This window comes from Oncorhynchus masou, chromosome 30 (assembly GCF_036934945.1).
Source record: "Oncorhynchus masou masou isolate Uvic2021 chromosome 30, UVic_Omas_1.1, whole genome shotgun sequence".
In the NCBI taxonomy this organism is placed as follows: Eukaryota; Metazoa; Chordata; class Actinopteri; order Salmoniformes; family Salmonidae; genus Oncorhynchus; species Oncorhynchus masou.
Genome location: NC_088241.1, coordinates 29,968,408 through 30,034,803, shown reverse-complemented (window position 1 = coordinate 30,034,803; position 66,396 = coordinate 29,968,408). Strand labels below are relative to the sequence as shown.

The 66,396-nt window shown below is 42.9% G+C and overlaps 2 protein-coding genes across 2 annotated transcripts; both read left to right on the top strand.

Moving 5' to 3' along the window:
• The first annotated feature begins 7,040 nt into the window (after nucleotides 1–7,040).
• LOC135522506 (RRP15-like protein) lies at nucleotides 7,041–18,786 on the top strand. Its single transcript, XM_064948809.1, has 5 exons — nucleotides 7,041–7,146; nucleotides 7,716–8,017; nucleotides 8,282–8,379; nucleotides 11,658–11,847; nucleotides 18,225–18,786. The coding sequence occupies exons 1-5, from the start codon at nucleotides 7,098–7,100 to the stop codon at nucleotides 18,381–18,383; spliced, it is 798 nt and encodes a 265-aa protein (XP_064804881.1). The 5' UTR covers nucleotides 7,041–7,097; the 3' UTR covers nucleotides 18,384–18,786.
• Nucleotides 18,787–21,425: 2,639 nt separating this feature from the next.
• Nucleotides 21,426–45,622, top strand: LOC135522505 (transforming growth factor beta-2 proprotein-like). The gene is made up of 7 exons (XM_064948808.1): nucleotides 21,426–22,813; nucleotides 41,099–41,262; nucleotides 43,317–43,449; nucleotides 43,571–43,681; nucleotides 44,393–44,561; nucleotides 44,976–45,129; nucleotides 45,372–45,622. The coding sequence occupies exons 1-7, from the start codon at nucleotides 22,315–22,317 to the stop codon at nucleotides 45,528–45,530; spliced, it is 1,389 nt and encodes a 462-aa protein (XP_064804880.1). The 5' UTR covers nucleotides 21,426–22,314; the 3' UTR covers nucleotides 45,531–45,622.
• The last annotated feature ends 20,774 nt before the right edge of the window (nucleotides 45,623–66,396 follow it).

The window sequence follows — 66,396 nt, the reverse complement described above, 5'->3', positions numbered from 1 at the left end:
TACTCTCTCCCCCCAAAGACATCAATGACAGATTCCGGCAGTTTTATGAGACTCTATATACATCTAAAGCGGATCCTAACCCCTTAATTATGCAAACATTTTTGGAGGACTGTAATCTTCCTTCCCTGAACCAGGAAGATTCTAACTTCCTGAATAAGGAAATATCTCTTGGTGAATATAGAGAAACAATTACATCTCTAAAGAGTGGCAAGACCCCGGGCCCAGATGGATACCCTGGTGAATTCTATAAAACATTCAGCAACATGCTCTCTCCCTACCTGCACAAAATGTTGGTTCAGGCCAATGAGGATGGAGCTCTACTTTGGACGAAGCGTTCATTACAGTTATACATAAGAAGGGTAAAGATCCAGAAGAGTCATAACAGACCAATATCTCTCCTTAATACAGACCAAAAGATTTTAGCAAAAACTCTGGCTATCAGGCTTAGCACTTTAATTGGCAAATTGGTCCATTCGGATCAGACTGGCTTTATCCCTAACAGAAACTCATTCTTCAATCTCAGGCGCCTCTTCAATATTATGTATTCTCAGAGGTTACCCAACGTGGACCTTGCCGTCATATCTCTTGACGCCGAAAAGGCCTTTGACCAAATTGAGTGGCCCTATCTATTCAAGGTCCTACAGAAATTTAATATTGAAGATGGGTTCATAAATTGGATCCAGCTTTTATATAGGAACCCCTGTGCCAGAACACTCACTAACCAATCATTGTCGCCCCGATTTAACCTTTACAGAGGGACAAGGCAGGGTTGTGCGCTGTCTCCTATGCTCTTTGCCCTAATTATCGAACCGCTCGCTCAGACGATTAGATCTCATGCAGCAATACATGGCTATAATACTAAAGATACTCAAAATAATTTAAAATAATTTCCCTATACGCAGATGACATCCTCCTCTATGTAACAGAACCCCAGGCTAGTATCCCAGCTATTCTAGATGTGATCAATTTGTTTGGTACCTTCTCGGGATACAGAATAAATTGGAACAAGAGTGAATTAATGCCCATACGGTCGCAAAACACCTCCTGGCTAGAACATCTCCCAGTTAAGTTATCTTCAGAAAAATTTACCTACCTAGGAATTGTAGTTACCAAACAATACTCCTTACTATTTAAATAGAATTTCCCCTCTCTGATACAAAAAAAAACACCTCTGTAAATCCAAGATGGAAGGAGGATTGTCTCTCCCAAATTTTATATTTTATTACTGGGCCGCTAACCTCCGCGTTGTTACGTTTCTGCTGGATGACTCACTTCCGTCATCCAGCTGGCTTAGTATGGAGCGTGAGGAGTGTCACCCCTTCTCTATTGGCGCTGTGATTTTGTCGCCTGTCAATCTGGAGATGTCACTTTAATGTAACAATCCTATTATACATAGCACAGTCCGAATCTGGAAGCAAATTAAAGTCCACTTTGAGCTTAGACCAATGCTCCCTGTCGCCAAGAATCCCTCCTTTGCCCCCTCTAACCTTGACAACACCTTTGAGTGATGGGGAGAGTTGGGGATAAGTACCATAGGGGATTTATACATAGAGGGGACCTTTGCTTCCTTTGAGTTGCTGAAGGAAACTTATAATCTTCCCAGAAGTAATTTTTCAGATACCTACAAATTAGAGACTACTTTAGAAAACACCTCCCAACATTTGGGAATGCTAAACCTTCCATGTTTGACGGATGCATAAAAATATGCCCCACCTCAGATAAACTGATATCACGTCTATATGATGCTTTTCAATCTGTTAGCACACCTTCTACAGATGCCATTAAGGCAAAATGGGAGGAAGAACTAGGGACTGACATTTCTGTGGCAGATGGTGAAGAGAGCTTGGAGTATATCCACACATGCTCCATTAATTCCAGACATCGCCTCATACAATTCAAGGTATTACACAGATTACACTATTCCAAAACTAAACTGCATAGGATATGTCCTGATACATCCCCTACATGTGATAAATGTCAGGCTGCGCAGGGTACACTACTCCACTGCTTTGCCCTATGCTCTAGCTTACATGGTTATTGGTGTGGAATTTTTGGGATCCTCTCTGAAGTTTTGGAGACTTCAATAGATCCAGACCCCCTTCTGATAATCCTGGGAGTATCTGAGTACCTAAACGGATTAACCAACCCCCCCAAAAACAGCTAATCTCTTATGGTCTCATTTCGGCAAAAAAACTAATCTTGTTGTTTTGGAAAAGGAGGGAAGCGCCCTCTACCAAATTATGGCTCAGTGAATTGGAAAACACTGTACACTTAGAAAGAATTAGATATATTCTGAACAATAAATTATCAACATTTGATCAAATCTGGCAGCCTTTCCTCTCCTACTTGGACGAGTCGGCGCTGTGAATGTGTACTTATTAACACACTCTCAATTGTAATATTTTAATCTACCTTTGGGCAGCATGTGCTGGCCCTGCCACCCGAGCAGTTGGGGGAGGGGGGGGGAATAAGTGGGTGGGGGACATCTACCCTTTTTCTTTCTACATGTCCTTGTTTTGTATGTTGTTTACCATTATTTGTTTTGCACCCAGAACTCTGGGTCTTGTTGTTCCTGTATGCTCTTTTATGTTTAGATAAGAATTGTATACCTGTCTTGTATACCTATACACCATTCTTGTGTATGTTTAATAAAAAATATTTGAAACAACGTATCTTTGCATTCAAGGCAAAAAGTGAATTGCTTTGTCACATTTTTGCAGTATTACTTTAGTGCCTTGTTGCAAACGGATGCATGTTTGGGAATATTTACATTTTGTACTGGCTTTCTTCTTTTCACGCTGTTAATTAGGTTACTATTGTGGAGATGTTACAATGTAATCTTTAGTTTTCTCCTATCACAGCTATTAAACAATGTAAGTGTTATGAAGTCAACGTTGGCCTCATGGTGAAATCCCTGAGTGGCTTCCTTCCTCTCCGTCAACTGAGTTAGGAAGGACGTCTGTATCTTTGTAGTGCCTGGGTGTATTGATACACCATCAAATGTGTAATTAATTTCACCATGCTCAAAGGGATATTCATTGTCTGCTTTTTTAATTTTTTTAATCTACCAATAGGTGCCCTTCTTTATGAGGTGTTTGTGATTAAATCTGTGTTGGAAATTCACTGCTCGACTGATGGACCTTACAGATAATTGTATGTGTGGAGTACAGAGATGAGGTAATCATAAAAAAATCATGTTAATCACTATTATTGCACATAGAGTGAGTCCATGCAATGTATTTATGTGACTTGTTAAGCAAATGTTTACTCCTGAACTCTAGACTTGCCATAACAAAGGATTTTAATACTTATTGACTAAAGACATTTCAGTTTTAAATTTTTCATTGATTTGTAAAAATGTTTACATACATAATACATAATTCCATTGTATATGCTAATATATTCCTATTTATCTTTATTCTTTTGTATATGTAATCTGTAAATAGTTCAATAACGTTTTCATTTGTTCTGGACAAATGCCACAAAGACTTCCAGTGGTGTCAGGTTATGTACCGACTGCTGCTGGTCCACTGTCTATCAGTTCACCTCAGTTTATAAGAGGGTGGAGTTCAACGTTTAACATTGCAACCCTGAGCTATTGGTGGAGGAGGAACTCCACTTTATATGACTACAGGATGTGATTAGAGATTGGTCGCAGAGTTACAAAGCAATCATATCATAATACTGTATAGAAGGAAAATTCCACAGCTAATAACCAGGGGTGCAACTTTCACTGGGGACGAGGGGGACATGCATTTTTGTCCCCCCCAGTTTTATCATTGGATTGTGATACAAAACGAGGCAACATTGTGCTTTATGACCATGCAGACCCCTCAGAGCGGTCGGGTAGGCTGTTTGGAGTGTTTATACGGGAAAGAAATGTCATAATAATAATTCCAAAGTTGTGCCCCTGGTAATAACTGATAACTATACCGAACAACATGCAACAATTTCTATGATTTTACTGAGTAACAGTTCATATAAGGAAATTCATTAGGCCCTAATCTTTGGATTTCACATGACTGGGCGTAGCCATGGATGGGCCACCCACTTCGGAGCCAGGCCTAACCAATCAGAATGAGCTTTCTCCACAAAATGGCTACATTACAGACAGAAATACTCCTCAATTTCATCACCTGTTCGTGTGGCTGGTCTCAAACGATCCCGCAGGTGAATAAGCCAGATGTGGAAGTCCTGGGCTGGCGTGGTTACACGTGCTCTGCGGTTGTGAGGCCGGTTGGACGTACTGCCAAATTCTCTAAAAGGTCGTTGGAGATGCCTTATGGCAGAGAAATTAACAGTAAATTATCTGGCAACAACTCTGGTGGACATTCCTGCAGTCAGCATGCCAATTGCACGCTATCTCAAAATTTGGGACATATATGGCATTGTGTTGTGTGGCACTAACTGCACATTTTAGAGTGGCCTTTTATTGTCCCCAGCACATGGTGCACCTGTGTAATGGTACTGCTTAATAATCAGCTTCTTGATATGCCACACCTGTCAAGTGGATGGATTATCAGAAATGCTCACTAACAAGGATGTAAACCATTTCTGGGATCTTTTAATTGAGCTCATGAAACGTAGGACCAACATTAAACATGTTGCGTTTATATTTTGGTTCAGTAATTATGAGCAGATATTAAATAATGGCTGTTGTGTCCTCCAGTCTCTGCGTCTGGGGCGTAGTGTCTATCAACAGGATGCAGATATCATCGGTCTGAAGGAGGAAGAGGAGTTACTGGGTGTTAAGGGATGCATGTCAAAATATATTGGGATGAGGATTGTATTGAGCAGACTATGTCATTGTAAATCAGACACTTAGTTGTGCAACTAGAAAGATACAGAATAAATACATCCACATCTACCATTATGAGCAAAAAAACATAGGAGAGCTCTCTTGCTTATGTTGAGTTGAGAATCATCAGAGAATACTGACCACTTCATTAGAACTTGATCAAGAAGGCCGCAATATCCACGTGCTGTAGAGGAGATACGATGAGAGGAGGGGAGAAGTGACAGTGAAGAGGCCAGGAGAGACAGAGGGAAGGAGCGAGAGATTTAACCTCATCATGACTTGCCCAAAGACTGATGACATCCAAGCTGTTCCATATCTAGGATTTTCACTTTCATCACAGTGTGGGTGTTTTGACAGAAAGCAGTAGTCCAATTTAGAGTTACCAGTTGGATTATTTTCTGTAGGAAAGGGACCAACAACAGTTTTAAAATAACTTTCAGAAAAGAGTATGTTAGATTTATAGATAGCATTATCAATAGTTTGTGTTATACTTCTAAATCCATATGGTTATGCTTCTCATCAAAGCTCATCAAATGTTTAAGGTGCACACAAGCACCATTGTCAATCAAAATGTAGAGAGTAGAATATAACATTTCATCTTTGTATTTAACCAAAGTGCTGTACTACTTACTGTACCATTGGGATATTCTGCATGGTTTGTCGTATTGGATCCTCTGCTCAGCTGTGGGAACATCGCCTGGTGACGATTTCTCTGGTTGAGAGGCAAGGACTCCACAGCGGTGGCATCATTGCTTAGAGACTGAAACACACAGGAGGACCTCAGGTAAGTGGCATGTGAACACAAATGGTAAATGACACTCACACCAATAAACAGCACACAATATCAGTAACAATGGAGCAGTAATCATAGTTCAATGTTCATAGATAAATTCACAGTCGATGTGCAATAACTACTCACTCAGTAATGTTAAATAGTTAGGTTGCAGCTGTGACAGTGACGACAGTCGCACCTGGATCCAATTTACTGACTGTAAATTGCTCTCAATAAAAGCGTCTGCTAAATGACCACCATGTAAATACAAAATGAACACTTGCAAAGCACTCTGGGTATTTTTTTTATGTGCTCCAGCCCTTAATGAGACCCAATTTTGTCAGGCAGGACCAAATCGGAACCAACCCTGGGCAAGTCTATGTTTGGGCCAAATCAGGGCCGGTCCAGACCGGACCAAATCTGAACCAAACCACGTCTGTGATTATTGTCGTCTATACATTTTCTCACATATTCACAGTCCACCATTTTAAGAAAGTACAAAACATGTTTACGTTATTAACCTACAGTGCCTATAGGTATTACCCACTTGGACTTTCACATTTCATTGTGTTACAAAGTGGATTCTAATTGATTTAATTTAGATTTTTTTCATGATCTACACAAAATATTCCAAGCAGAAACATTTTAAAGTGGAAAAATTATTCTAACATAGAAATTCATAAAAAGACAAAACAATAATACATATTGATTGGATAAATATGCACCCCGAGTCAAAACATGTCATAAACACCTTAATCAGCGATTAAAGCTGTAAGACTTTTTGAGTAAATCCCAAAGAGCTGTGCACATCTGGATTGTGCAATATACTTGACAAAATTGTGTGTGTCTTTGGAACAGTAAAGGACCCTCAGGGTGGCATGCAGGCAGTTCCTTTTGTGTAGCTAAAAATATCACGGAGTCAGTTAAGTCAACCCATAATCATTTTCAGTCAAGTTACCCTAAATGTCGGCAGATGGCGATATTGAAGTATGCTATACACTAATATCCCTTGTGGACTGGTTCGTACATAAAACATTCTCCATTCAGGCTGCATACTTTATGAAACACCATTTTCCACCACCATGCTAGAGTGGCTAATGCTACTTCCTGATGTTGCACCCTCGTTCAGCCAGGGGAAAACAACAGACTGCTGCAACCTGAATGGCTGAATGTGATTCGCAACATCCGGATCTAGCATTCCTAGGCATTAGCCACTAGCAAGGTAGTGGAAATGGTGTTTCATAAAGAAAGAATGTATATTTTACCAGCTTTCACAGCTTTTTATCCATAAAATGTTGGTAAGGAGGAAAATCGACGCCTTTGTAGCCGGAATGGAGAATGTTTTATGTATGAACCGGTCCACTAAGGATACAAGTGTATAGCTGGCTGCATGTGTTCCCTTTGGACGGTAAGCGGAAACGGCTCAATATCGCCATCTGCCGGCCTTTGGACTAAGGTCAAGTCAAGTGGGAACTTTTTACACGGAACGGAACTTTATTCACGGAGTAGTTTCAGTGCTGCACAATAATGGCATCTGTGGAAAAGGCACATGTGAAGAACTCAGCAGGGATATTAGGTACACTAATTATTTTTCTTAGAATTGTTCAAAAGAAGTAGCCAGCTAGCGAGATGATTAACCTTGTATCGTTTGTCTCTCCCAGACCCAACAGACGGGTCTCAAGCTGGTAGCTAGGCTAGCTATAGCATTGGCACTAGCATGATCAGATAATATATGGCTGCACGTTAGGCATAGTTGGCTAGCGTTAGGTATCTAAAAAGTTACATTTACATTAAACCCTATGAAGCTAAGTAGGCAGATCAACTAACTAGCTAGCTACAGTACTTGCTTTCATTCGTCTTCACTCTGCATTTGAAACGTCAAATGGCATTAACGTTAGCTAGACTATGCGATGTAACTTGGCTAGCATATGGAGCTAACTTAGATAATTGGCTAGAAAGCTGTGTGAAAGCCACACATTTGATCGAATCAATAGTTAATGTAGTATGAATCAATAGATTGTAGCTAGTGTTTTACAGAGAAGCATGACTAATGATAATATTAGAGGGTTTTTAATTTGCAACCGATTAGGCCTAGCTATTATTTATATAAGACAATATGATAAATGCCTTGTTTTCACACATCAGAAGAGCCCCAGGAGGACCACAGCGCTGAGAGTGATGATTCTGACAGAGGGAGCGATGGAGAGGGATCAGAGGATGGAGGAAGTGAAGAGGAGGATGGAGAGAGTGAAGGGGAGAAAGAAGAGGGTGAAAGCAACAGGGAAGTAGATGTAGACACCAACCCCAATGCTGGATGGGCGGAGGCCATGGCCAAGATTCTGCAGAAGAAGACACCGGAGAGCAAACCCAGCATCCTGCTGAAGAACAAACAGCTGGACAAAATGAAGGAGAAGGAGAAGAAGGAGAATCTGGAGAGGAAGAAACAGGTACTGTGTGTTTTTCATGTCTGTAAATGTTTGTGTGCATAGTCCTACTTGTTTGTTTTTGTATGTACCTACCTGTATGTCAATTTCTTGCTTTAATGAAAACTGGTCTTAAACTGATGCTGGTTATTGAAATCAGATAGATGATTGCCTGATAACAGAAATGGCCTAAGATCAATTCAGCTGGAGTTGACTTGCACCCTAGACATTTATTCAGTACAGCTTGCCTGTATGTGCGTGCATAATTACTTTTTTCCTGGCTGACAGACTGATAAAAAGCGAGCATGGGAGATGATGTGTCGAGAGAAACCAGACTTAGTAAAAGACCGAGAGAATGAGAGGAACCTGCAGAGAGTTGCTACCAGGTACATACACACTTGTGTGCTGCTTACAAACCTACAGTGCCTTCAGAAAGTATTCACATTCCTTTACTTTTTCCAAATTTAAAGCCTGAATTTCAAATTGATTACATTGAGATTTTTGGTCTCCACAAATTAATTTAAAAAATGAAATGCTGAAATGTCTTGAATCAATAAGTACAGTGCTTTCGGGAAGTATTCAGACACCTTTACTTTTTCCACATTTTGTTACGTTACAGCCGTATTCTAAAATTTATTAAATATAGTCCCCCTCCTCCCTCATTCTACACACAATACCCCATAATGACAATGCAAAAACAAGGTTTTGAATTTTTTGCAAATGTATATATTTCTTTTAAATGCAGAAATGCCTTATTTACATAAGTATTCAGACCCTTTACTCAGTACTTTGTTGAAGCACCTTTGGCAGCGATTACAGCCTTGAGTGTTTGGTAGAACGCTACAAGCTTGGCACACCTGTATTTGGGGAGTTTCTCGCATTCTTTACTGCAGATCCTCTCAAACTCTGTCAGGTTGGCTGGGTAGCGTCACTGCATAGCTATTTTGAAGTCTCTCCAGAGATGCTCGATCTGGTTCAAGTCGGGCTCTGGCTGGGCCACTCAAGGACATTCAGAGATTTGTCCCGAAGCCACTCCTGCGTTGTCTTGGCTGTGTGCTTAGGGTCTTTGTCTTGTTGGAAGATGAACCTTTGCCTCAGTCTGAGATCCTGAGTGGTCTCCCAGTCCCTGCCGCTATTTAACCATTATTTAACTAGGCAAGTCAGTTAAGAACAAATTCTTATTTACAATGACGGCCTAGGAAAAGTGGGTTAACTCCCTTGTTCAGGGGCAGAACATTTTTTTTGTCAGCTCAAGGATTCGATCTAGCAAATTTTCGGTTACTGGCCCAACACTAACCACTAAGCTAGCTGCTGCCCCATGCTTCACCGTAGGGATGGTGCGAGGTTTCCTTCAGACGTGATGCTTGGCATTCAGGCCAAATAGTTCAATCTTGGTTTCATCTGTCCAAAGAATCTTGTTTCTCATCCTTTGGGCGCCTGTTGGCAAACTCTAAGCAGGCTGTTTGGCCGGGCAGCCAGCTCTAAGAAGAGTCTTGGTGGTTCCAAACTCATTCCATTTAGGATTGATGGAGGCCACTGTGTTCTTGGGGGGCCTTGAATGCTACAGAAATGTTTTGGTACCCTTCCCCAGATCTGTGCCTCAACATAGTCTTGTCTCAGAGCTCTACAGACAATTCCTTCGACCTCATTGCTTGGTTTTTCCTCTGACATGCACCGTCAACTGTAGGACCTTATATAGACAGGTGTGTGCCTTTCCAAATCATGTCCAATCAATTGAATTTCACACAGGCGGACTATAATCAATTTGTAGAAACATCTCAATTTCGAGTCTCAGCAAAAGGTCTGAATACTCATCTAAATAAGGTTTCTGTTTTTGCTTTGTCGTTATGGGGTATTGTGTGTAGATTGAGGAATTTGTATTTATTGAATCTATTTTCAAATAATGCTGTAACATAACATGGAAAAGGTCTAGGGGTTTGAATACTTTCCGAATGCACTGTATTCAACCCCATTGTTATGGCAAGCCAAAATAAGTTTAGGGGGGAAAATATGTGTAATGAGTCGCATGATAAGTTGCAAGGACTCACTCTGTGCAATAATAGTGTTTAACATAATTTTTGAATGATTACCTTATCTCTGTACCACACACATACAATTATCTATGACCTCCCTCAGTTGACCAGTGAATTTCAAACACAGATTCAACCTCCGAGACAAGGGAGGTTTTCCATTGCCTCGCAAAGAAGGGCACCTGTTGGCAGAAGATTACTTTTAATATCCCTATTGGATGGTGTATCAATACACCAAGTCGCTACAAATATACAGGTGTCCTTCCTAACTCAGTTGCCAGAGAGGAAGGAAACCGCTCAGGGATTTCACCATGAGGCCAATGGTGACTTTAAAACAGTTAGAGTGTAATGGCTTTGATTGGAGAAAACTGAGGATGGATCAACAATGTTGTGGCTACCCCCACAATACTAACCTAATTGACAGAGTGAAAAGAAGGAAGCCTGTACAGAATACAAATATTCCTAAACATGCATCCTGTTTGCAACAACACACTAAAGTAATACTGCAAAAAATGTGGCAAAGCAATTCACTTTTTGTCCTGAATACAAAGTGTTTGTTTGGGACAAATCCAATACAACACATTATTAAGTACCATGCAGCATATTTTCAAGCATAGTGGTGCCTGCATCATGTTATGGGTATGCTTGTAATCGTTAAGGACTGAGGAGTTTTTCAGGATTAAAAAAATAAACAAGAATGGAGATGAGTACAGGCAAAATCCTTTCCACCAGACACTGGCAGACAAATTCACCTTTCAGCAGGACAATAACCTAAAACACAAGGCCAAATATACACTGAAGTTGCTTACCAAGAAGATGGTGAATGTTCCTGAGTGGCCGAGTTAGTTTTGTTTTAAATCTGCTTTAAATCTATGGCAAGACCTGAAAATGGTTGTCTAGCAATGATCAACAACCACCTTGACAGAGCTTGAAGAATTTAGAGAAGTATAATGGGCAAATATTGTACAATTCATGTGTGCAAAGCTCTTCGAGACTTACACAGACAGGCTCACAGCTGTGATCAATGCCAATGTTGATAATAACATGTATTAATTTAGTGGTGTGAATACTTATGTAAATAAGTTATTTTTGTATTTAATTTGCGAATATTTCAACAACAAAAATTTACTTTGGGGTGACAGGGTAGCCTAGTGGTTAGAGCGTTGGACTAGTAACCGGAAGGTTGTGAGTTCAAACCCCCGAGCTGACAAGGTACAAATATGTCGTTCTGCCCTTGAACAGGCAGTTAACCCAATGTTCCCAGGCCGTCATTGAAAATAAGAATTTGTTCTTAACTGACTTGCCTGGTTAAATAAAGGTAAATTAAAATTATGGGGTTGTGTGTGTAGATGGGTGAGGGGGGGGCACTTTAAACCATTTTGAATTCAGGCTGTAACACAAAATGGAATTCAAGGGGTATGAATACTTTCTGAAGGCACTGCATATCTCTTAATGATGATAGTGCCTACCAGATGAAGATGGGGATAACAAAATTATTAGATCAGGAAAAAATCTTGTGCATTATATGATTTATGCTAAATATAAGCATCACAAAATATTACAATTAATCTTAAAGTGAATTGGCTTGAAATTCTACCAGAAAAACAGTGTATTGTGTGTACCTCTCTTCACAGGGGAGTAGTACAGCTGTTCAACGCTGTGAGGAAGCACCAGAAAACAGTGGATGAGAAGGTGAAGGAGGCGGGCGGCTCGGAGAGGAAGAAGGCCAAGCTCCTCTCCTCTGTCTCCAAGAAAGACTTCATCAACGTGCTGCGGGGCACAGAGGGGGGCAGCGAGGTCCTCATCAAGACAGAGAGACAGACGGTGAGTTTCATCCCCTCTCTCTCCCACTATTGATATGTTGTTTACTTGAAGTTGGTCTTCGGGCAGGGGTTAAAGTCGTCGTGTCGTCGTCGCCCCCCCCCAAGAACTGTCCACGTTTATTTTTGCTCAGCCAACAAGACAAGTAAACCAACATTAAAATCACTAGCCTATGTCAATGTTCTATACCCTATAGTAATAAAGTTAACCTAATGTGTTGGTTAGCTTGTCGTTCTGTGTGAGGAATAAACATTTGAAACAGACTCTGGGACAGTTGTGGGACGAGAGATCCCAAATTCATACAACCACTACACAATTTTTTTTTTTTAAAGCAACAGAAGATTTCAATAAACTATGATTTTTTTACATTATAAGCAATGCGCACACGGCAGTAGGCTTCGCGCAAATGTTCCGAATGTTCCAACCCAAAAGTAAAGATGCCTTCATAAAAAATGACTTGAGTAAAAGTCTAAAAGTATTTTGTTTTAAATCTACTTCAGTATCAAAAGTAAATGTAATTGCCAAAATATACTTAAAAGTAAAACTATTAATTATTTAAAATTCCTTATTAAACAAACCGGATGGCAAGATTTTCTTGTTTATTTATTTTTTACTGATAGCCAGGGGCACACTCCAACCTACACATCATTTACAAACTAAGCATAGTGAATCTGCCAGATCAGAGGCAGTAGGGATGACCAGGCATGTTCTCTTGATACATTTGCGAATTGGACCAGTAAAAAGTACATTATTTTCTTTAGGAATGTAGTGAAGTTAAAGTTGTCAAATATAAATTGTAAAGTACAGATACCCCCCACCACCACAAATAAAAACGATTTAAGTAGTACTTTAAAGTATCCTTAAATACTTTGTACCACTACCAACATGCAATTAGCAGGAATACACCGTTCTCAATGCACATGAGAGCGGTTTCATGTGACGGAGATGAAAATATCCGTTACAAATGTAGAAAGCATGCAACAACTTGCATGGGTTGCTAATATGACTAGGATTGTTCCTTTGGCTAATTAATAATGAAAGAAAGTTGATTTGAAAACCAATAGAACATGAGAGAAATGCTGTTTTCAGTGGCATATGAAGAAGTGGGTCTGCTTTTGGTAAGGCTTCTTTTGAAACAAGTTAAGACATGCCTCATAAAATTACATAAACCATCTGTTTTTTTTTTGTTTTTTTAAATTACGTTGATGGTTAAATAGTTTCAAAATGCCAATTGCTGAAACAGTCAATGCACAGCAATTATGGGAAAAGCATGTTTGAAAGCCCAAATTATAATTTTTCAAGTTAATTATTATTAATAAAACAATCAGGATGTGTCCAATGGGGTAAATGCAGAAAAACAAACCCCATGCTTCAGCCTATGTATTTATATCCATCCACTATGTCTCATCAGTTGGGCTACAGGTGATAATGCTTATTGCTAGTAGCACATCTGATAATATAGACCTTTCATGCTCAACTTGGGACCTCGAAGCCAGTTCCACAGCTTTTTTTCATCGTTCCCCTCTAGTCGAGGACTGATTTTAGATCTGGGACACCAGGTGTGTGCAATTAATTATCAGGTAGAATAGAAAAACAGCAGTCTGGACCTCATAGGGTAAGAGTTGAATACCCCTGATGTAGACAATGCATGGTCCAATATAAAATTATTTTTTACTCGTATGTTATTGGGCTTATTTATTGAGGTGAAAGTTATATTTTGGATGTGGTCAGCATCATTTTATTTTAATTCGTTTTGGGTAGAATGTCCTTTTAAAAAGTCACCAGAACTGAGCTTGTCAATTATCATGGGGAGGACACTGGACCCCCTAAACAAGGTGACTGGAATTGGTCAAACTCGCAGTTTAGTGCATATACAAAATTATCCTCTTTCCCTAAAAGCATGATGGTCATGACTTGTTTTTACATGAAAGGGGAAATTAACTTGGGCCCCGCAGACAATCGGGCTGAGATTGATTTATGTTTCAGTCATGGGATTATTTATTTGCTTTAAACACCTGTCTTTGTTTGTTTTTTTGCTCTTAATCATCTAATGGTCAGGGGTCCATACGAGATAAGAATTAAAGAGTCAATGTGTCCTTTCTGTTTCCATTAATTGTATTGCAACGAGGGCAGTCCCCGACTAAAATAAATCTTGGCTGACCAAGAGTCGTCTGTTCTTTCAGTCCAAATTTTTAATATTGTATTTTTCCATATACAGTATAGACGCATCCTATGTGTTTTAATCAAAATAATTATATGCACTGAGCTTGTCTGATGCTTTAAGCGAACATGTTTGATTAAATAATTAAGACACACAAATGACTAGAGGGAGTCCGCCGGCAATTGATTTGATTGCCGGGCCTGGCTCAGACTTGCTGCACTGTTATAATTTTTATTAAAGACTGTGACTGTGTGACAAGCACCCGTTGTGTCTCTCCTCCCTGCTGCAGCGACCAGCACAGAACATCAACAGTGGGTATCGCGCTGTCCGTGTTTCTGAAGCTGCAACATAATTACAGCCATTTCTGACTGAAGTTATGTTACTGACATGCCTAATGTGTTAAGAAAAAACATTCCCTCAAGCCCTTGCATTCTTTATGTGATACATGTTTGCATCACATGCACGTGACCAATAGGGCCTGACTTATAGCGTATCATAGTAACATCAATAAATTGCTTATAACAAGCTCTGAACACCGTAACACGTGACAGCAAAATGGATGCAGAGGATGTGACAAACTCGAACCGGGGGGAATGTTTACTGATTGCTCTGGAGGTAAAAGTCAAGTCAGGTGTGCGAAATAAAACCAGTTATGGAAATACCAGAGATCAAGAAAAAGAAGGTGAGGAGGAAGTGCTATGTGCATTTTAAGTGTGCCAAACGGGTGCTGTTAGATTACAATATCATTTTTCTGACCATTTGGAATAATGTAAACAACACTAAATCAATTATAAGCATACCAGAGTCTGTAAGGTTGTATTATTTTTTAAACCCAATATTACAGCAAAGACTAAAGTCGCATTCATTTGTGAGTACAATTTCCGAAATGGAACGCTTTAGGCCTATTTATTGTTTATGTTAATTATTCAAGGGTCGCTTTATTATTTTATTTTAAAACTAAAAATGCTTGATTGCATTTCAAATCGTGAATGACTCGTATGCTGTGTGATGAATGTCTGCAGCTTTGAAGGTCCTCAACAACACAGTGACGTCCATCATTCTTAATAGGAAGAAGTTTGGAACCACCAAGACTTCCTAGAGCTGGCCGCCCAGCCAAACTGAGTAATCGGGAGGATTGGTCAGGGAACCCGATGGAACGGAGAACCTAGAGATGGGAGAACCTTCCAAAAGGATGACTGTCGGACAACCATCGGGGGAACAGCACTCCACCAATCAGGCCTTTATGGTAGAGTGGCCAGGTGGAAACCACTCCTCAGTAAAAGTCACATGACAGCCCACTTGGAGTTTGTCACAAGGCACCTAAAGTACTCTCAGACCATGAGAAACAAGATTCTCTGGTCTGATGAAAACAAGATGGAACTCTTTGGCCTGAATGCCAAGCATCACGTCTGGAGGAAACCTGGCAACATGCCTACGGTGATGCTGGTGGTGGCAGCCTTGATGACAACCTGCTCCAGAGCGCTCAGGACCTCAGACTGGGGAGAAGGTTCACCTTCCAACAGAACAGCAACCCTAAGCACACAGCCAAGACAATGCAGGATTGGCTTCGGGACAAGTCTCTGAATGTCCTTGAGTGGCCCAGCCAGAGCCCGCCTTGAACCCGATGGAACATCTCCGGAAAGACCTGAAAATAGCTGTGTAGCTATGCTCCCCATCCAATCTGACAGAGCTTGAGAGGATCTGCAAAGAAGAATGGGAAAACTCCCCAAATACAGGTGTGCCAAGCTTGTAGCATCATACCCAAGAGGACTTGAGGCTGCTTCAACAAAGGACTGAATAAAGAATCTGAATACTTAAACAATATATTAACTATTTTTTTTTTACTAGCAAACATTTCTAAAAACCTGTTTACTTTGTCGTTACGGGGTAATGTGTATATATTGGGGTGAAAAAAACTGATACATTTTTGAATCAAGCTGTAACCTGGAAAATGAGTTCTGAATACTTGCCGAATGGCCTGTATTTATTGAAATATAGGCCTACAGTGCCTTCGGGAAGACCCCTTGACTTTATCCTCATTTTGTTACGTTACAGCCTTATTCTAAAATTGATTAAATACAAAGTTTTTTTCTCAGCAAAGTGAAAAGTTTTTTTGTTTTTTTTTACATTTTCGCTAATTTATCTAAAAGAAAAGAAAAAACTGAAAAACCTTATTTACATACAGTCAAAAGTTTGGACACCTTCTCATTCAAGGGTTTTCCTTTATTTTTACTGTTTTCTACATTGTATAATAATAGTGAAGACAAACTATGAAATAACAAATCTGGAATCATTTAGTAACCAACAAATCAAAATATATTTTAGTTTCTTCAAAGTAGTCACCTTTTGCCTTGATGGCAGCTTTGCACACATTCTCTCAACCAGCGTCACCTGAAATGCTTTTCCCACATATGCTGAGCACTTGTTGGCTGCTTTTCCTTCACTCTGCGGTCCAACTCATCCCAAACCATTTCAATTGGGTCGGGTGATTGTGGAGGCCAGGTCATCTGATGCAGCACTCCATCACTCTCCTTCTTGGTCAAATAGCCCTTACACAGCCTGGAGGTGTGTTGGGTCATTGTCCTGTTTAAAAAAGAAATTGTATTCCCACTAAGCGCAAACCAGTTGGGGTGGCGTATTGCTGCAGAATGCTGTTTTAGCCATGCTGGTTAAGTTTGCCTTGAATTCTAAATAAATCACTGACAGTGTCACCAGCAAAGCACCATCACACCACCACCTCTATGCTTCATGGTGGGAACCACACATGCAGAGATCATCCGTTCACCTACTCTGCTTCTCACAAAGACACCGCCGTTCGAACCAAACATCTCAGATTTGGACTCATCAGACCAACGGACAGATTTCCACCAGTCTAATGTCCATTGCTGGTGTTTCTTGGCCCAAGCAAGTCTCTTCTTATTGATTTCCTTTAGTCGTAGTTTCACTATCCAACGCGGGAGAAAGCGCATTTGTTATAAGATAATATAATTTTGTATTAATGTTGCAGCATGGACTGTGCCATCCCCACAGCCTCCGCAATGGATCAGTCCACAGGTCTCTTGTGCACCATGATTTTTTGTTTTTTTGCTACTTCTCAACTGAAGAAATATCGGTCGACCAAACAATCGACCAGTTGACTAAATGGGGTCAGCCCTCTTTGCAACCCAATTCACCTAGTAAAATAAGGAATGAATTAAATTAAACAATTTTAGCTTGGATATAGCATGTGATAATTATTATTATTATTATTTTTTAAATCTAATAGACTGATTCTCAAGCAAGAGGGTACTTGACTGAAGTAGTTTGAGATGGTGGTAGTTATGGTGCAGAGATCCACTGTGTTGAATGGGAACATGGCCGTAAAGGGGAACATATGCCAAATCCATCTCACAGCATCTGTATAAATATATAGACACAATTGCTGCTCTCATAATAACAGCAGCACCATAGGGACAGTCTGTTGACATACATGTTCATATACTAACAGGGCCTCTGAGCTTCAGGGTTAGAGGGTCAGTGTTATTGCTGGGCTGGCACTGGCACTGGGGATTGAAGGGCTTAGATTGATGTCAATCCCCAAACTACCATCTATTATGTCTGGACATTTTTTCCCAAGCCCAAACAGGATTTTTTCTGTTGACAAACTTGGGATTTTAACAGTAATAAACTGCATAATGTATAAGGCAGCTCTGTAATAATTGCCATCAAAACAGCTTATTTAATTGCATATAATTGAATAAATACTCTCTGGAGTGTCCTGTTGTCTTAAGTGTAGTTTCCCCAGATGTCCACTTGGTGGCACCGTTGACTTTGCGATGTTGTGAAACTTTCTAGGAGACTATTGTTATGATTTTGTATGTATTTTTATTTAACCTTCATTTAACTAGGCAAGTCAGTTAAGAACAAATGATTATTTACAATGAAGGCCTATACCAGCCAACCTGGATGACGCTGGGCCAATTGTGTGCCACAACCCTATTGAATTCCCAATCACGGCCGTTTGTGATAGTGACGCCTCAAGCACTGAGATGCAGTGCCTTAGACCACTGCATCTCAGTTGATGAGACTGATGAGTTGGGAGTTATAGTGTTGGTCTATTCCTGTGTTTGACCATACACCTGAAGCGGAAATTTATTTGATATACGAAACGGATCATTTATGGATAATAAGTACCATCTTTGTTTTTTTTTTTAAGTGAATATATTTTGTTTGTGTATAGACTGGCAGGGAGGCAGAAGAGAAGCCAGCTTGGAGCGTGCTGAGAGATGACTTCATGATGGGAGCCTCCATGAAGGACTGGGACAAGGAGAGCGACGAGGAGGGGGGCGAGGAGGATGCACCAGGGGGTGCAGAGGACTACAACAGCGAGTCGGACTGAGCAGACGGGCCCCTCTGTGTAAGTATGTGTATGACTGAGCACACCCAGGAGTACACAAGACCGTGCCTTTGAGTCCACTGTGAGGAATGGAGCTGAAGGGTCCTGCATCGCTGAGATTAGCTCCACCCAGCCTCCCTCTCCTCTTCCCACAGAGGCAGCCCTACCAGGCCCAAAGACTCCTCTTTTGAATTTTCTATATGGAACCAGGACCTGAAGAAAGACTGGGGTCAAGATCCTGTTCTGGCGCACAATTATTTGCGGCAGGATCCCTAGTTTGTTTAATGCTGGTGCTCTCTGGCTTGTAAATGTCCCACTGAACATTTTTCTGTCTGAACTCTGTTGTATATAGACCTTTTTTTTTCATAAGTTGCATGTCCCTCAATAAAAAGCCAGTTGATAAACATTTCCTTTTTCAGTTTTGTGATTCGTTTGTGATTAGTTCTAATGTAGCCTTTCACTGAATACTAATTTAGTTATATTACTAGTTATAGCACTAGTTTATCTAAAGACTATCAATGTGTTTATACACTGTATAAAACATGCACACCTGCTATTTCTATGACAGACTGACCAGGTGAAAGCTATGATCCCTTATTGATGTCACTTGTTAATTCCACTTCAATCAGTGTAGATGAAGGCGAGGAGACAGGTTAAAGAAGGATTTTTACGTATTGAGACATGGACTGTTTGTGTGCCATTCAAGGGGTAAATGGGCAAGACACAAAAGATTGAAGAACTGAAACACTGCTGGGTTTTTCCCGCTCAACAGTTTCCGGTGTGTATCAAGAATGGTCCACCACCCAAAGGACATCCAGCCAACTTGACACAACTGTGGGAAGCATTGGAGTCAACATGGGCCAGTATCCCTGTGGAACACTTTCGGCCCCTTGTGGAGGCTATTCTGAGGTCAAAAGGGGATTGGTGCAACTCAATGTTAGGAAATTGTAGTTAGTGTTTTGTACAGTATCTAGTTTATTTCATCAATTATATATACTGTATATATATTTGTATGTTCTGTGGTTGTAGTTATCGTATGACAAACAAAATGCATAGTAGACATGCTCCCTGTCTGTCAGAGAATATGAGATGCGCTACTTATGACCCCTCAGAGAGGAAATGTGTGTGTGCCAGAGAGCACGGAACAGCTGGTGACATGAAGATGCTGTCCCACTACATAAACTTCTCGGTTTGTGACGCTCACCCCGTGTTACACACTGCTTGCCTGTGTGTGTCTACTGGATGGTTGCCAAGGTGACGGCCCTCGCCTCAAAGTGACCCTGAGTGCCAAGTTGATGTGGAGACTGCCCAGTGGCAGTTTTGCTGACTCCTCTTTTCTCTTTCTCTCCATTTCTCTTCTTTTTTTTACTCACTCTCTTCCTGTCTGACCCTTGCCACACACATACAAGTAGTGGAAATATTTGCAGAGCGCCCTTATCGCCGCAAGGAGAATGCCGCCACGACTCAGCCGACCTGTCTCCACTGCGTAGAACGCTCATTTGTCATGGCAACACTGCGACCTGCCGCTATGGAATGCCAGGGCTCTCCTGGCTCTGTTGACACACTGCTAGAGAACCAGCCTGCTATGTCATCTCATCCTCTTCAGTCTATATGGTATTTCCCTCTGTCCCTCTTTATTAGGTCCAGCTGTCCCTTTGTGGCTCTAACCTGGGCCATGTTCATTAGGCACAGAATAGAAGAAGATGTAGGTAATCAGCAAGGCACTACCTGAATTTGCCCAATAAGACACTTGTTTTTGTTTTCCGTCCTTTTGTCGGTATGCCTAAATGAACACGACCCAAGAGTTTTCCTGGGCCGTTGTACACGGATTGTAGAGAAGGAGTTAATAATACAGGTTCACTGTGTGTAAAGGAATGATATAGGGTTATCTGCAGGTGCAGAAGGGGATTAAACATGACAGGGTCACTAACTACACATGTTTAGAGGGCTTAAAGTAATAATGGTGTTCTGTCTGTGTTACTGTACCGTATACACTGACTGAGGTCATGGTGTGTTCAACACAGTGAGCAGGTGTTGGAGAGGACATGCAGGAACTGCCCTCCCTGTGTGAGATATCTACCTCTACTTCCCATGCACCTTACACACTCACACTCACACCTCTTGTTGGCCTAAGATGTCTGTGTGGGTACTGATTTAGTGACATCTGGTTTACACCAGTAAGGCTGGGCTCTGAGAGAGTTTCTGAGAGCCTGTCACAGCTGATGAATTGCAGGCTTTGGTTTGGGTGGAGTGGTGTTGAAGGTGTGGGGGCAGGGTGAGAGAGGGAGGTTTGAGCAGAGACAGGAAAAAAGCCTTGGCAAAGGATGAAAACAGTGGGATTTTCTTGGGAGCGTAAATGTAAATCAACCTGGTGCATTATGACTGTGGGAGTGAGAATACAAGAACATAGATAAATTGAGTGGATGCGGGAATGTCCATGGACTCATGGCTGACACGGTACAGTCCCCCTAAGACAGGTGCAGGGATGAAGAGAGAGCTGTAGTGTGCCACTCCCTAACAAAGACCCAGGGGAGAACCATTCTAAACATCCCCCATTTAAGAGCAGCATAAAGGGTTTAAAAAAAGAACACCTTCAGTAGTGATGTCGTTTTTATTGAAATTATTTAAACCTATGTGAAGCAGTATTCTTGCCAACTTCTGTCGTGTTATTAATGAGGATTGAGAAAGGAACAGGCTTACCCAGAGCCCACAAATCAAATCGGCCTATATCATTTATTTATCCAGTTCATATCATTTCTCAGAAAGCTAAATTGCATGTTATTGTAATTGCGGAGTTTTCATCTGCAATATGTTTCTTTAGAGCCATCCCAACTCGAATCTTCAATATTTCTGGTCTACTTTGTCCATTGCGTAATGCGGTAGCAAAATAAGTGTATGTTTTACACCGGACTTGTGGATATGGTTATGGTTATTTAGCTAGTGGACGCCAAAATAACCATCTGGCGTTAGGACCCCGTGGTTGCGCGCAGGGACATTACCCGCTGCACTGTCCGGATTGGCACACTAAACACTCGTTACAATAAATCGTCTCGTAACCTGAAGTTGAAGGAGTCCCCCGGTCTGAAAGTGACGACCACAACATCAATTTGAAGAAGGGGGAGCACGTGGTTAAGTACGTCTTATAAATATCCTTCTACAACCGGCCGCATGCTGTTGTGACACTGGCAACATCAGCTCTGTGGAACGGTTTTCAGCAAGAAGGGATGGAGGAACGCGTCAACGGTTTACCATTGTATTAAAAGGAATTATCTTTATACTTCAACGTACTTTCCATACTTTTGATTTTAAAAAATCCCGCAATTTCTCCATTTATATTGACCCAACACATGCGTTATAACAACTTTTAATAGGTTATATCTCCTCGAGACGACACCTTGCGAGTACCAGGACGGGTTGATTTTTGCACTGTTGTATGTTATTCTGTCAAGAACCGCGATGCAACTGCTCAGCGAAGCCGATCTTGAGATAGAGAAATCAAAGACGGACTTGTGCTGAGCGCGGTACTGGCCACAGTTGGAAAGCTCGCAGCGCTCTGATGCGGTGGAGGTGTGCGCTAACCCACAGGCTACACGTCTGTTCTGTACAACTGGAGATAGCGAGCTAGCTGGTTGTACTTTGTTTAACTTCAAGGTTTTTGTATTAAACTTTCATTGCAATTTGATGGCCACAATTCGGTCTTTTTGTTTGGACAATTATAACTTTACGCGCGTTTAGTATGCGTTTATTGTGAAGTGATTGGTAATATACATAGCCTACTGCTGCTGTCTGCTCCCCGTATAACGGATTTTACAGATTATTTCCCTTCCATGGTTGTTAAATGGATTTCCAGGTACATTTTGAAATACTGTGCTGAAACTGGGATCACAAAACTACCACGTTTCCCAATATTTAGGCTACAAGTAGTTAAGTGTGTATGCCTATATTTAGTGGTAAAAAATACAATATTTTGGCTTTTTTTCATGTTTATATTGCTTTTCTGTTAAATCTAAATTCCCTTTCCAAGGCCGCTTTATCGTTTTTTGTCAAGATTTCAAGACGTTGCTGTAGTCTACTTTTAGAGTTCACAATGAACTACTGCGTTTTAAGTCTTCTCCTGACCTTGGATTTAGCCACTGTGGCCGTCAGTTTGTCTACATGCAGTACGCTGGACATGGATCAGTTTATGAAAAAGCGCATAGAAGCCATCCGGGGACAGATACTGAGCAAGCTGAAGCTCACAAGCCCCCCGGAGACATACCCCAAACCCGAGGAGGTGTCGCGGGATATCATCGCCATCTATAACAGCACGAGGGACCTGTTGCAGGAGAAAGCCAACGAACGGGCAGCAACGTGTGAGCGCCAACGAAGCGAGGAGGAGTACTATGCAAAAGAGGTTCACAAAATCGACATGCAACCCCCCTACCCCTCTGAGAGTAAGTTTGTGTGCGCGTCTGAATACGTGCCAGAGCGCCTGCGCACATGTGTTATGGTTAAACGCCTAATTTAAAAGGTCCAATAATCGGTAATTACCCACTGGGCGCAGAAGTCAGTTCAATGTATAGTTTTGATCTACATTTGGTTGTTGTCAACTAAAGTGAAATCAACAAAACATGTCACCATGTCATTGGACTTAGGTTAAAAGTTGGATGACTGCAGTTTTCCACTGAGTTTTTGGGTTGAAATGACGTGGAGACGTTTTTGCCCAGTGGGTAGTATTATCTGCAAAGTATTCAAAAATCGCCATTCCCTTTATGTATGTCATCATGTGTGTTTGTGGAAACGATATAAACTATTCCTGGCACTGATGCATCCAGGCAGGTAAAACAACGATGATGCGGGCCTGTGCTGCTAGAGAGATCATCGAAAAAAGTTGCCTGACATGAACTTCTCGTGAGAGTAGGGGGATCGATTTCCTTCTAGGCTGACTCCCGGCACCGGCTTGACAATGTGTTATTTCATAGTTATGAGGTAGTAGAAGCAGACTTCAAAGAAACACTGATCCCCCCCCCCCCCTCTCACTCTAAAGAAGGAGTACCTTGTATTGTGTATGTGAGTACATTTTTAACTGAACAAGAAAGTTTTCCCTAATTTTATGTTAATTCAGCTTGTCCTTGATGCTGTGTAGATAGGTACAGGGTGAGAACCAATGGCAAATGACTCATTAACACATGGAGGCCTATGAGTATTTATATCACATTGAAAGAGTGGATGATATCAGTGATAACCTCTTATTCTCAGTGGACACCTCTGAATTCCTGTTTTCTCTGACTGCTATATAGCACTAAGAGCAGGGCAATCTAATATATTGTCAGAACAGGTTTGAGATATCAAGTTTTATTCCTTTCATCTCTGGAGGCAGGGGGTGATATTGAGAAAATGGTGTGTGTGTGTGTGTGTTTTGTGTGACCTACACTCCCAAATTGGATTAATAGGGGTCTGGGACTGCTAACCCTGGGCTCCCAGAGTCACTGCAATTACCTACTTTAAAGTTGTTTTTACCTCACTGCTTTCAAGTACTAAACCACTGTGTTAATAACTACATTTTTACATAGTCATTCATATTTTCAAAGTTATGGTTGTCTAAACACAATAATACTATTAAACACTGCTATTGTGCCATTTATTCTGTAATATATTTTTCTCCTCCAGATCAAATGTGAGTACACGGCATGGAGGACAAATTAATTAGGAGATATTTTATATGCCCCAAAGTATATTTTGCATTAAATATTATCCTTGGCCCTGCCTGTTGTATAAATACCCAAAATATGAATAGATCAGGCAATGTGCCAAGCGCAGTCAGGAAGGCATTTATAGGGTATAAATAATCCTGAGTCAACATCCAGAGAAAAAAAGACAGATTATTTATTTTATTTTTATCCTTTTTGCTTTTCACTTCTGACACTGCTCCACTCTAGCTCCTGGGAGGAAAGATGACAGAGAGAGACGTGAGAGAGGGAGTCAAACCACCAGTTGTTAGTCCCATAGTGCACAGCCAAAGACGATACAGGTGGCTCTTTTTTTAACAGTTGACTGTGTGTGTGTCATCCAGTGTCAAAGGGTGAATGTCTTTGCCAGCTAATAATGCACACAGACACACAAACACACAAGGGTGTCAACCTTATTTGGTAGGGTGCCAGGAAGTCCTCAGAGGCAGCACTGCGGGGCACCATGGCACTAACTCGAACTAAAAGGGGGAGAGGATGGGCTGTGGAGGGGAGGAGTCGGCCGGAGCAGGGGGGAGATGGGTGGGGTTTGGGGAGGGCGTAGTGGGGGCAGAAAGAGATGCCTGACATGGCCCACAGTGCACTATTTAAACCAGCAAGCAGGCATTGTACATATAATATTGAATGCTACCCTGGGCTCTGCTCTGCCACTTGCTCCATGGAAAATTCCAGCTGGAGACCCACTTGCTGGGCTATGGAGTGGTCGGTAGTAAGAGAACCTATCCTTCCCTCATCTCAATCTCGTCCTCTCTCTTTCTCATCTCCCCACTAATTTTTGCCCCTCATTGATACTCATTGGCCCCCAATTAAACTCTTCCAATGTTTGCCTTTTCTCACCCCCACCCCCCACTTTCCCAATCTCTTATGTGTGTTTGCATTCTGCATGCATTGCCTGTGTGTGCTTGCTGCGTATTTTTCAATCTTGTCACCTAGGCTATGTCATGGGACAGTCTCTCATGATGCTGCATTAGTCTCGTTCATAATAGACTGTACACGCTGATACAACATTGGCCTGTTAGCATGCCCTCATTGCCCTATACATAAATGCTTGTTTAGCATAGCCCTACCTACTCTCTAAGTTATTGTATGTCTCCAGTGTGTTATAGCTCTCCTGTGGACTAGAGGCTTCCAGGAACACAGTGACACTTGTGTGTGTGTGTGTGTGTCTGTCTGTTGGGGGATAGTTTTGCCATTCCCTTTACTGTGGCACATGGTTTGTGTATTACACTATGCTGTCTTTATGATTTGTGTGTGTATGTTTAAACTATATGTGTTGCTTGCTTTTATAAAATAGGATTTAGATGATGTCATGTACACAGCATCGTTCAAAGGCAGGGGTTAAACTAATAGCCTCATAATTTAGCAGCACATTCATTCTGACTTGTCTTTCATGTGCAAACCTTTATCGACTATGATAATAGTTGGTGAGGAGAAAGCATTATAGCCTAGACTTAGAAAGGTGGCATCGCGAGAGTAGCATCACCTATGCGGTCTTGTCCTTGTGATAAGACAGGAATGCTGGTTGGTTGATATTTAGCAGTGGAGGGCAAAGTGCAAATTGTCATACTTGAGTAAAAGTAAAGATACCTTAATAGAAAATAACTCAATTGAAAGTCACCCAGTAAAATACTACTTGAGTAAAAGGGATTAGGAGGACACATTTCAGTTGAATGCATTCAGTTGTACAACTAACTAGGTATCCCCTTTCCCTAAAAGTATTTGGTTTTAAGTATACTTAAGTATCAAAAGTAAATGTAATTGAAAAATATACCTAACTATCAAATATGAAAGTAAAACTATAAATAATTTAAAATCCCTTATTTTAAGCAAACCAGTCGGCACCATTTGTTTTTTCTTTTTTGTGTGGAATTTACGAATAGCCAGGGGCACACTCCAACACTCAGGCATAATTTACAAACAAAGCATTTGTTCTTAGTGAATCCGCCAGATCAGAGGCAGTAGGGAGGATAAATGCGTGCATTTGACCATTTTCCAGTCCTGATAAGCATTCAAAATGTAATGAGTACTTTTGGGTTTCTGGGAAAATGTATGGAGTAAAAAATATTTTCTTTAGGAATGTAGTGAAGTAAAAGTAGTCATATATACCCCCCAAAAAACTTAAGTATTTTTTACTTAAGTACTTTACACCACAGAAATAAGTAACACATTTACAATGCAAACTGTTACAGCTATACTTGAATATAGAACATTCTGCTCATTATATACTGAACAAAAATATAAACACAACATGCAACAATTTCAGCGACGTTACTAAATTACAGTAATATGAGTACATATGAGGAAATCAGTCAATTGAAATAAATTCATTAGGTCCTAATCTATGGATTTCACATGACTTGGGCAAGGGCACAGCCACCCACTGGGGAGCCAGGCCCAGCCAATCCAAATTATTACAGAAAAAGGGCTTTATTACAGACATGAATACTCCTCAGCACCCCCTCAGTCGATCCCGCAGGTGAAGAAGCCGGGTGTAGCGGTTCTGGGCTGGCCTGGTTACACTTGGTCTGCGGTTGAGGCCGGTTGGACGTACTGCCAAATACTCTAAAATGACATTGGTTGTGGCTTATGGTAGAGAAATTAACATGACATTCTCTGGAAACAGCTTTGGTGGGCATTCCTGCAGTCAGGATGCCAATTGCACCCTCCCTCAAAACACGAGACATTTGTGTTATTGTGTTGTGTGACAAAAATGTACATTTTAGAGCGGCCTTTTATTGTCCCCAGCACAAGGTGCACCTGTGTAATGATTGTTTAATCAGCTTCTTGATATGCCACACCTGTCAGGTGGAGGGATTATTTTGGCAAAAGAGAAATGCTCACTAACAGGGATGTAAAGACATTTCTGCCCAAAATTTGAGAGAAATGCACTTTTTGTGCGTATGGAACATTTCTAGAATTTTTTATTTCAGCTCATGAAACATGGGACCAATACTTTACATGTTGTATTTATAATTTTGTTCAATATAGAAGTGCAATCCTCATTCAGAGCAGCCTACTACTCCCATGATTTTAGTCATATCACTGGGAGTGTTTGTATAAAACTATGTATAGCATGTCTAAAGCATTTACATTAATGTTAACTTTGGAAATGTACATTGTAGAATAGAAGCGTACATTGTACATAGTATAGTGTCGTAAATTGTACTATCTAAACTCAATGCATTAGACATTGATATATTTTACTCGCAGCAAATCACTTGACGTATTTCCAATTTATGAGACGTTGGGCAAACATTTCAGTGTTTTAATAGAAGTCAGCTGTTAAGGAGCTAACACAGTGAGTGGGAAGCATCTACCTGTTGTACCAATGTAAATAGAGACTGCATGTTGTTTCTGCCTTTATCTAGTAATGACAATTCAATGGAGCACTAATTACCTAGCCTTTCGATAACACATTACACTTCGAACAGGTTCGGAACATTAAACTTTACATGGTTGAAATAAAAGGCATTATGGCAAGTTTGAATCACTTTAGATTTGGAGTGCTTCGGTGCTGTTTGCTCACAAAGCCTCCTTGTTATATACGCTGTAGTTTAGTATAGTTAAGTAACACTTTGTTTGTGCTGTAACAGCTCTACTAAGGTAAATTAATTGAACATGAATGTGATAGAACAATGTCCATGTTGCTAATCTGTGGCAAGCTATGATGCTGATTAATAAAACCAACAAAATAAAACCAATCTAGAACCAACAGGAACCTGAACAGCTTCTACCCCCAAGCCATAAATAGTAAGTAAGTTAACCAATAGCTACCCGGACTATCTGCATTGACCCTTTTTCCACCAACTCTTTTGACTCATCACATACGCTTCTGCTACTGTTTTATTATCTATCCTGTTGTCTTTATCCCTACCTACTTTATATGTACAGTGCATTCGGAAAGTATTCAGACCCCCTTTTCCCACGTTTTATTAGGTTACAGCCTTATTTTAAAATGTATTGAATTGTTTTTTTCCCCCTCATCAATCTACACACAATACCCCATAATGACGAAGTGAAAACAGGTGCATTTTTTTGTTGTTGCAAATGTATTAAAATAAACAGAAATACCTTATTTACATAAGTATTCAGACCCTTTGCTATGAGACTATTGAGCTCAAGTGCATCCTTGAGATGTTTCTACAACTTGATTGGAGTCCACCTGTGCTTACATTCAATTGAATGGACATGACTTGGAAAGGCACACACCTGTCAATTTAAGGTCCCATAGTTGAAAGTGCATGTCAGAGCAAAAACCAAGGCAAGAGGCCGAAGGAATTGTCTGTAGAGCTCCGAGACAGGGTTGTGTTGAGGCACAATCCTGCATTTTCTGCTGCATTAAACTTCCCCAAGAACATAGTGGCCTACATCATTCTACAACTGAAGAAGTTTGGAACCAGACTCCCCTCGAGCTGTCCTCTCGGCCAAACTGAGCAATCGGGGGAGAAGGGCTTAGTCAGGGAGGTGACCAAGAATCCGATGGTCACTCTGACAGAGTTCCTCTGCTCCGTGGAGATGGGAGAACCTTCCAGAAGGACAGACATCTCTGCCGCGTTCCACCAATCAGGCCTTTATGGTAGAGTGGCCAGGCGTAAGCAACTCCTCAGTAAAAGGCACATGACAGCCTGACACATGACAGTTTTCCAAAAGCCACCTGAAGGACTCTCAGATCATGAGAAACAAGATTCTCTGGTCTGATGAAACCAAAATATAACTCTTTGGCCTGAATGCCAAGCATCACGTCTGGGGGAAACCTGGCACCATACCTACGGTGAAGCATGGTGGTGGCAGCACCCTGCTGTGGAGATGTTTTTCAGCTAAAGGGACTGCTAGACTAGTCAGGATCGAGAGTAAGCTGAACGGAGCAAAATACAGAGAGATCCTTGATGAAATCCTGCTCCAGAGCACTCAGGACCTCAGACTGGGGCGAAGGTTCACCTTCCAACAGGACAACAACCCTAAGCACACAGCCAAGACAACACAGGAGTGGCTTTGGGACAAGTCTCTGAATGTCCTTGAGTGGCCCAGCCAGTACCCGGACTTGAACCCGATCGAACATCTCTGGAGAGATCTGAAAATAGCTGTGCAGCGATGCTCCCCATCCAACCTGACAGAGCTTGAGAGGATCTGCAGAGAAGAATGTGAGAAACTCCCCAAATACAGGTGTGCCAAGTTTGTAGCATCATACCCAAGAAGACTCGAGGCAGTAATCTCTGCCAAAGGTGCTTCAACAAAGTATTGTTTTTACTGTTTTTGCTCTGTCATTATGAGATATTGTGTGTAGATTGATGAGTGGGGGGAAAAAACATTTTAATCCATTTTCAAATAATTCTGTAACGTAATAAAATATTGGAATGGCCCGTAAGTAAGCATTTCACTTAGTCTACACCTGTTGTCTGCAAAGCATATGAGAAATACAATTTAATTTGATTTTTATTTGTTACTTTGCTTTTGTGCAGTTTTTTGTTCTTCATAATATAATATATGCCATTTAGCAGACACTTTTATCCAAAGTGACTTACAGTCATGCGTGTACAGATTGGGTATGGGTGGTCCTGGGAATCGAACCCACTATCCTGGCGTTGCAAGCGCCATGCTCTACCAATTAAGCTACAGAGGACCACTATACTATATAACACTCCTAAGGTGAGCTAGCTAGCCTAGCACTGTGTAGAGACATTCTTCTGGTGAGAGTTTGCGGAGGGTCACTACAAAAGAAAAGCTCAGTGTGTATGTGTCAAGTGTTTTAGTTACAGAATGACTTCTAAATCAGCTTTTTAAACTGTCTGCAGGAAGGATGTGTCACGTGTATTATGGGAAGCAGAGAGTGTCAGACTTACATAGGACTTAAAGACAAGTGCACATTTATGAATAGCACTGCGTGTATTAACTTTTAATGGTGTGTATTGTGTACCTGCATGTGTGTGTGCCCGCCCGTGTTAGTGTTTACATGTGTGCTTGCGTGCATTCAAGCATGTACAATACCAGTCAAAAGTTTGGACAAACCTACTCATTCAAAGGTTTTTCTTTATTTGTATCTTCTGTATCACCCCTACCTTGTCACAACACAACTGATTGGCTTAAACACATTAAGAAGGAAAGAAATTCCATAAATTAACTTTTAACAAGTCACACCTGTTAATTTAAATACATTCCAGGTGACTATCTCATGAATCCGGTTGAGAGAATGCCAAGAGTGTGTAAAGCTGTCATCAAGGCAAAGGGTGGCTGGTTTGAAGAGTCTAAAATATAAAATATATTTTGATTTGTTTAACACTTGTTTGGTTACTACATGATTCCATATGTGTTATTTCATAGTGTTGATGTCTTCACGACTATTCTACAATGTAGAAAATTGTAAAAAATAAAGAATGAGTAGGTGTGTCCAAACTTCTTACTGGTACTGTATGTGCTTGTGTTCTTGTCTGTGTGTGTGCAGTATGGATGTGTGCCTGTCTGGTATGCTAAAGGTCAAATGCAGTTGTTTTTATCTCATTATCAAATCATGTTTGGGTAACAAGATTGGTTTAAATTAAAATGGTCCAAAAGAAACAAAAATAGCTTCTTAGCAAAGAGCAATTTCTCAAGCAAGATTTTCTCTAGGACTGTCTGGGAGTGGTCTGAGTGGGGAGGGTGGAAAACAAGCTGTTATTGACAGAGAGGTTTGGAACTCTCTTTCTTCTTGGTCTATTAACTAATTTAACGCCTGGTGATGTCACCAGGCAGGTCAAAACTCCATCCCACCAAAACAGGCTGACATTTCAGGCGGTCTTTTGAACAGCTCTTACACTAAAAGAGCGTTATCGTCATTTGCACTTTTTCACAGTATTATTCCCTCATAGTGCAGAAATACGAAGTACAGGCATATCTAGTTTTTGACTGCATTGGGCCTTTTCTATAATATCAGCATCTTTGTTAGTTTGTGTTTGACTGCTGGTGTTTGTGTGTTCGAATGTGTTAGCTCAGTGTGTTGAGCCTGGTGTGGCTCGACGTGTATGATGGATTGTGTTTAGTTAGTTTAAGTGAACACTCTTGCCTATCTCCCCTGAACTTCTGTAAATACCATTGGTCTTGTGGCGCATGTGTCCGTATGTGCGTTCGTGCGTGTGTTGCTGCTTCATGAGGAGAGGGCTGTACAAACAGCCAAACAGGAAGACAAACACACTCTGGGCGAGACAAAGCCTCACGCTCACTCTTTGTTTGCCACTATTATTAGCTGCATCTGACTTTCACCAAGCTGTTTCAAGGGAGAGTGATTTTCCTGCGTTTGGTGCCACTGTACCTCAAGCAATCAGTCTTCGAGGGATATTGTCCGAAAGCAACTACTATAGTCGATGTGTTTCCCCTGTATCCCTGTTTCAGGTATATGGCTGTGATACGTAATCCTGTCTATGTTGTTGCTGTGTCATGGAGCTGAGTTCTATCATAATGAAACTGTGTTTGATATGTAATCATAATGCCATGTAGCTTTGGTGTTGTGTGGTTCTTTGACTGAGGTATCTGCAGTAGGTCTTTGTCGGTGTCAGTTTCTCTGCTGTTGTGCACCCTGTTGATGTCTCATTTGTGTTCTTCGAGAGGGAGAAGGAGAAGGAGAGAGAGAGGGACAGAGAGCCAGGAGATATCAACATCGGCAGCGCTGTGGGATTGTTGTTGAGAATGGGGCTTGATCCTCCGCTAAACTTACGCAAGACCTGGACGCTGCTGCCATTTGAACTGGAGGACAACCGTGGCCAAGCAGCATAACCGAGGGAAAGATTTTAAAAAAGAAGAAAAAGAACCGGAGAAAGAGTAAGCAAAAGAATAACAACTGTTTCTCCGACTTTTGGTATTGTTTACAACCATGGGACAGGTTCCCGTGTAAGATGATACTCTAACATGAGAGTAATAGAAGGGAGTGAGAGCCTAGTGCTGCTGTTAGTGGAGGGCAGTTTAGTGAACGTGTCCTGCGGAGAGGCACGTTTTATGGGACTGTTGAATGTGTGATTGCGGTTTGTAATGTTACGCAATCATCGAGCAGAGGATGGTGTATTGCAGTGTGTGTCATAGTGTTCCGAAGGTTTATGTATCCAGCGATTAATGAGGTGAGGTATTCTCCCACTGAGTTTGGACCAGGCCACTGCTACCCAGCATGCATGCACACCCTCACTCTCTTGCTCGCCCTCTCTCGCTCTCTTTTGCTCACCGCTCGCTCTCTCTCTCTCTCTCTCTCTCTCTCTCTCTCTCATACACACACACATTTAAACACACACACACCGCCATGAGGTATCTCTCTCTCCTTCCCTCTTTCTCTATATATCTCTCTTACACTATCTCTCCTCATCTTTCTCCATCGCTGCTCTGTTATGCTGCTGCCTAGTTTGCTTGTTTTCTGGTTGCCATACAGCAACAGTGGAGAGGGACCATGTGTCTGACTGGTGGCTGAAGCCCAAAAGCCCCTCTCATCTGAGTCTCTCTCTCTCTGTGTGTTTCTGTGTATGTGTGTATATACATTTCTGTGTGTGTGTGTTGGTCTGTTGCTGGGAAAGAGGCCTTTGGAGACTGACAGGCCTTCGTGGAAGGGGCTTCAAAGCACCGGGTATTTTTAGTTCCCAGGGATTATGTGCAGAGTTGTTTTCAATTTGCTATTGGCAGGTGAGTGGCTGGGTGGAGGCGTCTGCAGGGAACGAGACAGGCGGGAGCTCTCTTCCATCTCACATTCTCTCTCTTTCTTTCTTTCTTTCTTTCTTTCTTTCTTTCTTTCTGTCGTCTTTTTTCCCCCTTTACTCCCACTCTGTCCTCTGTGATCTCCTGTCTGTCCCTGTTTCCTTCTCGACTTCTCTCTTTATCGCTGTCTCGTTGTTCTCTTATTCCATCTGTCAAGTTTGACTTTCTCAGCCAGTCGACTTTACCTCTCTCACCTTTCCTCGACCTCTCCGTGACCTTTTCTTGACAAATATTTCTCTCCGTTGTCATTGCTCATGCCTTTTAATTTTTTCTTTTTTTATCCTTAGATGGTCGTCTTGATTCCACACACAATCTGTCTCTCCCTCTCTCTCCCGCTCACCTTTGCATTCCTCCCTTCTATTTTCGCTCTCTCCTCTCCACGTCTCCTCGTCTCAAATAACGTTTTATTTGTCACATGCTTGGTAAACAGCAGGTGTAGACTAACAGTGAGCTGGTTACTCACGGCCCTCCCCAACAATGCAAAGAGAAAAATATAGAAGAAATAATAGCACAAGGAATAAATACACAATGAGTAACAACAACTTGGCTATATACACGGGGCACCAGTACCGAAGGGGTACGAGGTAATTGCGGTAGATACAGTGCATTCGGAAAGTATTTAGACCACTTTCCTTTTTCCACATTTCGTTATGTTACTGCCTTATTCTAAAATGGATTAAATCAAACATTTTCCTCATCAATCTATACACAATAGCCCATAATGACAAAGCAAAAAACAGGTTTTTAGATAATGTTTTAACCAAGCCATGAGGAATTGTTCGTAGAGCTCCAAGACAGGATTGTGTCGAGGCACAGATCTGGGAATGGTACCAAAAAATGTCTGCAGTATTGAAGGTCCCCAAGAACAAAGTAGCCTCCATCATTCTTAAATGGAAGAAGTTTGGAACCACCAGGACTCTTCCTAGAGCCACCCAGCCAAACTGAGCAATCGGGGGAGATGGGTCTTGGTCAGGGAGGTGACCAAGCCACTCCTCAATAAAAGGTACATTACAGCCCGCTTGGACTTTGCCAAAAGGCATCTAATGGAATCTCAGACCATGAGAAACAAGAATCTCTGGTCTGATGAAACCAATATTGAACTCTTTGGCCTGAATGCCAAGCGTCATGTCTGGAGGAAACCTGGCCCCATTCCCACGGTGAAGTATGGTTGTGGCAGCATCATGCTGTGGGGATGTTTTTCAGTGGCAGGGACTGGGGGACTAGTCATGATTGAGGGAAAGATGGACGGAGCACAGAGAGATCTGTGATAAAAACCTGCTCCTGAGCGCTTAGGACCTCAGACTGGGGTGAAGGTTCACCTTCCAACTGGATAACGACAGGAGTGGCTTCGGGACAAGTCGCTGAATGTCCTTGAGTGGCCAAGCCAGAGCCCAGAATTGAACCTGATCGAACATCTCTGGGGAGACCTAAAAATAGCATTTCAGTGGCGCTCCCCATCCAACCTGACACAGCTTGAGAGGATCTGCAGAGAAGAATGGGAGAAACTCCACAAATACAGGTGTGCCAAGCTTGTAGCGTCATATCCAAGAAGACTCAAGGCTGTAATTGCTGTCAAAGGTGCTTCAACAAAGTACTGAGTAAAGGGTCTGAATACTTATGTACATGTCAGTTTTTTCTTTAATACATTTTGGGTATTGTGTGTAGATTGATGAGGGGAAAAAACAATTTAATCAATTTTAGAATAAGGCTGTAACGGAACAACATTTTCAAAAAGTCAAGTGGTCTGAATACTTTCTGAATGAACTGTATGTACATATCGGTAGGGGTAAAATGACTCGGCAACATGATAGATAATGATCAGTAACTGCAGCAGCGTATTTGATGAGTCAAAAGAGTTAGTGCAAAGAGGGTCAAATGCAGATACTCTATGCTGACTTTTAGGAGCACGTGTGCGCCTAAGTGGAAGAATGTAGGCGGATACAAAGAACTGTTGGAGCACAATGATAAATATTTAAGGCAAATAAATAAAAAATTATAGGTCGCACAGAAAGATGTTTGGGCACATATGTGAGTAAATGGTCGCACTGTTAAAGTCCTGAGATAGTCCGGGTAGCTATTTGGTTAACTATTTAGTAGTCTTATGGCTACTCCTGGTAGAAGCTGTTCAGTGTCCTGTTGGTTCCCGACATGGTGCATCGGTACCACTTGCCGGTCCAGTGTGTGTGTGTGAGAGAGCAGGCTGTCTGTCCATAGAGTAAGCCTGGGGAATCTGAGAGCATGTCTTAAAGAAGTCAGAAATGCTCCAAAGTAGGTCAAATAATTTCCCCTTCGGTTTGTCCCGGTATCTCGGCCCTGCAAACCAATATTTGGTCTCAATTTCCATTTCCAAATGGTGAAAATGACTCTGAGGTAGCAAACAGTTGCATCCAGTAATTTTACAAAGTAATAAATCAGACTTTTGGGAAATTTGAACAAACATTTTGATATTTTCCTGGTAATTCATGGCTTGTAGGACCATTCCAACAATAAAGAAAATGAATGTCTCCTCGTAAAATATATACCACTTAATGTCACATTTTATTAAAGCCACATGTTATGCCATAAAGGTCTCCAAGCAACTCAAATGTTTTAATATTACACAAAACACCATATAATATCCCCGTGTTTGACTGTGTGTGTGTGACTGTGTTTGCATGCACCATGCCAATTTATCTGCAAAAACACTTGCAGGTGTTGTTATGAAATCCTAATAGCCTGTGCTAGTATCACAGGTTTTTATTGAAACCACAGTTTTTAGCCTGGTCCCAGATCTGCTTATGCTGTATAGCTAACTTCTGGTTGTTGTCATGCTAAATGTTTGGCATGACAATGATCATTGGCAAGACAGCCCACACAGATCTGGGACCAGGCAAGTTTTCTCCAGAGCAGAACCTTGTGAGTTAGGTATTTTTAACTTTGGTAGGCACTCTTCAGCTGTTTTTCAATGATTTGCACTGTTTATTATCAGACAGTGAAGGCAGGAAAAATCAAGTTGTCTTCAGTTAAGGAGAAGAGCTTGATGAATGAGATTTTAACATTGTGTGTAGATCCTAAGTAAAAACTGTGCAGACATTTTTATTGGCTGACCATTAGCAAAAGGAGTCAAAGTCAAGTGCTGCCCGGAGCAGTGGGCTCAGCCGAAAGCAGCACAGACTAACTCCAAATGAAACAGTTCGGCCTTAAATAGTTTTTTCCTTTCTCGAAGGTCAAATGTTTGCCCACTTCAGGTGTTTCACTGACCTGTGCCAAGCACCATAAAGGCTCTTTCATGTAAAAAATAAAATAATCAACCTCTCCTTAATGTCGCTCTGTAATGTAGAAGCCAGACACAGTTTGAAACATCACCATTTGACAAACATTCTGCAATTAAGGGCAGTTTTAGTGTCATTACAGTATAAACTGTGAGAGTTTTGGCAACACACACACACACACCACGGTGTACTGTATAAAACCTGCATGTGTACTGTATAAAACCTGCATGTCTGGAGTGCATTAAAAGATAAAGATGATGCTGGCTGCAGTTCTGGAACCGCTCTGGGGACAGGAAGCAAGGGGGTGGAGCCAGGGTGCAGGAAGTGTGTGTAGGGTCAGTGGAGGTCAGTGACAGTGTGAGGAGTGAAGGACGCTGGGAGGGGTTGCATTGGTTGGCACAGGTCCCTGTGACTCTGCTGTTTCTATAACTGCACAGCAGACATTAAGCAGTTCACAGTCATCTCGGCTCTGGAGCCGTGGGAAAGATGCATATTTAATGTAATTCCCCCAAGATAAACGCTAGTCAACATATTTTCTTTGCATTATTTGAGGTCTGACAATGCTGCATTTTTTTGTTGTTAATTTGACCGGTTGTCGTTTTCTGCAAGTAAATGATCTAAATGACAATATTTTGGGGGGAATTTGGGAGAAATGTTGTCAGTAGTTTATAGAATAAAACAGAAATGTTCATTTTACCCAAACGCATACCTATAAATAGTAAAACCAGAGAAACGGGTCATTTTGCAGTGGTCTCTTCATTTTTGCAGAGCTGTATATTGTGAGAGGGGGTGGACCACCGCGACCCCTCTGCCGACGCCAGAGTTTGGGAACCACTTCTCTATAGGACTCTACTTGTGAGGAGAGCATATTAATGCCCATGATTTTGGAATGAGATGTTCGGTGAGCAGGTATATACAGTGCCTTCGGAAAGTATTCAGACCCCTTGACTTTTTCCACATTTTATTAGTTCCCACTCATCAATCTACATACAATACCTCATAATGACAAAGCAAAAACTGTTTTTTTAGAAGAAAATAAATAAATAATAATATCACATTTACATAAGTATTCAGACCCTTTGCTCAGTACTTGAATCACCTTTGGCAGCAAATACAGCCTCGAGTCTTCTTGGGTATGACGCTACAAGCTTGGCACACCTGTATTTGGGAGTTTTTCCCCATTCTTCACTGCAGATATTCTCAAGCTTTGTCAGGTTGGATGGGGAGCGTTGCTGCACAGCTATTTTCAGGTCTCTCCAGAGATGTTCTATCTGGGTCAAGTCCGGGCTCTGTTTGGCCACTCAAGGACATTCAGAGACTTGTCCCGAAGCCACTCCTGTGTTGTCTTGTCTGTGTGCTTAGGGTCGTTGTCCTGTTGGAAGGTGAACCTTTACCCTAGTCTGAGGTCCTGAGCACTCTGGAGAAGGTTTTCATCAAGGATCGCTCTGTACTTTGCGTCGGTATCTTTGCCTCAATCCAAACTAGTCTCCCAGACGCTGAAAAACAACCCCACAGCATCATGCCGCCACCATCATGCTTCACCATAGGAAGGTTTCCTCCAGACGTGACGCTTGGAATTCAGGACCAAGAGTTGAATCTTAGTTTCATCAGACCAGAGATTCTTGATTCTCATGGTCTGAGAGTCTATATGGTGCCTTTTGGCAAACTCCAAGTGGGCTGTCATGTGCCATTTACTGAGGAGTGGTTTCCGTCCGGCCACTCTACCATAAAGGCCTAATTGGTGGAGTGCTACAGAGATTGTTGTCCTTCTGGAAGGTTCTCCCATCTACACAGAGGAACTCTAGAGCTCTGTCAGAGTGGCCATCGGGTACTTTGTCACCTCCCTGACCAAGGTCCTTCTCCCCCGATTGCTCAGTTTGGCCAGGTGGCTCTAGGAAGAGTCTAGGTGGTTCCAAACTTCTTCCATTTAAGAATGATGGAGGCCACTGTGTTTTTGGGGACCTTCAATGCTGCAGAAATGTTTTGGTACCCTTCCCCAGATCTGTGCCTCGACACAATCCTGTCTCGGAGCTCTACGGACAATTCCTTCTCCAGACAAATCCTGTTTTCGCTTTGTCATTATGGGCTATTGTGTGTAGATTGCTGATTATTTGTTATTTATTTAATCAATTTTAGAATAATGCAAAACATAACAAAATGAGGGGGGAAGTCAAAGGGTCTGAATATTTTCCGGCACTGTATGTTTCCGAAGGTTGTTATGAATAAATGTGATAAGCTGATGTTTGAAGTATCCCAGGACAGGTTTCTTCCTTCCCCGCAGGAAGAAAATCATGGTGTGTTGTTATGAAACAGTGTGATTCCTGAAAGATAAGCCCAGTTTTTTTGCTTGTTGCTCGAATGTGACTTGCCACATAACTGATTTGCCCGATTGAAAAATGTGATAAGAAGTATAACTATGTACTTGTTGTTTATTTTTGAAAAGTCCATGACAATCATTGCTTGACTTCTGAATATACATGGGGGCAGGATAGTATTTTTTTCTCCCAGCAGCACATGCCCGACTATTTTGTCATTGGTCTGTAATGTCATGGAAGTGATGAGTAATGAAGGGAATGATTAGAGGGATCAGGGGGGCTGTCTATTCACAGTGTGTGACAGTACTCATGTGACATCAGGCTCCCCTCTGGGAGGAAAGGGGAAAGAAGGGAGGCCTTAATTAAAGTATAGTGCAGCCCCTCTAACCAACCCCCTCACAATGAGCCTGCGCTTGGTGTGTTCCGTTCCGTGTGTGACATCACCACTACCTCCTTGCGTCTCAATTCCCTGAATGAGCCCTGCAGTGCACACAGACAGACCACAGCGGCGCCAGTTGTGGTGGATCATTTTGGTGTCATGTTCGTATAAATCAGTGTTACCGTGGTCTGACTCGGCTTGAGGGACGATGTATTGTGTGTGTGTGCTTGACTGTTTATGTTTTGTTGAATAAAATGACCTAGTGCAGTAGTTGTGTGTGTGAGAGAGCATTCCATGTGTATATAACGGATATACAGTAGCTTTGTGTGTGTGTGTGTGTGTGCTTGCGTGTGTTTGGTTTAGTTTATTACGATACCCATTAGCTACTGTACATGCAGCAGCTACTATTCCTGGGGTCCACATAAAACGAACAAATACATAACGAAGTACAGAACAGTTATGGACAAGATACATTAAATTATAAAAAAATGTATTAAATAAGAGTTCTATAGGAAAGACAGGTGGAGACAACAAAAAATACTATTTACACACAATTCATATATACATATTCATATTCTTATATACAGTACAGTTAAATTAAATCTTTAGAAAGAGGAGTCGCTGTGGTGCACAGTGAATTTTTTTATCCTTTTTCTAAAGCTAAACTTGCGTTTTGCTTAAGTAACATCTGGTGGAAGAGCATTCCACGATGACATGGCTCTATACATAACTGAGCAATGCATTAAATCTGTTTTTGCTTTGGGTACCATGAAGAAACACGTTGTGGCGTGTCTGGTGGGGTATGTATGTCTGTTTGAAGTGTATGCAAATAGATTGTATGTGTGCGAATGGATATCCAGACCTGTACATTAGGCGAGTGTGTGTTCATTGTGGTTAGTCCAGCTGCACGTATTTCCTGTGCCCTCGGGCAATGTGGCCAGTGTTGTGTTAAACACAGCGGCCTCATTCATGAGGCAGCGCTGCTGTGTAGCAGTTACACACGGCCTTATGCTGGCCCATTGGGACTTGGAAGTGTGACTTTCTCTGTTGACGGATGGGAAGGAAGCGAGCAAGAGCGTAGTTAGTCTTGGCTCATCTGACTCTCTGGTCACACAGAGAAGGGTTAGTGTTGGCGCGCCCAGACCATTGGTCACTGGCGCAACACACAAGAGCGAGAGAAAAAAGATTGATAGACTGATAAAAAAAAGACAGGATCTGCTCTGAAACATGACGCTGGGACGGGTATTTGGTAGGTGCCTGTGAGAGACCTGAGTGGGTATCTTACTGAGAAGGTCAAAGGTCACATTAGACACAGTCACCTCACCCATGCTCCCTCTGACACAAGAGCATTGTCACAGCTTTGTGTTTAACACGCATACAAACCGCACACACACGCAAGCTATTATAATTCAACTAATTTATCTCAGTGTTGAGTCAAATAAATGGTATTTTGTCTGTAGTTGTCCATTTAAGTCTGGCTCCAAGTACAACTAACTGCTTAGCAGTTTCTCTCCCCCTTCTCTCCCTCCTGTCTTGATGGTCGTTGCGGTTGTATACTCTCTTTAAACAATCCATGGTGGCTGGCTAATCCTGGGCTTCTGCCTAACGCTGCAGCCATCAATTTAAGGCTCCGGGCCTCCTAATACACCGTGGTGTAGGGAACTGTCAAACACACACCACCGCACACATGGTTCCCAGCATTACGTGTGTTGCGTTACTTTGTGTGCCCAAGCACGGCTGTCAGGCGCACCACTACACACAGGGTTGTCAATGTTAAGTGTGTCACCCGGTTCCACTGTATAAGCTTCTGTCAAACACACGCTTCCACCACACATGGTTTTGAGTTGTGTGTGTGAGTGTTACAGTACTACTGTGCAGATGCCGTATCAGATAGTCACACAGAGCTACACACATGTTCGGGAGTATTCAGTGAGTGTTAGTACCATAGTACCGGGTTCCTATAGGAACCATATGAATTGCAGCATTACCCCCAAGTGACCCTTTCGAGAGACAGGGAGATGTGTGTGCCGTAACATTGCAAGAGAGCAAATGGCATCAATTCTAATCTGGCGTGTGAGCCATTTTGATAACTGCTGTGGTTTCTCATAGAGGAACTGTGATAATTTGACTGTTCTTTGAAGTAGCAAAGATTAGAGTGAATGTCATTTAGCCTTTTTATGACCTCAGCTGAACATAGTGAGTGAATAAACTAGGGAAGAGTAAAAGTGGGGAGGAATTTCCACCCTGTCAGCCATTACATTTGGATTGGTCTTGTCTTTACACACACACACAAACACGATCGTCAGTCGTGTTGCTAAACTCTGTCCTCCTTCCTGTGTTTCAGATGTCATCTCTCCCACGCACTACAACCCGTACTACAGACGGCTCACCTTCGACGTGACCTCCATGGAGAAGAATGCCTCTAACCTGGTCAAGGCTGAGCTACGAGTCTTCCGCCTCCAGAACACCAAGGCCCGCGTGTCTGAACAGAGGATTGAGCTGTACCAGGTAAACCTCCCTTCTGTCCTCATCTCTAACCAGGTGTCCTTTTTTTTTTTTTATTCCCCAAAAAATATTAAACCCCTTTTTTCTCTTCAATTTCAATCTTGTCTCATCGCTGCAACTCCCCAACGGGTTCGGGAGGCAAAGGTCCAGTCATGCGTCCTCGATGCTTGGCGTTTGACAAATAAACATAATCTTGCTCTTTTGTCCATAATAATCTCATCGTGTAGGCTATATGCCTAACCGCAGTGTATCTGCGAGCTGTTGGCTAGAGCGCATGTGTCAATATCAGAGTGAGCATACTCGCTATGTAACACAACGTCTTTTGTGAGAAAACCATCAGAGTTGAAAATGCATTTATTCGGTACTATGTGCACTATGTCATCACGCACAGCTTTTTATCCACAACAAGTCCATTCTATGGAAACACATCTCTGGTGGGAAAATGTGCATGTTGTTTTTATGCAGATTTTAGAATATTTACATGAACATCTTTAGCCAATTGGATGAAAACCTAGTTGATGAACCATCTAGTGTCATTTCCACATAATGACAAAACAGACTGTGCCAGCGAATGGTTAAAAGCAGTGAGTGGCCATCTTATCACTTCTGACTACAGAACAACAGCTGTCATTTTCTGTTAATTTCCCGATGATTCTACATGTTCAATCGCCACAGTTCATTGACACTCAGCAGGTGATTTACTGTGCACAGCTGATGTACGTTATGGTGTGTATTTTCCTTTATTCTTTACTCAACCACTCCATACTATATACATACAGTGTCTCTATTAGCACAGTTAACATAGCATGAATAATAATATGGTGGTATTCCACGAAGATACTATTCTTTGTTTCAATCCCCCAGGTTTTACCACTTCACACCAGTACGTAATGCTTACCACTAAATTACTATATGCCGTACTTGAACGTACATGCCTACACACACACACACACACACACACACACACACACACACACACACACACACACACACACACACACACACACACACATTATGAAGCTCAGCGTGGGCCTGTTAGAAATGTGTGAGTCAGTAGTGTCGGGAGCCGGGCGGCTCTTGGATCAGTCCAGCGTTATTTGTGCGTCAACAGAGAGGAGTGTGGAATGCAGAGCGGTGATTTAGACCCTGGTGCTGAGTCTCCAAAGGGCTGCTCTCCGGCCCAGCCAGCCCAGCGTCTCCTGCCTCCACACGGTGTAGGACCATCGGCACCAGCCCATTCCTAGGCCGTGGGGATGTTTATGTCCAGTCAGCGGAATGGCCTAAACACAGCTCAACATGAAGGATTTTCTGACGCGAACACAAAGTGGACACCCAAAACCTTAGTAGTTCCACACACATTCAGATACAGAGTGAAATTGAGCCTATCATAATTATGTATTTTTCAGAGATACAGTGATACTATACATTAACTACTAGGAAGGTTCTCTCTTTGCCATGACTGTGGAGGAGTGATCGGGCCCTGAGATGGTTCACTTGCCAGGGCCTAGTGAAGACTAACCAGGGCCTAGAGAAAAGATAGCTAGGGCCTAGATATGTTGAAGTAAGTAACCATCCAGGTCGATGGGCCCCCGATGTCTGTCTCTCATCTCAAGGGTTTGTAAGCAATTGGCCACAGTCTCTGTAGGCTTACTTTTCAGAGATTTTGACTGGTCTCAACTTCATTTTTCACTCGCTCTGCCTCTCTCTCTCTCCCTCCCTCCCTCTCTCGCTTCTCTCGTCAGGCTTCCCTGTAGCAGCAGTAGATCTCAGTGGTGTAGCAGACAGTGGTGGAGTAGAGGAGCAGTGTTTTTCACATTAAGGAGAGCATGGCCAACAAAAATACATGGTTATGAAGGACAGCAGAATAACAACGCTCTGTCCGGCATCTGTTTCCGGCCCAGCTCGGCTCCTCCTAGACCTGCTCAATCGATCTGGGAGAGAGCAGTCTGGGAGACAGGGGGGACCAACCAGGAGTGACTTCTGGGACTTACCAGAATTTCCCTCCAGGTTGTTCTCATACATGGGACTTGTGTTGTGCGCTTGATGTGTCTCCACAGATTTTAAGTCACAAGGACCTGGCTTCCCCGACGCAGCGCTACATCGACAGCAAGGTGGTGCGCACGCGCATGGAGGGGGAGTGGCTGTCTTTTGATGTGACAGAGGCAGTCAGTGAATGGTTGCTTCACAGAGGTAGGACACAGAGGTTTTGACCTCCTATACTACAGCTGAATCACTGATCAGACAGTACATATGGTGCTGAAATCTCATTGGCCTGTTGTATATGAACAATCCTGTCTATTTTTCCCCCCAGACAGAAACAGTGGATTCAAGATCAGCTTGCACTGTCCGTGCTGCACGTTTGTTCCCTCAAACAACTACATCATCCCCAATAAGAGTGAGGAGCTGGAAACCCGCTTTGCAGGTATGTATTGGACAGTATATGTGTGTTACTCTACAGGTATACAGATGCTATCTTAATTTGACCAGTTTCTCACAGCAGGAAAAGAATCCTGCAGCAACAGGAAATGTAAATTATTATGGACAGTTTTGAAGAGGTTGATACATTTTTCATTTTGGAAAATGAAGTCTGACATTTTTAAGTGGAAATTACAAACTTTAGAAGCCTTTTTTAACACTACAGTTTGCATTTCCTGCTGCACAGGAAAATTCTCTGCGACAACAGAGTGATCAAATAAAGATATCTGTATATTGATAAATAAGTACATTGTATTTGACTTTTATTCATATGTAGATAACTGACATGAATAGTTATGCAACAATGTGTTTGGCAAGTGTAAATAAGAAGTGTAGTAAGTAGCAGATATGTAGTTTGTGTGATTCACTGGTACAGATCATTTTGGTTGCATCCCAAGTGGCACACAAGTCACTATATAGTGCACTTCTTTTGACCAGAGCCCTATGGGTCCTACACAGATGTTCTATCTTAATTTGATCACTCTGTTGTCACCGAGAATATTCCTGTACAGCAGGAAATGCAAATTGTAGTGTATTCAAGTTTTTTTTTTAAATGTGTCATTTCCACTTTAAAATGTCACACTTGATTTCCCCTAACTTGATTTGACATTGTATGAACATGATGAATATTGATGATATGGATGTGTGTGATTGACAGGTATAGATGACAGCTTCCACCACAGCGGAGACCTGAAGGTGTATAGGAAACGGCGCCACAGCGCCCAGGCTCCACACCTGCTCATGATGCTGCTGCCCTCCTACCGCCTGGAGTCCCAGCACAAGAGCCACCGCTCCAAACGAGCCCTGGACGCTGCCTTCTGCTCCAGGTACTGACCCATACTGATCCCTACTGACCCCACTGATCCTCACATGACCCCGACACCACTCTGCTGTCGGGAACTCAACACACACACACAAGCATGTGCGCATACACACACACACACCTAATAGATACTTTAAATACCTAGTAAATAGTTACCTTCTCTGTCAGCAGCTCACCCTCTCAGTGACACACACACACTTGGCAATTGCTCTTATCGCAGAACTCTCTCTGCTCACAGCTATGCATGTATTCACTCTCTTACACACACACACACACACACACACACACACACACACACACACACACACACACACACACACACACACACACACACACACACACACACACACACACTTGTGGCTCCCACAGAACCGTATCCATCCCTCACTCCTAACTCTCTCTGTCTTCCTACACACAGAAATGTCCAGGATAACTGCTGCTTGCGGTCGCTCTACATCGACTTCAAGAAGGATCTGGGCTGGCGGTGGATCCACGAGCCCAAGGGTTACAACGCTAACTTCTGCGCCGGGGCCTGTCCCTATCTATGGAGCGCTGACACCCAGCATTCCAAGGTGAGAAGTCAAAGGTTAAATAATCCACAGTTTAGAGCCAGCAGAGGTCAGAGTGGTAGTGTAGAGCAGTGGTGAGAGTAGCAGTGTGGCGTAGCGATCATTGTGGCAGTGGAGTTATTCTGTAGATCGTCTCATTCCTCTTTTGTGTTTTTTCATAGTTTCAAGCAGCACTGGTCAAAGACCATTGCCTTTGTCAACATCAAGCCTCATACTTGACCTCTGTGTGTGATTCTTCGCTTCAGGTGCTAGGTCTGTACAACACCATCAACCCGGAGGCGTCAGCGTCGCCCTGCTGTGTGTCTCAGGATCTGGAACCTCTCACCATCCTCTACTACATCGGCAAGACCCCCAAGATAGAGCAGCTCTCCAACATGATCGTCAAGTCCTGCAAGTGCAGCTAGGAACTGTTACAAGGCAACACACATTCAGTCACACACATTCATACACACGTGCATATTCAGTCACACACACACACACACTTGGATAAACACACATTCAGTCATACACACATGCGTACACATGTGTATGCACCCACCCACCCACACCTACACACACATGTACACACACACACACATAAATACACATACTGTACATATACACACATTCATCCACAAACACATACTGTACACACAGTCAGTCACACGATCAGTCTCCTGCACTATTGTAAAGACATATTTGATCTCCTACAAGCACAAATGGAAAAGGTGCTGAGCAGATCTAGGTACAGAAAACATGTCTCCCGAAACAACCACACACACACACACACACACACACGCACGTGCGCACACACACACACACACAGCTGTGGCTTTTGTACAGGCGTGCCTGTGTTTTTGTGTTTAGAAAGGCCCTGTTAACATGCCTCACCTCACACACTTGTCACACAGACACAAGAGTACGGCAAACACTGGAAAAAAGTATACGTGTCTATATGTGAAATAATCCGTCTGAGAAACAAAGACGACCCCCCCGGTTTCAACACTCAAAGCAAGCCATCTTCTTGATTTTGTTTGTCTCGTTTTGCATCCTTTTGAACCTATTGTAATTTTATATTTTGTTTTGATTTTTGATAATTGTGTTGCCTATTTAAAATCCAGTGTTTTATGGTTAGCACCCAAATTGTTTTCAAACTCTCTCGAGAAGTGGTGGATGAATCCACTCCCCATTGTCAGTTGACTAATATGTTATAACATAGTAATGTTATAATCTCGTCCCATATGCTGTTTATATGTGCTGTAACAGCCATGTAAAGGCAGAAAGAGGCTAGGAGCCTGTAAGAGGGAGACTGCAAGAGAGAGACAGAATGAAAGAAAATAAGCACACCTCGTATGCCTACCTTTTCAACAGAGACTCATCCTCACACAGGCATATTCATTTTAAAAAAGCACACACCCATCCCAAACCCTGCAGCAGGCAACATATTCAGACTGCTGGAATGAACAGTTCTGACATTTTGATAACAAACAAAAAAAACACAAACATTTTTTTCCCAAAGTACTGTTGAGCTCTGTTTACCTTGTGCATTGAATCTTGAATTCTTTAGGGAGCCCAACAGTGATTCCATCAACTACACAAGGTATGTCATCATAAACACAGATTTAAGATTTCTGTGGATATTTGGATTGTTCTTATTGGAACAGGGTTGTCCTTGTCTATATGATGCAGTGGTATGGGAATGGGGAGGTATAGTAGTGTTGTAGTGATAATTAGAGAGAAGGGATACAATAGGTGAGAATGAACAGTAGATGTGACCTGGTTCAGAGATTCTCCATGAACCTTTGATACCATTCCATTAGGTCTGAGATTGCTTTAGGTCGGAGGTCAAAAGGTCATATTTACAGGTGTGCAGTAGTTGTTATGGACACCAGCGTTGTATCTGCTCATTTGCATCTGAAATGCTTCATCTCGCCCGCCTCCCTCAAAGTGTAAAGCCATTATTCAGTCATAGGTTTTTTGTCCATTGTAGGAATAAAAATTGTTAGATACAAAGAATTGCACTGACGCTATTTTGATTATGTTTTTTATTTTTTTATTAGTCGTTACTTCCCCCTTATTAAATGAGTGTTGATGATGTGACTTAGAGCAGGAAGTGTAGGTGACACTACCCCGCCCCTAACTCCACCCACCTTTGGGCACCAGCGCCAGTGGACTTCCTGGAAAACCAGGAAGAGGAGCGAGGCACCAATATTGTCACGATAGAGCTATTATTTTTCGTTGTTGTTGTTTATGATAATGATGTTTTTGTTGTTGTTGACCCACTATGATGTATTGTAACACATTATTGTTGTTGTACTCTAGTGGTAAATAAATTATTTAAATTACAAGGGAATAACACAATTCGCCTTCTTTTTTTCTGTTAATCTGTGTTAATCGAAGCGTGATATTACGTACATATTATCAAAGCTGGAGAGAGATATTGAAAGAGAAGTTTCAAAAACAGATTTGTTTTGACACTCCCATTGAGCAAAACAATAACATTATGATTTTCTTATGTTGCATGAGTGTGCTGTCATTTTCATCTCCAACACCAGCACTGAATGCATCTCTCTCTAGTTCTTACTGTGAAATGCTATGGAGGTAAGCTAGAATGGCACGTTGTTAGTATTCCATGAATATATATTTACAGTATTTGCCAGAATTGAATAACTCTCCAGAAGAGTAACTGCCAGATATTGACAAAGGGAACGAAAGGGAGTCTGCAGATGAGGAGGGAAGAAGAGGTAGTGTGTGCACAGATAGGGTGCAGGAAAGTAAAGCGAGATGAAAGAAGTTTGAACAGTATTAAAAGTATGTGGGAGGTGTGAGTCAGTCTGTTCTGGTATGACCCTTCTCACCTTGAAAGTGAGAGGGAGACAGGCAAGGCTGCCCAGGGGGAAATATGACATGGCAGATACCTACGTAACCTCTGAGATAAATAAAGACAGTGTGGTCCCAGGCAGAGCTGGGCTTACTGTGTGGTAACTAAGGAAGACATGCACACACCCTCTAGGCCAACCTAGTGCCTGGCTCCACTCTAAAGACATCTGGCCCCTTATAAAACATCTCTGCTGGACCCAACTAGACTCTGGCAACATCTGAGCCTGAACCAATGGGGGGGTCAGTTCTATTCTCAAATGATCCCGTTGGACACGACTGCAATGTTCAACAGATCATTCTCAATGCATTTTATGCACACTTTGAAAACAACAATATCAAGCCGGGTGTGAGGGCCGTCACCGACCCAGAGGACTCTGTGAGCTTGCTCTGCAAGGACGATGTGAGAAAGGTCTTTAATCAGGTCAACACCCGCAAGGCCGCGTAGCCCAGCGGTATTCCAATGCGCGTTCTCAGAGCAGGCGCAGAAAAGCAGGGAGGCATATAAACTCAGCAAAAAAAGAAACGTCCCCTTTTCAGGACCGTCTTTCAAAGATAATTTGTAAAAATCAAAATAACTTCACAGATCTTCATTGTAAAGGGTTTAAACACAGTTTCCCATGTTTGATCAATGAACCATAAACAATTAATGAACATGCACCTCCGGAACGGTCATTAAGTCACTAACAGCTTACAGACGGTAGGCAAAGAAGGTCACAGTTATGAAAACTTAGGACACTAAAGAGGCCTTTCTACTGACTCTGAAAAACACCAAAAGAAAGATGCCCAGGGTCCCTGCTCATCTGCGTGAACGTGCCTTAGGCATGCTGCAAGGAGGCATGAGGACTGTAGATGTGGCCAGGGCAATAAATTGCAATGTTCTTACTGTGAGACGCCTAAGACAGCACTACAGGGAGACGGGATGGACAGCTGATCGTCCTCGTGTAACAACACCTAAACAGGATCGGTACATCCGAACATCATACCTGCAGGACAGGTACAGGATGGCAACAACAACTGCCCGAGTTACACCAGGAATGCACAATCCCTCCACCAGTGCTCAGACTGCCCGCAATAGGCTGACAGAGACTGGACTGAGGGCTTGTAGGAATGTTGTAAGGCAGGTCCTCACCAGACATCACCGGCTACAACGTCGCCTATGGGCACAAACCCGCCATCGCTGGACCAGACAGGACTGGCAAAAAGTGCTCTTCAATGACGAGTTGCGGTTTTGTCTCACAAGGGGTGATGGTCGGATTCGCGTTTATCGTCGAAGGAATAAGCGTTACACCGAGGCCTGTACTCTGGAGCAGGATCAATTTGGAGGTGGAGGGTCCGTCATGTTCTGGGCCGGTGTGTCACAGCATCATTGGACTGAGCTTGTTGTCATTGCAGGCAATCTCAACGCTGTGCGTTAAAAGGAAGACATCCTCCTCGCTCATGTGGTATCCTTCCTGCAGGCTCATCCTGACATGACCCTCCAACATGACAATGCTACCAGCCATTCTGCTCGTTCTGTGCGTGATTTCATGCAAGACAGGAATGTCAGTGTTCTGCCATGACCAGCGAAGAGCCCGGATCTCAATCCCATTGAGCACGTCTGGGACCTGTTGGATCGGCGGGTGAGGGCTAGGGCCATTCCCCCTAGAAATGTCCGGGAACTTGCACGTGCCTCTTTAAAGACAGGGTCCTGAGTTTATGTGATAGTAGAGTGTAGGCCTGAGGGCACACACTTAATATTTTGTGAAATCTGTTATGAATGTATTGTAATGTTTTTAAAATGTACAGGTGCCTTAATTTTGCTGGACCCCAGGAAGAGTAGCTGCTGGTCCTCTAGGACCTCTATATCAGGTGGTGTGAAAAGAAGGCCCGGAAAATCGTCAAAGACCCCGACCACCCAAGCCATCGACTATTTTCTCTGCTGCCGCATGGCAGGAGGTACCGGTGCATCAAGTCTGCCAACAGGCTCTTGAACAGCTTCTATCACCGAGTTTACCTTGTATCATAATTTACCTTTTATTTCAATATCTCTATCCACACTCACAGAGCCCTACACACTCACACACAAAACTCGATCCATCGCTTGCTCACACATAATGTGCACATACAATTGACTGTACACACCCACACACCCCCTTACATGCAAGCTGCTTCTACTCTGTTTATCTAATATCCTGTAGTCTAGTGCCCTTACCCCTATACATATCTACCCCCATCACTCCAGTATCCCTGCACATGTAAATATGCTATAGGAACTGACTTCTTAAATATTTCCTTTATATAGTATGATTACATACTTTATTGTGTATTTCATATTTCATATTATTATTTCTCGTGTTTTTTTTAGTAATACATTGTTATTGATTATTGCATTCTTGGATTTTTTTGTTTGCAAGAATGGCATTTCACTGCACTTGCCCAAGTGACATTAAAACTTGAAACTAATAAGTTGCAATATGGGTTATTCAATTAACTATTTACATGGAACTATTTATATGCAACAATATATCACTAACTAAAGTACTCAACGACCTTCTCACTCAAAGTCAGAGATTTGCAAACCAATTCTTAGGCACGTCTATAGAATACCATCCATATCAGGATTCTGGTCCTTTATGGACAACACAGGCTGTTGATAATAGCAAGCACTTCCTGTGATTGAGACAGAGTTGTGGTTAGAGAGATAAATGCTCTACGAACTGATGATGTCACAGTTCACAGCAGTGCAAGAATCACTGAACAGCATGGAGTTTCTTCCAGCAGTCCCTCCCTTCCCACCCCAATCATTCCTAAGCATCAAGATGGCATCATAATTACTCATATGAATTATCAAACGGAGGACAACTGAGTGCCAAACCGTTTAAGCCATTAGAAATAATTATGCTTATAAAGTATTAGATAGCATTTTGATTATTGCAAGAGCTAGGTAAGAACTTCTAACCTGTTATGGTTGGGACACTTAATGCAACTCCCCTTATGTATGCATTTATAAAGTCTTTACAGCTACATAAGACATTATAACATCTGTCATAGGCAATCATAAACATTATAAACAACGGCACAAGAGTACCAATGGTTGATAGGTGCAGGGCTATGGGATTCAACTGAGAAACACTTTAACACACAGCTCAGGGAGTATTGTGCTGTTGGGCTTTAGACAAAGACCAGCTGTGGCAGCAGGATGAGCAGTGAACAGCAGAGTCTAATTGGGTTGTCGTTTCCTCTTTGTTGTGATTCTTACTGTGTCCAGGTGTGGCCTCTCTCTCCCTCTCTCTCTCAGGGTTTGTAACCTAGGGGGAATGCTGGAGATTTCACATTCACCTCTGAGACTGTTTAATGTCTTATCTGCTTCTCAGCTTCCTCCCCGCCTGGCACACACATACACAAACATATATACACACATGCACACTTGTCTGCTCTAACACACGCATACTTATGCACATGCACGTAGACCTTCGATCTTTCTCACACATGCGTATGCACACATGCATTATTATTTTTTATCTCTTACACACATACACACCCATACTGCCCACACCACACACTGGTGGATGTCCACAATACCTCAGAAGTGTTCTCCCTCCTTGGCCTTCATGCACAAACACACAGTGAAAGCCTGAGAGTATCCAGCAGATCAGAGCGAGGGGTTTGGGGTGAAAGGGCTCCTCTTCCCGAGGGAGTAAAGCAATTTGGTGATTCAGCCGCAGCTGGCGGCACACAATAATATGAAATCAGAGAGAGGCACTCTGAACGGTGACATCAGCATGGAGCAATGCACAGGCCCTGATTATCACAGAGAAAATCTCAGGCTACTTGTCAGAAAATGTATGTCTGATGACAGTTTGTTTGTGTGTGCGTGTGTGTGCGTGCGTGCGCTTGTGTTGCTACCCTAATGGGTACTGGAAATCCCTGAACGTCCCCACAAGGATAGTAAAAACAGGAACATTCTCCCTCGTGGGTATCAAGGCACAAAGCGAGACCCAAATGCAGACACAGGAGGCAGATGGTTGGAGTCTTAAAATTTTTAATAATCCAAAGGGGTCGGCAAGAGAATGGTCGTGGTAGGCACAAAGGTCAAAACAAGATCAGAGTCCAGGAGGTACAGAGTGGCAGGCAGGCAGAATGGTCAAGGCAGGCAGAATGGTTAGGCAGACGGGTTCAAAGTCCAGAAAGAGGCAAGGATCAAAACCGGGAAGACTAGAAAAAGGAGAAGCAGGAGAACGTGAAAACTGCTGGTTGACTTGGAAACATACAAAGACGAACTGGCAGAGACAGGAACCACAGAGATAAATACACTGGGGGAAACAAGCGACACCTGGAGAGGGTGGAGACAATAACGAGGACAGGTGAAACTGATCAGGGTGTGACTGTGGGTTAGGGGTTAAAGGGAAACTTCACCGCTAAACATTACTATTTGGAATGTTTTTTCAGTCTCCCTACATAATTATGAGTGATGAGAGGCGTTTCAGACATAATTATGCACCATAGTAGTATTTTAGAATTTTTGCGCTGGGAGAGTCATTGGTTGATTGAGCCTGCTGTCTGATCTAAAATTGAATGGAGTCATGTTTTGTCGCAATTATGCTGGCCTCTGTGTGTTGTCGATTGCACAATCACACTAGCAGTGCATAAATATGGATGTCCTGCAGCCAGACAGCTGTAAAAAGGCAGGCTTTTCAAAACGGGGCGGACAGTTCTTACTGGAGAGGGTCACAGCAGACCCTATGGATCGTGTGTCTGTGACAGACCGTCACAGTTTCGATGCAGATATAGATAGAGGTGTGTTGGAGACATTCTTCAGAACCTCCATGATCAACTGGTGGCATTTTTGGATGGTGTATCAATATACCCAGTCACTACAAAGACACAGGCATGCTTCCTAACTCAGTTGTCAGAGAGGATAGAAACCACTCAGGGATTTCACCATAAGGACAATGGTGACTTAAACAGTTACAGAGCTTAATTGCTGTGATGGATGAAACCTGAGGATAGATTAACAGCATTGCAGTTACTCAACCATATTAACCTAATTGACAGTGAAAAGAAGGAAGCATGCACAGACTAAAAATATTCCTAAACATGCATACTGTTTGCAACAACAGACTAAAGTAATATTGCAAATAATGTGGCAAAGCAATTCACGTTTTGCCCTGAATACAAAGTGCTTGTTTGTGGCAAATCCAATCCAACACATTACTGAGTACCACTCTCCATATTTTCAAGCTTAGTGGTGGCTGCATTTGTCAGGACCCGGTTTCGAACCTGGGTCTCCGGAGTGAGAAACAGTCACTTAACCAACTGAGCCACGAATAGACAGCAGAACCCAGAAGATGAGGCAGACACAGCAGTACTTAAGACGGTGTATTTAATAAAGAAAAAATCCTAAAATAAAAAATGGCAAATCCAAAAGGTGGTAGGTAAAACACAAAAAAAAAACTAAAAAGAAACTCACTAAAACTAAACAAAAACAAAAAACAGAATACTACAAGAACTTCACCCGGAATCGACAAGAGCACACAGAACACTAGGGCAGGGTGCCAACATACAAACACAAACACAGAGCACAGAACTGAGGGAAACAAAGGGTTTAAATACAATCAGGGGAAACGAGACACAGGTGCAAACAATAATGGGGATCAAGGGAAAAACACAGGGACAAAAAGCACAATGGGGACATCTACTGACAAAAACACGGAACAACCCTGGCCAAATCCTGACAGAATCCCCCCCCTAGGAACGGCTCCTGACGTTCCTACCAGCTCTCTCAGGGTGGAGGACCCTGAACTGACGAATGAGGTCAGGGTCCAGGATGTCTTTGGCAGGAACCCAGGAGCGCTCCTCAGGACCGTAGCCTTCCCAGTCCACCAGATACTGCCAGGACCGCTGCACCCGGCGGGAATCCAGTATCCGGTGGACGGTATAAGCCGGCTGGCCTCCAATGACACGAGGCGGAGGGGGAGGTCTGTCTGCCGGGACAAGGGGAAAAAACAACAGGTTTTAACAAAGACACATGAAATGTGGGATTAATCTTAAGGGATCTGGGTAAGTGTAGGCGATAAGAAACTGGGTTAACTCTCCTGGCAACCTTGAAGGGACCGATGTATTTTTGGGACAGCTTGCGAGACTCCACCCGTAGAGGTAAGTCTCTTGTGGAGAGCCAGACTCTCTGGCCGGGGCGCAGGGTAGGCCCGGGACGGCGACGTCTGTTGGCTTGTTGTTGATACCTCTGTGAGGAACGCATCAGATTAAGACGGGTCTTCCTCCACATAAGCCGACAGCGTCTGACGAATCTCAAGGCTGAAGGCACTCTGACTTCTGCCTCCTGGTCCGGGAACAATGGAGGAGCATAGCCAAACTGACACTCGTGCGGGGACATACCAGTGGAGGAGGAGCGCAAGGTGTTGTGCGCGTATTCGGCCCAAACAATAAAGGATGACCATGTGGACGGGTTGTCACGAGTCATACATCGGAGGGTGGTTTCCAGCTCTTGATTCATCCTCTCTGTTTGGCCGTTGGACTCCGGATGGTACCCTGAAGATAGACTGGCAGAAGCCCCCATGAGTTGGCAGAAGGCCTTCCAAAACCTTGAGGCGAACTGGGGACCTCTGTCAGAAACCACATCTTGAGGAATGCCGAAGACTCGGAACACATGATTAATTACCAACTCAGCCGTTTCCTTGGCAGAAGGTAACTTAGTCAGAGGGACGAACCTGGCCGCCTTTGAAAACCTGTCGATTATGACTAGGATAGTAGTATTGCCATGGGATGGAGGAAGTCCAGTAATAAAGTCCAATGATATATGGGACCAGGGTCTGTGGGGAACAGGTAAAGGGTGAAGGAGTCCTTGAGGGCGGAGGTGAGAAGATTTGCCCTGGCAGCACACGGGGCAGGCATTGACGAAAGTGGCAACGTCTTCTCTTATGGTAGGCCACCAGAACTTACGCTGGATGAACTCCAAGGTGCGACCTACGCCCGGATGACAGGTGAGGCGAGAGGAGTGCCCCCACAGAAGGACCTGAGTCCTCACTGCCTTGGGGACAAACAACCGATTGGCAGGACCTCCTTTAGGGTCCGGTTCGCTAGCTTGAGCACGTCTCACGGTATCCTCAACTTGCCACGAGATCGGAGCCACAATCTTAGCAGCAGGAAGGACAGGCATGTCCGTGTCATCTCGAATGGCAGGAGCGTAGACTCGGGACAGGGCATCCGGTTTGAGATTCTTCGACCCGGGCCGATAGGTGAGGATAAACTGGAATCGATTGAAGAAAAGAGACCATCTAGCTTGTCTAGAGTTCAATCGCTTCGCCTGCTGGATATACTCCAGATTCTTGTGGTCCGTAAGCACTTGAAACGGGTGAGAAGCCCCCTCGAGCCAGTGTCTCCATTCCTTCAATGCCATCTTAACCGCTAGGAGTTCACGATCCCCACATCGTAGTTCCTCTCAGTCGGGGTAAGCCGGTGTGAGAAGAAAGCGCACGGATGAAGCTTCTTGTCTTCACCCCTCTGAGACAGGACAGCTCCAACACCAACCTCTGATGCGTCTACCTCCACCACAAATGGTTCATCCGTAGTCGGTAGTATCAGGATGGGAGCAGAGAGGATGCGCTGCTTGAGTCCTTGGAAGGCCGTCTCAGCTTCTCTTCCCCAAGAAAACCTTGCATTGCCACCTTTGGTTAAAGCTGAGAGAGGAGCTGCCACCAAACTGAAGTTCTTGATGAACTTGCGGTAAAAGTTTGTGAAGCCCAGGAAACGCTGAACATCCTTAACGGATTTGGGGTGGGCCAATCCGCTACCGCCCCTACCTTCCTAGGGTCCATTTGGATTCGACCGGGTTCCACTACAAATCCCAGGAATTGTACTCGGGATGAATGGAATTCACATTTTTCCGGCTTAACGTACAGATGGCTGTCCAGGAGGCGTTTGAGTACTTGTCTGACATGCTTAGTGTGTTCTTGAAGGGAGCTCGAAAAGATGAGGATCCAAGTAAACGAACACAAATATGTTAAGCATATCCCTAAGCACATCGTTTATGAGCGCTTGGAACACCGCTGGGGCGTTGGTCAGGCCGAAGGGCATCACCAAGTATTCATAGTGACCAGTAGACGTGTTGAAAGCGGTCTTCCACTCGTCACCAGGTCTGATCCGCACAAGATGGTATGCGTTCCGCAGGTCAAGCTTAGTGAAAACAACTGCTTCCTGGAGCAGCTCGAAGGCTGTGGCCATAAGGGGTAGCGGGTAACGGTTACGGACGGTTATGTCATTGAGTCCCCGGTAGTCGATGCAAGGACGTAACCCACCGTCTTTCTTGGCCACAAAGAAAAACCCTGCTCCCGCCGGGGAGGTGGATGGACGCATGAGGCCTGCTTCCAGAGAGTCCTTGATATAGGTATCCATAGCAGCTCGTTCGGGTGGAGATAGGGAAAAGATCCGACCCCTGGGGGGGGTGCCCGGAAACAGGTCGATGGGGCAATCGTAAGATCTATGGGGTGGTAGCATGGTGGCCCTCTGTTTGCTAAACACCAGTTTGAGGTCACGGTAACACTCGGGAACTCGGGTCAGATCGATGGATTCTAAAGACTCGGGAGTAGAACTCGGGGAATTCTGGAAAATACAAGTAGCTTGGCACGTAGGACCCCACTGCTTGATAGTGCCCACAGACCAGTCGATGTGAGGGTTATGGCTGTGAAGCCAGGGGTATCCAAGGACGAGAGGGAACTCGGAACAGGAGATCAAATGAAAGTTCATCAATTCCTGGTGTTGTGAAACTGAAAGTCGCAAGGAGGTAGTGACATGAGTGACAAGTCCAGATCCCAAAGGGCTTCCATCCAATGTAGTAACCCTCATGGGGTCACTTAGAGGTTCAGAGGGAACGCCATTCTTCTTCGCCCAGACACCATCCATGAAGTTACCTGCGGCTCCAGAGTCTACCAAGGCTTGAAGGTGAAGCTTGTGGTTGTCCCAGGAGAGGGTGACTGGAATGAGCAGACGGGAGTTGGACGGATGGGAGGAGGTTATGTTTCCCGTTACAGTTCCCCCGGTCTGTACGGGACAGAGCGTTTCCCTGGAGCCCGGGACACGTGGAACGGAAATGGCCCGGTTTGCCGCAATATAGACAGCGTCGCTCCCTCATCCGGCGGTCTCTCTCAGCCTGGGAGATGCGTCCAATCTGCATGGGTTCCGGTGGAGCCAGTGATGATAAAGGTGGGGACTCGGAGCTGGGACTGATAGGGGCTAGAGGTCTACGGTTGAGTTCTCTCTCTCTCTCAGACGCTGGTCAATGCGTGAGGCCAACTTGATCAGGGACTCGAGATTGTCCGGTGGTTCCCGAGTGGCCAGTTCATCTTGGATAGTGTCGGAAAGGCCTTTCAGAAAGCACACCGTGAGCGCCTCGTTGTTCCAGCCACTCGCTGCTGCCACCGTGCGGAACTGGATGGCATAGTCCGTCACGCTGCGCCAACCTTGATGGAGAGTCAGGAGCTGTTTGGCTGAGTCAGAACCACTGCTTGGGCCTTGAAACACTCGTTTGAATTCCTCAGCAAAGGCAGAGTAGCTGGCACAGCAGGAACTATGGGCATCCCACACAGCAGTAGCCCAGGCCAGGGCTTTTTCCGACAGCAGGGTGATGATATATGCGATCTTAGACCGGTCGGTGGGAAATGACGAGGGTTGCAGCTCAAAGGAGAGAGAACATTGAGTGAGAAACCCTTTACAAGCACTTGGATCACCTGAGAACCGTTGGGGAGGTGGAAGACGAGGTTCAGCCAGGGGGTTAACTGCCATGGGTACGTGAACTTGAGGTACTGGGACGGGAACTGTTGCCGGGGTAAGTCGATCAGATACTTGCTTAATGGAAGTCAGCATCTCCGACAGAAGATGAGAATGTCTAGCCATTAAGGCCTCTTGCTGAACCACGGCGGCTTCGTGGCGTTGGACAGTCTCCTGGTGGTGGGACAGCGTGGCAAAAAGGTCCTGGGAACTGGCTGCCTCTGGGTTCATTTTTGGCTCTGTGTTTCTGTCAGGACCCGGTTTCGAACCTGGGTCTCCGGAGTGAGAAACAGTCACTTAACCAACTGAGCCACGAATAGACAGCAGAACCCAGAAGATGAGGCAGACACAGCAGTACTTAAGACGGTGTATTTAATAAAGAAAAAATCCTAAAATAAAAAATGGCAAATCCAAAGGTGGTAGGTAAAACACAAAAAAAAAACTAAAAAGAAACTCACTAAAACTAAACAAAAAACAGAATACTACAAGAACTTCACCCGGAATCGACAAGAGCACACAGAACACTAGGGCAGGGTGCCAACATACAAACACAAACACAGAGCACAGAACTGAGGGAAACAAAGGGTTTAAATACAATCAGGGGAAACGAGACACAGGTGCAAACAATAATGGGGATCAAGGGAAAAACACAGGGACAAAAAGCACAATGGGGACATCTACTGACAAAAACACGGAACAACCCTGGCCAAATCCTGACAGCATTATGTTATGGGTATTCTTGTAATCATTAAGGAATGGGGAGTTTTGGGGGGATAAAAAATAAACTAAATGGAGCTAAACACAGGCAAAATCCTAGAAAACCTGGTTCAGTCTGCTTTCCAGACACTTGGAGAAAGATTCACCTTTCAGCAGGAAAATAACATAAAACCCAAGGCTAAATATACACTGTTGTTGCTCACCAAGAAGACAATGAAAGTTCCTGAGTGGCTAAATTACAGTATTGACTTTAATCTACTTGAAAATCTAAGGTAAGATCTGAGAATTGTTTTCGAGCAATGATCAACACTCAATTTGACAGAGCTTGAAGAATTTTGAAAAGAATAATGGGCAAATGTTGCACAGTCCAGTTGTGAAAAGCTCTTAGAAACTTACCCAGAAAGACTCACAGCTGTAATCGCTGCCAGAGGTGCTTCTACAAAGTATTGATTCAGGGTTCTGTAATTAATTTTCAATCAAGTGTTGTCAGAGGAAGGCCCAAAAAAATGGCAAACTGTACCGGAGCATCGGCTCTCGGACCAACAGCTCCAAGACAGCTTCTACCCCCAAGCCATAAGACTGCTAAATAGTCAATTAATGGTACCCAAATGATCTACAATGACTATCTTGCACTGACCCTACGCACACTCATTCAATTTTTATATACACACCATATACACTCACACACACTGTCAGTCCTACACAAATCTCTCACACATTCAAACACTACATACGTATTCACTCTTAAAACACACCGACACAACACAAACATACATACACTTTTACACTCATCATTTGTCGCTGCTACTCTGTTGTTTATTTTGCTCTTATTACTATCTATCCGGATGCGTAGTCACTTTACCCTGCCTTCGTGTACATATCTACCTCATGTACCTTGTACCTCTGGTACTGGTACTCCTTGTATATAGCTCCATTCTTGTGTATTTTATTTTATTCCCCTTCTGTTAGTTACTATTTAATTTGGAATTATTATTCTTTAAACTCTGCATCGTTGGGAAAATTTCGTAAGCAAGCATTTCACTGCAAAGTCTACACCAGTTGTATTTGTTGAATGCGTTAGCTGTTGATGTTACTCTTCAATAACACATACCCCAAAGCAAATCAGGGGGAGGAAAATAGGTTTATTCAAAGAGAACAAATAATGCGGGGAGGTAGATGTTCATTCTCCCCGGTCCTCAGTGATTCTGTCCTGTGATTCTCTCCACAGAACAAAGGGACAGGATGTAGTTTTATAACCCAACCCTAGCCTGTGGTTGACCAATTAGAATTCCTTGCAATTAGCTGGGACAATGGCCAAATAACAAGTATCATATTTCAGGCTCAATGTATAAACAATTTGGACCAATGAGAACTTGCCATGTAGCTATGAGTCCCGGACTGAAATTCCTCCCATGTCTCTGACCCATTGATAATAGAATTTATATGTTTAAATTAATGATTAGAATATTCCACCCTGAAACCATAGAATTGTATAAAATTGATTAGAATCATGAAATTATTCTAATGATGCGTGTAGTTTTAGTCAGTAAAATTATATATCTGTGAGTGTAGTTTTAGTCAGAATTAGGGTAAAACAATGTATCTGTACAATATGTCTTTATCGTATCTTAAACACAGACTGTCTGAGCAAAATTCGGTACCGACCTGACTAGAGATTTGGGAGAGGACAAGGAGTACGTCTCAAGGTCTCTCTAATCTTTGTCGGCTGGGTAGTGATACAGTATGTGCGTAGGATACCTACTGTTTGTGTGGAAGTATGTGCGCAGCAATAAAATTGATGTTTTTCCATTATTGAGTTTAGAACGTTCTCGTGAATAAACTGTACTAACCTTTTGCATAAGCTGAGTCTTTGACGAATTATTATTAAATCCATGGTCTTACAAACCTCTGGGATTTTGTCAAAGCTATTGATTGATTGTTATTATCATTGGGATTGAAAATTCTCGTGACACCCAAATGCCCCAGGACTACTTGACATGATGACTCCTTGCTGTCCCCAGTCCACCTGGCCGTGCTGCTGCTCCAGTTTCAACTGTTCTGCCTTATTATTATTCGACCATGCTGGTCATTTATGAACATTTGAACATCTTGGCCATGTTCTGTTATAATCTCTACCCGGCACAGCCAGAAGAGGACTGGCCACCCCACATAGCCTGGTTCCTCTCTAGGTTTCTTCCTAGGTTTTGGCTTTTCTAGGGAGTTTTTCCTAGCCACCGTGCTTCTACACCTGCATTGCTTGCTGTTTGGGGTTTTAGGCTGGGTTTCTGTACAGCACTTTGAGATATCAGCTGATGTACGAAGGGCTATATAAATAAATTTGATTTGATTTGATTGATCATTAATCCCCTACTACAGAAAAAAACACAACTTCCATTGATCGTTAGTACTCTATTGGCTTTTAGTCCTCTTATCCGTAAGTACTCTATTGGCTTTTAGTCCTCTTGACCGTAAGTACTCTATTGGCTTTTAGTCCTCTTGACCGTAAGTACTCTATTGGCTTTTAGTCCTCTTGACCGTAAGTACTCTATTGGCTTTTAGTCCTCTTGACCGTAAGTACTCTATTGGCTTTTAGTCCTCTTGACCGTAAGTACTCTATTGGCTTTTAGTCCTCTTGACCGTAAGTACTCTATTGGCTTTTAGTCCTCTTGACCGTAAGTACTCTATTGGCTTTTAGTCCTCTTGACCGTAAGTACTCTATTGGCTTTTAGTCCTCTTGACCGTAAGTACTCTATTGGCTTTTAGTCCTCTTGACCGTAAGTACTCTATTGGCTTTTAGTCCTCTTGACCGTTAGTACTCTATTGACCTCTCGTCCTCTGAATTGTGTATTTATCTTCTAAATATTCTTACACTGCCCCCTAGACCATTTAAAAAAAATATATACTTTAAATGTATTTTTAGAAAACAATACAAAACATGAAAAAATAGACAGTGTAAAAAAACATTAGCAGTAAGCATAAAATCATTCACATTAAACACCTTGCATTTCTATAAAACATAAAGGGCATATTCTACTTGCTTTACAATAAGAAATAGATTTCAAACAAAGTTACATAAAATAAGTATTGACGTGTAATGATGATGTCGCTTACGATTCCTACCACATCATGTATAAGCAGGAAGACAATAATATTAAATCATCCAATTGGCAAGTATTTTAAAAGTGACCAGCTCTTCCACACTGGTATCAATCCCACATAGATAACTATTAGAAATTATGTTCGGACAGTCTGCTGGTAGCGAGGAATTCTTCTTCCGTTCCACTGGTTGATAAGGACTGATCTTGTATCATTTCAAGTACAGTCCTTGGGTCAAGGAATATTGCTTCAGCTTCAGATGGTAGATTCTCAAAACCTGTAACAAAGGAAACAAAAGAGTGAAAATTTTGCATGCCCAATTTTTCAGTTTTTGATTTGTTAAAAAAGTTTGAAATATCCAATAAATGTCGTTCCACTTCATGATTGTGTCCCACTTGTTGATTCTTCACGAAAAAATACAGTTTTATATCTTTATGTTTGAAGCCTGAAATGTGGCAGAAGGTCGCAAAGTTCAAGGGGGCAGAATACTTTCGCAAGACACTGTATATACTGTACTCGATACCATCTACTGTATCTTGCCTATGCTGCTCTGTACCATCACTCATTCATATATCTTTATGTACATATTCTTTATCCCCTTACACTTGTGTGTATAAGACAGTAGTTTTGAGTTAGATTACTTGTTGGTTATTACTGCATTGTCGGAACTAGAAGCACAAACATTTCGCTACACTCGCATTAACATCTGCTAACCATGTGTATGTGACAAATAAAATTTGATTTGATTTAGATGTAGATGTCTGAAGGGTCCTGGTGGGCCAGGCACTCGTCGTGTCTGTACCTTCACTCGTCCCTTGGTGTTGTTTTCCATACAAATGTTGCAATTCGCCACAACAGCCTCAGCCTCTTTCCGCACACCAGGATTCCACCATTTGCCCCACAAAAACAATAAACTATATTGTTCACACCAATGTGTCCCAAAGAGTGGATCTGTGACACCAAGTAGGGTCAGAGTGCATTTGGCGCTACACATCTCAGGTTGTATTTCCACACACCTTCTTGATTGAGTTTGCATCCTGCAGCCATCCATTCCTACACTTTATCTTTTGGTGCACTGCTTTGCATGTCTCTAATGTGTTGCAATGGATCCAAGATGTATGTCCTAATCAGTTTAGGTGACAGAGATGTTCTCTTGATATTTGCCTTGGCAGCTCTGTCAGCCAGATCATTACCATCGGTAAAGAGTTTTCCATGTGCTTTCATTTCCAAAATTCAACCTGTCCAATAACTGGAGAGCATTCAGTAGAACCATCCCCTCTGGTCCATTCTTCACAGGAACTCCCATGAATCATCTGTTTTTCCATATTTTCCCAAAATCATGGGTAACACCAAAAGCATACCTTGAGTTTGTATTTATTGGCTGTTTTTCCTTCAGCCTGTTTGCATGCTTCTGTCAATGCCACCAATTCCGCTACCTGTGCTCATGTTCCTGCAGGTAACATGCCTGTCACTATCACATTGTCCATTGTAGTAACTGGCCAGCCTGCCATCCTCACACACTGCTCCACAATGCTTGATCCGTCTGTGTATAAGATAAACTCAGGGTTTTCCAACGGATGACTCTTAATAAACCCATCAGAGAGCCGATCCAAAACCAACTCACAACAGTCGTGTTCTAGTAATGTGGATTCTGGGGGAAGCATCAGAGTAACTGGATTACATGGTGTGCCACATAGTGAGATGATGATAGGAGCCTCCAACACAGTTGACCATTTGTTCCAACAATCAGTATGAACATGTCAGCAGAATGTGTCTTTTCAACTATACCTATGTCCCATATTTTGAAACATCCATGAGACATGGGTATTAACAGTTTTGACAATTCATCCAACTGTTTTGGAGATGCTGATTTGTGTGTGATTACAGTCACCAGAGGTTTGTATTTACTTCCTTTTACAGCCTGTGTTCTGGTTGGCCTAAGACATCGTTCGTCACCGCTGTCAGTATCTGTTGACTCAATGCCAGGCAAGGCTGACCAGATGCTTGAAACCCGATCTGCCTTGCGCAACTCAGTGTGAGGGTAGATTGAGGGAACAAAGGGTCCACATGTTGGAGCCAAGTCTGTTTTTACGACCCTTGCCTGTAATTGTTGAATTTCTCCTTTCAATGTTTTTATCTGTTCACCAAGAGCTCTCAAACGATCTTTATCTCTCTGCAATGTCTTGTCATGATTCCCCGGGAAATAATTTCTCATCCCGTTTTCTTACTTCGGCTAAAAAAGTTAAAGACCAACGTGTCGTTGTCAAGAGTTAGACATTCTGTGTAACGGCTGTCGTTGGTGGAAAAAGAGGAGGACCAATGCGCAGCGTGGTAAGTGTCCATATTTTTAATAAAACAACTGAACACTGAACAAAACAACAACGTAAATAAACGAAAAAACTAAACAGTCCCGTAAGGTGATGAAGAAACACTAAAAAGAAAATAAATCACCCACAACTAAAATGGGGAATACAGGCTAACTTAGTATGATTCTCAATCAGAGACAACGAACGACACCTGCCTCTGATTGATGAGAACCATACCAGGCCAAAACACAACATAGAAAAAAGAGACTTACCCACCCCAACTCATTTTCTGTATTTTTCCCCAAATCTCTTGCCTATACTTTTCTACTTTGAAATGGTTCTTCATATCACTAGACAATGAATTTAAAGTCTGTTTCATGCTCACATCCATAGGAGCTGTTCCGCCCTTCTCCAGAGTGATTCTCACTTAACAATGGCATTTGCAATAGCTTCAAAAGTTGTATTATAGATATATCTTTATGTTTTTATACAATACACTACCGTTCAAAAGGTTGGGGTCACTTGGAAATGTCCTTGTTTTTGAAAAAAGCACATGTTTTGTCCATTAACATAACATCAAATAGATCATAAACACAGTGTAGACATTGTTAATTACTATTGTAGCTGGAAACGGCAGATTCTTTATGGAATATCTACATAGGTGTACAGAGGCCCATTACCAGCAACCATCACTCCTGTGTTCCAATGGCACGTTGTGTTGGCCTGAGTATCGGGAGCATCAGCATTTGTGGGTTTGATTACAGGCTCAAAATGGCCAGAAACAAAGTACTTTCTTCTGAAACTCATCAGCCTATTCTTGTTCTGAGAAATGAAGGCTAGTCCAAGCGAGAAATTGCCAAGAAACTGAAAATCTCGTACAACGCTGTGTACTACTCCCTTCACAAAACAGCTCAAACTGGCTCTAACCAGAATAGAAAGAGAAGTGGGAGGCCCCGGTGCACAACTGACCAAGAGGACAAGTACATTAGAGTGTCTAGTTTGAGAAACAGATGCCTCACAAGTCCTGAACTGGCAGCTTCATTAAATAGTACCTGCAAAACACCAGTCTCAACATCAACAATGAAGAGGCGACTCCGGGATGCTGGCCTAGTATGCTCACAACAGCATTTCTGGCCAACTTCATCAGAGTCCACCTGTGGTAAATTGAAATGATTGGACATGATTTGGAAAGGCACACACATACGCACACACACACAGTCCAACTGTTGTCAGAGCAAAAACCAAGAAGGAATTGTTCATAGGGCTACGAGACAGGCTGTCTGTTGAGGCACAGACTGGGGAAGGGCATCAAAACATTTCTGCAGTATTGAAGGTCCAAGAACATAGTGGCCTCCATCATTCTTAAATGGAAGAAGTTTGGAACCACCAGGACTCTTCCTAGAGCTGGCCGGCCAGCTAAACTGAGCAATCGGGGGAGAAGGGCCTTAGTCTGGGAGGTGACCAAGAATACAGTGGTCACTCTGACAGAGCTCAAGAGTTCCTCTATGGAGATGGGAGAACCTTCCAGAAGGACAACTATCTCTGCAGCACTCCACCATCAGGCCTTCATGGTAGAGTGGCCAGACGGAAGCCACTCCTCAGTTAAAGGCACATGACAGCACGCTTGGAGTTTGCCAAAAGGCACCTAAAGACTCTCAGACCATGAGAAACAAGACTCTCTGGTCTGATGAAACCAAGATTGAACTCTTTGGCATGAATGCCAAGCGTTACGTCTGGAGGTGCCTGGCACCATCCCTACGGTGAAGCATGGTGGTGGCAGCATCATGCTGTGGGGGTGTTTTTCAGTGGCAGGGACTGGGAGACTAGTCAGGATCGGGAGAAAGATGAACGGAGCAAAGTACAGAGAGATCCTTGATGAAAACCTGCTCCAGAGCGTTCAGGACCTCAGACTGGGGAGAAGGTTCATCTTCCAACAGGACAACAACCCTAAGCACACATCCGAGACAATGCAATCCTCCTTTTCCGCAGCAACCAGTGATCCGGGTCAACAGCATCAATGTAACAGTATAACTTTAGACCATCCCCCTCGCCCATATCCGGGCGCGAACAAGGGACCCTCTGCACACATCAACAACAGTCACCCACGAAGCATCGTTACCAATCGCTCCACAAAAGCCGCAGCCCTTTTCCGCAGAGCAAAGGGAACCACTACTTCAAGGTCTCAGAGCAGGCGACGTCACCGATTGAAACGCTATTTAGCGCGCACCACCACTAACTAGCTAGCTATTTAACATCCGTTACACTGTAACCTAACCAAATTTGGTAAAAGTCAAGGGGTCTGAATAATTTCCGAAGGCACAATAGATAGCAATATCTATACCACAACGCTGCTGTGAGCATACTAGGCATTCTATATTATACTACAACATCAGTCTAAATGAATATGGATGTTGTGTTGGCTTATTCTTCCAAGCAGCGTGAACCTTGTTTTGTGTTGGGCAATGGCAGCAGACCTTTAACTCATAGACAATACACTTTAGCTCTTGCCAGCCATGTGCAGTCTTTTTCT

Coding starts and splice junctions, on each gene's coding strand:
- LOC135522506 (XM_064948809.1), top strand. CDS start 7,098: ATGGCATCTGTGGAAAAGGCACATGTGAAGAACTCAGCAGGGATATTA. Junction 8,018..8,281: donor ATCTGGAGAGGAAGAAACAG/GTACTGTGTGTT, acceptor CCTGGCTGACAG/ACTGATAAAAAGCGAGCATG. Junction 11,848..18,224: donor TCAAGACAGAGAGACAGACG/GTGAGTTTCATC, acceptor GTTTGTGTATAG/ACTGGCAGGGAGGCAGAAGA.
- LOC135522505 (XM_064948808.1), top strand. CDS start 22,315: ATGCCTATATTTAGTGGTAAAAAATACAATATTTTGGCTTTTTTTCAT. Junction 41,263..43,316: donor AGAGGATTGAGCTGTACCAG/GTAAACCTCCCT, acceptor GTGTCTCCACAG/ATTTTAAGTCACAAGGACCT. Junction 43,682..44,392: donor GCTGGAAACCCGCTTTGCAG/GTATGTATTGGA, acceptor TGTGATTGACAG/GTATAGATGACAGCTTCCAC.